At 32.5% G+C, this 53,546-nt stretch overlaps 1 protein-coding gene across 1 annotated transcript; it reads left to right on the top strand.

Moving 5' to 3' along the window:
• The first annotated feature begins 20,869 nt into the window (after positions 1 to 20,869).
• Positions 20,870 to 28,419, top strand: LOC120146092 (serine/arginine-rich splicing factor SC35-like). Its single transcript, XM_039159748.1, has 3 exons — positions 20,870 to 20,979; positions 27,914 to 28,078; positions 28,242 to 28,419. Exons 1-3 carry the CDS (start codon positions 20,870 to 20,872, stop codon positions 28,417 to 28,419), a joined length of 453 nt encoding a protein of 150 aa, XP_039015679.1.
• Positions 28,420 to 53,546: the final 25,127 nt, after the last annotated feature.

Here is a 53,546-nt window from a genome sequence, read left to right as displayed (position 1 = left end):
TTAAATTATAAATGTTAGAGAGTATACTAACATTGGTATGATATGTGTACTTAACGGATGCTTGTGTAGATCATAACCAAGCTCCCGAGTCAAGCAAGAAAAAGGGCAAGGATAAAGTTGTCGAATAGTTGGACATCATTACAACATACTAGGGAGGTATATCAGGTGAGTGCATCTATGGTAATTATATGTTATGAGGGAGATCGCAATGAGTCAATCTCAAAGGTTTTGATTTAATGTATATTTTACAGTATTTAATATATGTTTATAATGTGTATGGAAATGATATTATGAATAAGTTTTAGAGTATGAACTGCTCTAAAATGAAAGTTAAATGCCTAACGATGCATTTTTTGTAGAAATGTACCACTAATGCAAGTTAGATAACGAATGGTGCATTTTTGGCAAAAATGTGTCACTAATGCAAGTTAATTGCCTAACGATGTATTTTTGGTAGAAAGGTACCACTAATGCAATTTAGATGACGAATGATGCATTTTTGGCATAAATGTACCATTAATGCAAGTTAAATGCCTAACAGTGTATTTTTGGTAGAAATGTACCACTAATGCAAGTTAGATGATGAATGGTGCATTTTTTGGCAGAAAGGTGCCACTAATGCAAGTTAAATGCCTGACGATACATTTTTGGTAGAAAGGTACCACTAATGCAAGTTAGATGACGAATGGTGCATTTTTGGCAGAAAGGTGACATTAATGCAAGTTAAATGTCTAACGGCACATTTTTGGTAGAAATGTGCCACTAATGCAAGTTATATGACAAATGATGCATTATCGATATGGAAGGATTCCATAAATGAAAATGCATAACGGTGAATAATCGACATGAAAGGAGGCCACAAATGAAAATACATAACGGTGTATTAGCGACATAAAAGGTGTCAGTCATGGTATTTATAAAAGACAAATGACCATTTGGCACGTTGGTGCAATACATGTACATTACTTTCTCATTTAACATACACAGGGCAAATAAAGAATAATTGGGAAAAATATACAGAAAAATAGGTATGTTGGGTATACTAAGGATAATTTCGAGGATTGTTTAAAGAAATTTGGTTTAACTGAGAAGGATTTATCTGATCCTTATGGAGTATGTGATTTAGTTCATAATTTAATAGCCATGATATACTTATGTATAATATCAGTTTCTTTACAATATTATGTCTACTAAGTAAATACTTAGCTTGTGTTGATTTCACGCGTAAGTAAAAGCAAAGAATAACTGGGCAAGGGTGCAGTAGCATATATCATCAATCTAAGGTTGACTCTCATCAGTAACAGTAGGACAATCATGTTTATTTTGAAAATTAGCTGGCATGTAATCGACTTTAAGAATATGCTATGGAATATATTTAAAGTGATATTTTTAGTAATATGTTTCAACGAATGTTTTATTTTTTATAAAATGTTTTGTTTTAATTAAAAAAAAAATTTAGGGACTTTACAAATGAGTGAATATTTTGAAAAGTCATGTGACACCTATGACTTGTGTATAGAAACATATACGGATGTGGGTGTTACTTTTATTGATATCAGAGCTACAGGTTTAGCCGATTCTCGCCTGAAACTGGGTTTAATTGAATTGAGAAAAAGGATTACATGCCGTTAAGATTATCAAAGTTATTGATATGATGTCAATTAGTGTGTGATTGATGTCACTCCTTACTAACTTGATTGTTATTATTATGTATGTCCTAATAGATGTAGGAAGCTAAAGATAAAGGTAAGAAAGTTGATAATGTTGAAAAGAAGGTCGAGATAAAAATCGACATAGGAGAATCCGACATGACTTCAGTATCACGCCTTAGAAGGGTAGAAGCTGCTAGGGATTTTCCTCCATTCTATAGAAGGAATGCCCCAGTATTTAACGATGTTTCTGCATTTGAGGAATCCATAAAAAGTTTGAACTACTTACAAGAGAAGTTGAATCAGATGAGGATCCAAAGGAGATTTCTGAATCTAGTGATGATTTATAGGTTTCTTCAGGTAAGCTTAATAATTGAGAAATATTTAAGTGAAGCATTAAATTGTTTAAAACATTGTTAACTTGAGTAAGAGTAAATGAGTAAGCGGTAAATACATTGACCGCTAAAAGTTTATAGAAAGATGAGTTATTTGTAAATCAAATGATTATAAGTTTATTTGAGAATAAATGTTAAGTTTTATGGACTTGATAGTGTTATTTTTAGAAGGTAATATGTGAAAATGGATTTTCTACCAATTTCATGCTATAATGAATTATTATTTAGAATTGAGATTAATTCTCGAGAACTTGGAAAAATATCAAGTTTGTAACGATATGAAAAAAGTAAATTTGGTTACTAGTGTAATTTTAGCATTAACTGCTATGAAGTTATTACTACAAAGTTGTCAAGTCTTCTTATTAAATGATGTGGATATTTAAACTTTCATAGTTAAGATAGAAAATGTTTCAAATACTCGAGAATATTTTCAATGGATCCAGAAAAGTTACATAGATTACCTCAAAAAGGAAATAATAAATTTTAAAATAAAAATATTCTATTCAACTTAATCTCAAGTGAGATGATAGCAGTAAACCCTATGGATTATGGTGAAAGTGGGAGTTGGACAGGTAGTAAATATTCGATAAAGATTCCAGGGACTATGTTCCTGGTGAATCTGATGGAATTATCAATTGATGAGTTAAGATCATATTGGGTATAGGTTGTTTGTTTCCAGAAATGATCATTTCATAAAGATGCAGAGGATATGGAAATTATAGTTTTGGAGAGAAAGAAAAATCATTGCTCAAGGTCATATCGGCAATGATTGTGAAGAAAATGATGTCAGAAAGATGTATAGGTTTTCTGGCTAATGCGATAGATACTAAAATAATTAAGTAGAATTGTATGATATTTCCATAACTAGGGAATTCATAGATGTCTTTTCAGATGAATTAACTGGGTTACCTCCATATCGAAAGGTGGAATTCAAGGTTGATGGTTATCAAGGTATTGAGCATGTTTCTATGATTTCGTATTGAATGAATTAAGTGAGTTAAGAGAATTAGAGGCTCAATTAAAAGAGTTGATTGATCAAGGTTTCATCAGACCGAGTGTATCATCTTGGGGTGTAATTGTGTTATTAGCAAAAAGTAAGATGAATCTATATGGTTATGCATAGATTATTGACAGTTAAGTAAGGTAACAATAAAGAATAAGTATCCTCTTTCGAGGATTGATGATTTGTTTAATCAATGGAAAGGCACAATAATGTTCTTTAAAATAGACCTTAGGTCAAGATACCACCAATTAAAGATTAAAGAGGAGGATATATCAAAGATAAATTTTTGGAATCGGTATGGACATTATGAGTTTGTGGTGATGCCATTCGGATTGACGAATGCTCTTACATCATTTATGGACTTGATGAACTGAGTATTCCAATCTTACTTGGATCAGTTTATGGTGGTATTTATAGATGATATTTTGGTGTATTCCAAGCCAAGAGAGTTTTGAAATGCTAAAGAGGACATTAATAGAGGGACCAATGGTTATACAACTTGAGATTATGTGGTTTTTAGTGATACATCTCCTAACGGCTTAGGAAGGGTGTTTATGCAAAAAGATAAAGTTGTGGCATATGCCTCAATAAAGTTAAAGACTCATAAGAAGAATTACCCTACGTATGATTTAGAGTTGGCAGCAGTTGAGTTTGCCTTAAAAGATTTGACACAATTATCTGTATAGTGAGCGGTGCTATAGTTGTGCTAATTACAAAAGCCTAAAGTACTTGTGGACTTAAAAAAAAGTTAAAAATGAGACAGAAAAGATAGACATAATTTTTAAAGGATTATGATGTGATCATTGATTTTATTCTTGGAAAGGCCAATGTTGTTGTAGAGGTACTTGGTCAGAAACCTTTTTGGCAGTTTTGCGAGTTATGGATGTGTGATTAGTGTTGAATGAAAGTGGTAACATGGGCTAAATTAAAGATAAAGACAATGTTTTATTAGATCGGATAAGAGAATTACAAAGGAAAGGCGAAACTTTCTTTATAAGAATTGTATAAGTAGAAAAAGAAGAGGTTAAAGATTTTAAAATGAGGGTTTATGGATGTTTATATTATCGTGGAAGATTTTGCATTCCCGATATTGATGAACTGAAGAAAGATATTCTTTCTGAGGCACACTATAGTCCTTTGACGATGCATCCAGGCGGGAAGAAGATGTATTAGGATTTAAAGAGTCGTTATTGGTGGCTTGGTATGAAAAGAGCTGTATCAGAGTTTGTTGCGAGATGATTGGTATGTCAGCAAGTGAAAGCTGAACACCAAGTGCCATATGGATTGCTACAACATATATCCATTCTTGAGTGGAAGTGGGAACAAGTTACAATTGATTTTATTTCAGGGCTACCTTTGTTACAAAGTAAAAAAGACTCGATATGGATGATTGTTGATAGATTTACCAAGACAACTCACTTTATTTTGGTACGAACATAGTAGTCAATGGAAAATATGATGAGATATATATGTAAGAGATAGTTCGACTGCATGGAGTGGCAGTATTGACCATATCCGATATAGATTTAAAACTTATTTTAAGATTTTATAATTCTTGTATAAAGCTTTGGGTATTCGATTAAAATTCAGTACGACCTTTCATCAACAGATGTATGGTCAGTCGGAATGTACTATTCTGATATTGGAAGGTATGTTGAGGGCACGTTTAGTTGATTTCAAGAGATCATGGGAAAATACTTACCTTTAGCAGAAGATGTTTACAATAACAGTTATTAATTGAACACCAAGATGGTTGTATACGAAGCTCTATATGGGAGAAAAAGAATGAACACTATTAAATTGGTTTGAGTTAAAAGATCAAGATCTAGTTGGCCTTGATTTAATGAAAGTTATCAAAGATAATCATAAGATAGCTTCCAATCGATAAAAGTCTTATGCTAATCTAAATAGAAAAGAGATTGTATATCAAGAAGGTGATAAAATTTTTCTGAAAGTATCACATTAGAAGGAGGTATTGCGGATATGGACTCGAGAAATCAAGAAACAACATAGAAAAACGATTCCTCTAGTTGAAGTGCTTTGGTAAAAGCATAAAGTCTTTAAATTCGAGGACGAATTTTCTTAAGGGGGAGAATTGTAATACCCCAAATATCATGTCAGTGACTATATTGAAAGGATTTAAAAATTTGGAGGATTAAATTGAATAAATGGTAAAGTATAAGAAAATGATTTAAAAATTGTGATTAAGACCAATTAGTAAGAATGGAAGAGTGAAAGGGTATTTTGTTCCTTTAAAGGGAAAATGAATTTAAAATCCATTTTAATTAGGGTATTTAAGAAAAGGGGAAAGTGAAAAATACACTAAGTTATTTCTCTTCTTCTTTCCTATGAAAGTGCTCTCCTCCATAGCCAAAGGTAAGGCTTCATCTAGCTAGCTTTTCCTTTCATTTTTGGTTTACTTTTGAAACCTTGAGTGTTATAGAGGCTTAAGAAAGGGTTAAATAGAATTAAAACTAAGAGATAGATGACTTATTTAAGATTGAAGAAAATGGATTTTTGAATGATATGTTGAAATATGAGTTTTTATTGAGATTTAATAGTATATTTGACTTGTCAAAGAAGTAAATAAGAGATTAGAAGTATTAGATGTGATTAAAATCATGTTAGAAAAAGTAGTATGATTCTTGGTTTGAGATGTTCTTTAAAGAATTTGGATATTATAAGAAGCTAAATGGAGGAAATTTAGTTGGATTAAGTGATGTTAAGTTTAAGGGTATTGTTAGAGGTATAAGTAAGAGAATTAAACGAAAATTTGGTGAGAATTAAATGAAAATTTGGTGAAAATCGAGCTGAAAATGGAAAATTTGGGTAAGGTTATTGGTACTGGAAGAACAGTACCTATACTATAGGTTTAAATTTAAAGAATTACGATGAACAATATCGATACTGATGCAATTAGTATCGATAGTGATGTGAGTATCGATACTAAGATAAAGGTATCGATACCATGGATTCCAGAATGTAGAAATGGTATCGATACTGAAAAGGAGTATCGATACCATAACATAGAAGTATCGATACCATAGTAGGGGTACCGATACTATTAAGGCTGAAATTGTAAGATAGGCTGAAATTGTAATAGAAATTGAAAATAATAGCACTTTTGAGTATTATTAAAGTATAAATGTTAGAGAGTATACTAACATTGGTATGGTATGTGTACTTAATGGATGCTTGTGTAGATCATAACCAAGCTCCCAAGTCAAGCAAGAAAAAGGGAAAGGATAAAGTTGTCGAGTAGTTGGACGTCATTACAACACACTAGGGAGGTATATCAGGTGAGTGTATCTATGGTAATTATATATGATGAGGGAGACTCGCAATGAGTCAATCTCACAGGTTTTGATTTAATGTATATTTTACAGTATTTAATATATGTTTATAATGTGCATGGAAATGATATTATGAATAAGTTTTAGAGTAGGAACTTCTCTAAAATGAAAGTTAAATGTCTAAAAGTGTATTTTTGGTAGAAAGGTACCACTAATGCAAGTTAGACGACGAATGGTGCTTTTTTGGCATAAAGGTGCCACTAATGCAAGTTAAATGCCTAATGATGTATTTTTTAGTAGAAAGGTACCACTAATGTAAGTTAGACGACAAATGGTGCATTTTTGGCAGAAATGTGCCACTAATAAAAGTTAAATGCCAATGGTAAGGTACCATTAATGTAAGTTAGATGACGAATGGTGCATTTTTTGACAGAAAAGCGTCACTAATGCAAGTTAAATGCCTAACAGTGCATTTTTGGTAGAAAGGTACCACTAATGCAAGTTAGATGACGAATAATGCATTTTTGGCAGAAATGTGCCACTAATGCAAGTTAAATGTCTAACGGTGCATTTTTGGTAGAAAGATGCCACTAATGCAAGTTAGATGAAAAACGATGCATTATTGGAATGAAAGGATGCCATAAATGAAAATTCATAACGGTGTATTAGCGGCATAAAAGGTGTCACTCATGGTATTTATAAAAGACAAATGACCATTTGGCACGTTGGTGCAATACATGTACATTACTTTCTCATTTACCATACATAGGGAAAATAAAGAATAATTGGGAAAATATACATAAAAATAGGTATGCTGGTCAAACTAAGAATAATTTCGAGGGTTGTTTGAAAGAAATTTGGTTTAACTGAGATGGATTTATCTGATCCTTATGGAGTATGTGATTTAGTTCATAATTTAATAGCCATGATATACTTATGTATAAATAGTAGTTTCTTTAAAATATTATGTCTCATTAAATAAATACATATTGTGTGTTGATGCCTAGGTAAAAGAAAAGAATAGTCGGGAAAGAGGTGCAGTAGCACCTATCATCAATCTAAGGTTGACTTTCATCAGTAGCAATAGGACAATCATGTTTATTTTGAAAATTAGCTGGCATGTAATCGACTTTAAGAAAAATGCTATGGAATGTATTTAAAGTCATAATTTTTAGTAATATGTTTCAACGAATGTTTTATTTTTTATAAAATGTTTTGTTTTAATTTTGAAAAACAAATTTAGGGACTTTACAAATGAGTGAATATTTTGAAAAGTCATGTGACACCTATGACTTGTGTACAAAAACATATACGAGATATGGGTTGCCATCATACATCCTCCGACGTTGTTCGCTCCTCGGTCAGTGTTCCCGTAATCGAAAATGGAAATAAGAAAAGAAAAAACATTAGTTTACCTTTTTCCACTCACTTGCAACACAAAAAAAGAGGGGATATCTACATATATTTGAAGAGAACCGAAAACAAAAGGAGGGGATTTTTTGAAAGCAAAAAAAAAATCAAGAGAACCCAACAAAAGAAAAAAAATGAGGGGAGAGATTCGAAAATCCAGAGGATTTTTGGACGAGGAACAAAAAGGTTTTCGAATAACAAACAAGAAAATAGAGGGGGAAGGAGATTGAAAACAAAAAAAGGAGAAAAGAGAGTGAGACTCTTACCTGGAGGAGCTTCAAAACCTCTTCATCGGAGCAAAAGTACCTCATTTTTTTAAGGTACCCCATTTCCTTTGTAGATCTAGGACGAGAGAATGGGATCTAGGGCAAGGGGTGTTTGGATTCGGGTTTTAGGAAGGCTAAGTGTTGTTCTATTTTTTTTAACTCCGGCCGCAGTGGGCGGCGGCGGAGGACTCTGGTGAGCAGTGGCAAGAGGATGCCAGCCTCCCCTCGACGAGAAAGGATGAGATAGGTCAAGGAATTTTTTTTCTCTCTTTGGGAGAGAGAGACGAAAGTGAGCAAATGAAGGAGATAGGCCATTTTCGGCCATGGTTTGGGTATATATACCCATGCCAAAACGATGTCGTTTTAAGGGAGAGAGGTGCGTGTTTTGGGCACATGGGTAAACCCCTCCCGAGTCCTTCAATCTTTGTAACTCTTTGATTTGGTTCGTAAAATATATTTTATTTGTTTTAATTCGCACTTTAAATTTTACCCACATTCTGTTTTATTCCCTTTGCACTGGTTATTTTATTTTTACACTTATTTTAGTTCGAGCACCCAATTTTAATGATTTCCCTTCCAGTCCTGAATATTGATAATGATTTATTTATGACTCTAGTGCCTAGTTCATATAATACTTGCAATGGTTTCCCTATTTCTTATTGACTTTATAGTTTGATCTTAAAAAGTTGATACTTTTTTATTTTTGTCACATATTTGATGTGTCTTTCATTTTATTCACTTTGTATTCTGATTTCCAATTATTTAGCCGTAGTCCATATTAATAAGTGTTGTATGTGTAAGTAGCTTGTTGTATGTACGCTTATTTAATTGAGTATCATATATGTTTGCCATGTGAGTATTTGTATATATTGTTTTAGCTTAAATATTATACGCGGATTACATAATTGTTATTTTTAAATATGCTCGGTTTTATATATATATATATATATTATATTTTTAATATTTGTAAATATTATTTTGTGCGAATAATCTATGAAGATGTGCCTTAATTAACAAGGAGTGTGCCTCCAAAGGATTATTTGTACCGAATGACATTCTTTCATTACTCGATTATTTTTGAACATATCAAGTTATGTCCAACTTATTACAAAAATCAAAGCCATGGTCTTTTATATGGAGAATCAATAGAAACACATCTTAACTGGCAATGAGTATGTTTCCGAGGATTATCCTATAAAAGAATATCCTTTTGAATGAAATATTTAAAAGAGAGGGTCACAATTTAAATATGCCATTCGATTTTATAATTTTCAATATCTAGATGATGTATAATCGCTTAGGTACCGATTTCGGGTGCTGTGGGGGTGGTAATCATTCTCCACGTGTAATCGACTCCTGAACCCTTTTCAAAACGAGTTTCTGATTAAACGCATATCATTTTTATCTTTTAAAATTATTTTTCTTAAAATTATTTTAAAAGATATTTTTTAGGTATACGACCTACCTAACACAAAGGTCGACGTCGACTCCAAATTTGTTTATTTTTGCATTTATTTTAAAATCGAACCTTTTCCAAGATTAAGTAGGATCACTCCTCGCTATAGCCCTAAAAAGCTTAAGGATCGTTCTGACAGCTTGGCAACTCCGCTGGGGACATTAGAGTGTCTGGCTGTAATCAATTATACATAATCTTTTTAGTTAAAAATGGTGAATATGAATGACATTTAAATTTTGATCCTTATGTTTTGTTTGCATCGCATCGCATCATACATCTTTTATTTATTTATTAGTTGTACTAATATATGATTTACATTTTCAGATTCTAACTTTTGTTTTAGTCTGTTGATTTTTGGATTGAGGCAAAGGATTGTGACTTTCCCCTCACTTGCGCTAAAACCGTTTTAGTATTTAGATCTTTCTAACTGTGCTCTGTCCTGTTAGGTAAGTGTGAACACTACGCTTACGTGAGAAATTTTTTTTTTCTATGCATGGGCTTTAACAAGTAACCTTTGGGGTGCATATGCCTCATGTTTACGAGTGAAATATTGAGTTTTCTCGCATGCACATGGTGAAATGCATCCTTTCGAATTGAACTCGACTCGTTTAACCGTATAGTGCGTCAGGATCGAGGGTCTGGCAGGCCCAAGAGGGCATCAGAAAAGGATAATTTGAGGACCCTTTCAGTAGTACTGAAACTCTGTGTAACATCCCCAACCCGTACCCGACCCGAACACAAATCCGAGGTGTCACATTGACTTTTCAAAAACTATTGACTTTTGAAAATTTAAACTTTTATTTGTATTTAAGTGGAAAACCCATAAACCATGGTTAATATCGAAAACTTATAACTCACAATGAGAATAAATACTCAATATATTTACATAACTTAAAATAGTATGATTACACAATTAATTAGAGTTATTCGAATTAAAACCTTATAATATATGCCAACAAAATTTCAAAGTAACCAAAATAAAACACCTACAATTCAAATAATTATGATCTGATTGTCTTCAGTTGTATGCTGCCCTTTCCCAATCTCATCTCCTTGGCTCGAGTATTGATCACATTGGCGATGAAAGTTTGACATTCTTGTAATAACACTTCTTAGCCAAAATTTTCGATATCACATTAGCTAATGGATTAAATCTTTCACTGATCACAATTACTTATGATTCATCATAACCTTTCAAAACTACACTCTTCAATCGACTATCAACATTGGCATGGTAACGATACAACCAATTTGTTCACAGAATAACTTCAAACTCGTCAAAGGGTAATTCCATTAGATTAGCAGGGAATTCAATTCCCTGAATCCTTATAGGACACCCTCGACACAATTGATTCACCCGAGCACTATGCCCTAACGGGTTAGTCATGATCACATCATCACTTATATCTTTTAATTAAATGTTCAATTCTCTCACCAATTTACTACTGATATAAGAATAAGTTGATCCCGGGTTAATCAAAATCAAAACAAATATATCAACTAATTGAAAATTACCTGCAATGATCTTCGGACCATTGCAATATTCATCAGTCTTAAGGTTGTAGTCCCGAGCAGTCAAGCACATTTCAGATTGAGTGGTCAATTCAGATTGATTTCTTCCTCTACCTTGTCCTCTACCTTTCTAAGGTACAATAGTAGATCTCTCAGATTATGCAGGCTCTCGGTTATCAATGAGCAATCCCGGATAAAATGTCCATTGTCCTTTCATCTGAAACATGCTTCGGAGACCATTCGACATATGCCACTATAATTTTTGCCACAATGCTGACATTGAATTGGCCTTCTAGTTTCATATTCAGTAGATTGAGCCTGCTTAGCTCTCATAGGATTTGATATTCTACATGAGGATGCAGCTGATTAGATCTAGACTGAGGTTGAAAACCTAAACCATTTTTCTTTGATTATGATGCACTTGATGAGACACCAGCTCTTTTGTTCCACTGGGTCTTTTGCTCCATAAATCTTTTATTTTGATCTCACTCCAAGGATTTAGCTCGATTCACCACCTCTTGAACTGTAGAAAAGGTTATGCGCTAATAACAACTCCTTCAATCTAGGGCGCAAACCCTCCACGAACCAATCACTTGAGTTTCTTTCCATCGGAACCAATTCACTGTAAATCTACTCAATCTGTTGAACTCGCACTCGTACTCATACACAGTGCAATTCACTTGTCTTAAATTCATGAACTTCTACTTCATTTGTCTAATAAACTGATCACCGATATACTTGTTCTTAAACTATTCAAAAAAGAACGACCACGTCACTTATATACACTTAATATATAGGTGCTCTCATTGTCACATTAGTCCACCATATACACACTTGACCTTGTAGAAATGAGACTAGTCCATCTAAGTTCTCTATTTTAGAAAAATGGAGACCCTCAAGCATAATCTTCACATTATTTAGCCAAAGGTCTACATCAACAGGATCTTCCTCAGCTTCTCCCTTAAATTCAGGTGCTCCTAAACTTATTAGTTCTTTAGCCACATTCATCTTAGGAGCTGGGGGAGCAGACTGTTGGAAACACGTTAGAATCGCCTTCAATGTCTAGAAAATGATCCCTGTTCATGTACATACACTCCATGAAGCGCTTGCTCTTCACCTTGCCTAACTGGGGCAGGTGAATTACTACTTCCCTCATGCCCATCTCCCATTTCACTTTGGGAGCCCTCGTAGTCCCATTTCTATTAAGATATAATTACTAACTTTATTAGCAAGGACAATATACTAATTACCCTATCAGATCAGAAATTTTTAACATTTCGTTGGCAAGTACACTTTTTAAAACACAATTTACTTCATTTCAACCTTAAAATCAGGTAAACTATATCTCTGATATTAATAAATGTAACACCCAACCCATACCCGATCCAGATATGAATCCGAGGTGTCACATTGACTTTTCAAAACTTGTAGAAAATTTAAACTTTTATTTGTATTTAAGTAGTGAAACCCTTAAACCAAAGTTACTATAGAAAATTTATAATTCACAATGAGAATAAATACTCAATATATTTACATAACTTAAAATAGTATGATGACAAAATTGATCAGAGTTATTCGATTTAAAACCTTATAATACATGCCAACAAAATTTCAAAGTAACCAAAAGAAAACACCTACAATTCAAATAATTATGATATGATTGTCTTCAGTTGTATGTTGCTCTTTCCTAGCTTTACTCCTCAGATCTTTTGTACCAACGTGTGAAACAATCACACGCTAAGTCGATGACTTTGTGAGGCAATAATGAGTATAACAAAACATTTAGAAACACTTGTTTATTCATCTCATAGAAAACTTTGCATATTGAAATCAAGATCCATTTCATGAAAATAACATATACTTTTATACGTTGTTCAATTTATTTCACTTTGTTTTAATAGCCCAACACATATCATTGAGAACTCAAGGTATCTGAGTACATTGGGGTTGTGTACTATAAATGCAGTCACCACTACTCATATAATTTGCACCGAAGTGCCATGTAGAATATGCACCGAACTGCCACATGGATTTGTCTCGAAGGATCGCGTACAAATTTGTCTTGAAAGACCACGTAGAATTTTGTCCCGAAGGACCACGTAGAACCCTCAACTCTTGGAATGCCAAATATACCTCTAATTCTCATACATATACCTTGGGTTTTAATCATATACTTATTTAACATTTCATTATTCCAAGTGTGTTTTATCCACGTAAAGCAAATTCACATAGGGTATTTTCATGTAGAGCATTTTCACTTAGCACATTTTCACATAGAACATTTTCATATAAAACATATTCACGTACCAAATCAAAATAGTTCTTTGAAAATACGCTTTATATAAAGCATCATAAAATATTGCATAAAAATAAATAAACAGTTTTCGATCGAAAACCTTCGAGGTTGGGTTATCATAAGTCATCTCATATCTAATATAAAAAAATATAAATTGCACTCACCTTTGACTCACGTAAGTCCTAAACGGAATCATTTTCCTTTCATGCAATTTTGTACTATGTCGATTTATCCGTTACGCTTTTGATCCAAATCTACACATAGAAATTTCCAAAATTAGTACTGAATTTCCATTAAATGGTATCCAATTAACACCTACAAAATGGAACAAAAACTCCTAATTTAAATTTTTAGACTGAATATTATCGGTACCCCTCCTACAGTACTGATACTTCTCTTCTATGGTACCGATACTCATTTCAGTATCGGCACCATTTTGGCATTCTAGAATTCCATTTTTTATCACAGTATCGATACCTTATTCTTGGTATCAATACCTCCACATCAGTATTGCTACTACTTCAATCAGTATCGATAATGTTTATCCCATATATTATTTCCTTCAGTTTAACCCTATAGTATCAGTACTGTTCTTCTAGTACCGATACCTTTGCCTAAAATTTACTTATTTCACTTTTAATTTTATCAAAACTTTACCTAAATCCCATACTTTTAGCTCCAATCAAACCCTTAAACTTACTAACATTTATCACCACCAACTTATGTCAATTAATTACCTTTTAACATCCAAAATTCTCTACGGAACACTTAAAACTAAAAATCACACCAAATATTCAAACATGTTTTCAATCATTTCTAAGACTTCAAATACCTTAATTAGGCCTTTCACAAGTCAAATATTCCTTTAGAATCTAGTTACTAATCAAATTTCATCCATTCACTTAAAAACTCATTTTACTAATTCATCCTTAATTCCTTAATCACTTGTTTTCTCTTTATCTCTAAGCTTCCTTAATCTTCTATACCACTCCATGCTTCAAAACCAATTAAAAAATGAAAGAAATAACCAACTTAAAATAACTCACCTTGGCAAAGAGGAAGCTCATGGGAAAGAAAGAAGAAGAGAAGATAACCAATGTTATAGGATTTCCTTTTCCCCTTTTCATCACATGTTAAATATCTTTAAAAATACTAATTAAATTCATTTCCTGCCAAAAGACCATAATTCACTTCCATTCTTCAATCTTTGATAATACGTCTTAGACACAATTTTCCAAAATGAGTCATTGATTTTTTTCAATTTATTCATATTAAACCACCAAATTTTAGGTTCTTACACTTTATCACTAACCTGTTATTTGGGGTATTACAATTCTCCCCCTTAAGAAAATTCATCCTCAAATTTTTAATGTACAAAGAGATGAGGAAATTATCTTCTCATATCCTCTTCACACTCCCATGTTGTATATTCTACTTTATGATTTCTCCAGAGAACTGTAACTAACGGAATCATCTTGTTCCTTAGTTGCTTGACTTCATGTGCTAAAATTTGTACTGGTTCTTCCTAATACGTCAAGTCATATTGAACTTATATTTCTTCTGGTGCTAAGATGTGCGAAGGATCTTATCGATATCTTCTAAGCATCGAAACATGAGATACATTGTGGATATTTTCCATATCTGGTGGCAATGCTAACTGATATGCCACTGGTACAACTCTTTTTTAGATCTCATAGGTTCCAATGAACCTATGATTGAGCTTTCCTTTGTGTCCAAAACAAAGAATCTTTTTCCAAGGTGATACATTGAGAAACACTTTATCACCTACTTGGTATTCAATTTCCTTCCTCTTTAAATCTGAGTAAGACTTCTATCGATCAACAACTATCTTCAGATTATTTTGAATAATATTTACTTTCTCTTCAACTTCTTTGATCAGATTTGGCGCCACTAAATCTCGATCTTGCAATTCAAACCAATTTAATGGTGTTCGACACTTCCTACCATATAAAGCTTCGTAGGGTGCCATCTTGATACTAGATTGGTAACTATTATTGTATGTAAATTCTGTGAGTGCCAAATACTTCTCCCACGATCCACGAAATTAATCACACATGCTCTTAACATATCTTCCAAAATTTGAATAGTCTGCTCAGATTGACCATCTGTCTGTGGGTAAAAAGTTGTGCTAAAATTCAATCGGGTACTCAAGACTCCATGCAAAGATTTTCAAAACCTCGAAGTAAATCTTGGATTTCTGTCAGATACTATTGAAACTGGCACTCCATGAAGTCAAACTATCTCCTTGAGGTATAATTCAACATACTTATCCATTGTATAATCAGTTCGAACATGAATAAAATGTGTTGTCTTCATCAATTTTTCGACAATTACCCTAATTGAATTATTTTTATTTGGTGTCAATGGTAATCTCGTTATGAAATCATCGTAACTCTTTTCCATTTCCACTGAGGAAAAGAGATCGGTTGCAATAGTCCTGAAGGCACTTGATGTTCAGCTTTCACTTGTTGGGAGGTTAGACACTTTACAACAAACTCTGTAATAGCTCTTTTTATGCCTGACCACCAATATCGCCCTTTTAAATCTTGATACATCTTGTTTCCTCCTAGATGCATAGTCAACGAACTACAATGTGCTTCAGAAAGTATATCTATTTTCAATTCTTCATCATTTGGAATACAAACTCGGTCTCTTTAGTATAAACATCCATATGATTTTATATCAAAATCCTTGATTTCACCTTTTTCCACTTGTACTAATCTTGCAGAACACTTAACATCTCTTCTTTTCAACTCCTTTATCCGCTCCAACAATAGATGTCTTAGCTTTAATTCAACCATTATAACACCATTGCCTTTTAACGCAAATCGGGCATCTAACAGGCGTAAAGCTGTAAAAGTCTTTCGGCTAAGTGTATCAGCTACAACGTTAGCTTTCTCAGGGTAGTAATATATGACTGCATCATAGTCTTTAAGTAGCTCGATCCATCTCCTTTGTTTTAGGTTTAGCTCATTTTTAGTCAGCAAATACTTCAAACTCTTGTGATCTGTGTAAATATAACATCGCTCACAATATAAATAATGGCACCATATTTTCAGTGCAAACATGACCACTGCTAACTCGAGATCATGAGTCGAATAATTCTTCTCATGTGGTTTAAGTTGTCTCAAAGCATAGGTTACTACTTTTCCATCTTGCATTAAAACACATCCCAGACCATTATGAGAAGTGTCACTATAGATTGTATAACCCTTACCCGATTATGGTTGCACTACCACTGGAGCTTCCGTTAGCACATTCTTTAAGGATTCAAAACTCTCTTGACATTCACCAGTCTAATTGAATGACATATATTTCTTTAACAGCTTGGTCAATGGGGAGGAAATTATTGAAAAGTCCTTAACAAACCTTCGATAATATCCAACCAATCCCAACAAAATACGAACTTTAGAAACATTTCTTGGAACTTCCCAATCCATAATAGCCTTAATCTTCTGATGATCTACTCAAATCCCCTCTGCAGATACCACATGTCCAAGGAATACCACTTCAGGTAACCAAACTTCACATTTAGATAACTTAGCATAAAGCATCTTGTCTCGTAGTGTTTGAAGAATCACTCAAAGATGAGTGACATGTTCCTCATTTGTCTTTGAATAGACCAAGATATCATCAATGAATACAACCATTAACTGATCGAGGTAACATTGAATTACTCTATTCATGAGGTCCATAAACGCTGTCGGTGGACTGGTTAATCCAAATGACATTACCACAAACTCATAATGGCCATACTGAGTCCTAAAATTCATTTTTGGAATATCCTTTTCTTGTATCTTCAACTGGTGATAGCCAAAACACAAATCAATCTTGGAGAACATCGAAGCTCCCTTGAGTTGATCAAATAAATCGTCGATTCTTGGGAGAAGATACTTATTCTTTATTATCACCTTGTTGAGATATCAATAATCAATACATAGACGCATCAAACCATCTTTCTTCTTTACAAATAGTACCGATACACCCCAAGGTGATACGCTAGGTCTGATGAATCCTTTGTCTAAAAGCTTTTGAAATTGATTCTTTAACTCACTTAGTTCCTTTGGGGCCATTTTGCAAGGAGCCATCGAAATTGGTGTTGTTCCTTGAAGAACCTCAATTTGAAACTCAACCTCTATATCTAGAGGTAATCCCAGTAACTCAGCTGGAACTGAAAATTCTCAGACCGTCGGAATATCCTCCAGTCTTATCTCCTTGGCTCGAGTATCGATCACATTGGCGATAAAAGCTTGAAATCCTTGCAATAATAACTTCTTAGTCGATATTGCCGATATCACATTAGCTAATGGATTAAATCTTTCACTGATCACAATTACTTCTGATCCATCAGAACTTTTTAAAACTACTCGCTTCAATCGAATATCGACATTGGCATGGTAACAATGCAACCAATCCATTCCCAGAATAACTTCAAACTCGTCAAAGGGTAATTCCATTAGATTAGCAAGTTCCCTGAATCCTTATGGGACACGCTCGACAAAATTGATTCACCCGAGCCCTATGCCCTAACGGGTTAGTCACGATCACGTCATCACTTATAGGTTCTAATTAAATGTTCAATTCTCTAATCAATTCCCTACTGATATAAGAATAAGTTGATCACGGGTCAATCAAAATTAAAACAAGTTTATCAACTAATTGAAAAGTTCCTGCAATGATCTCTGGATCATCGCGATCTTCGTTAGTCTTAAGGTTGTAGTCTTGAGCAGTCGAGCACGTTTCAGGTTGAGTGGCCGACTCAGATTGATTTCTTTCTCTGTCTCATCCTCTACCTCTCTGAGGTACAATAGTAGATCTCTCATATTGTGCAGGCTCTCCAGTCATCAATGGGCAATCCCGAATAAAATGTCCCTTGTCCCCACATCTGATATGCCACTATAATTTTTTCCACAATTCTTACATTGACTTGGCCTTCTAGCTTCAGATTCAATAGATTGAGTCTGCTTAGCTCTCACAGGATTTGATCGTCTACTTGAGGATGCATCTGATTTAGATCTAGACTGAGGTCAAAAACTTGAACATTGATTTCTCGTTGATTGTGATGCACTCGACGAGGCACTAACTCTCTTGTTCTACTGGGTCTTTTACTCCCTAAATCTTTCATTCTGAGCTCACTCCAAGGCTTTAGCTCGATTCACAACCTCTTGAAATGTAGAAAGGTTGTACGCTAACAGCAACTCCTTCAATCTAGGATGCAAACCCTCCACGAACCAATCACTTGAGTATTTTTCCATTAGAACCAATTCAGCTATAAATCTACTCAATCTGTTGAACTCGTACTCGTACTCATACACAGCGTAATTCCCTTGTTTTAAATTCATGAACTCCTGCTTCATTTGTCTAATAAACTGATCACCGATATAGTTGTTATTGAACTCTTCCAAAAAGAATGGCCACACCACTTGATCTCTAGGTGCTCTCATTGTCACATTAGTCCACTATATATGCACTTGACCTCATAGCAATGAGACTACTCCATCTAATTTCTCCATTTTAGAACAATAGAGACCCATAAGCAAAATCTTCACGTCATTTAGCTAAAGGTTCGCAGAAACAGGACCTTCTTCGACTTCTCCCTTAAATTCAGGTTCTCCTAAACTTCTTAGTTCCTTAGCCACATTTATCTTAGGAGCTGGGAGAGCAGACGGTTGGAAACAAGTCAGAATCGTGTCTAACGTCTGGAAAAATGATCTCTGTTCATGTACATGCACTCTATGAGGTGTCTGTTCTTCACCTTGCCTAACTGGGCAAGTGAATTACTACTTCTCTCATACCCATCTCCCTCTTTAATTCGATAGCCCTCGTAGTCCGACATCTATTAAGATATAATTACTAACTTTATTAGCAATGACAACATACTAATTACCCTATCAGATCATAAATTTTTAACATTTCGTTGGCATGTACACTTTTTAAAACACAATTTACTTTGTTTCAAACTTAAAATCAGTTAAACCATAACTTTGATACCAATAAATGTAACAACCCAACCTGTACCCGACCCGTATATGAATCCGAGGTGTCACATTGACTTTTTAAAACTTTGACTCTTTGAAAACTTGCTGAAAATTTAAAATTTTATTTGTATTTAAGTAGTGAAATCCTTAAACCAAAGTTACTATTGAAAATTTATAATTCACAATAAGAATAAATACTCAATATATTTATATAACTTAAAATAGTATGATTACAAAATTAATCAGAGCTATTCGATTTAAAACCTTATAATACACACCAAAAAAATTTCAAAGTAACCAAAATAAATCACCTACAATTCAAATAATTATGATATGATTTTCTTTAGTTGTATGCTGCCCTTTCCTAGCTTTACTCCTCGGATCTTTTTGTACCTATGTGTGAAACAATCACACGCTAAGTCGATGACTTAGTGAGTCAATAATGAGTATAAAAAAACATTTAGAAACGCTTGTTTATTAACTTCATAGAAAACTTTGCATATTGAAATCAAGATACATTTCATGAAAATAACATATACTCACTATAGTAAAACATGTATATAACGGCCTTTATTGCGACATTTTTAAAGAAAACGCCACTAAATTTGTACATATCACGGCGTTTATATCCAAAACGCCACTAAATGGTAACATTAATGGCATTTTTCAACAAACGCTGCTAAAGCTCGTACTTTAGTGGTGTTTATTTGACAAACGCCACTAAAGATAAGTACTTTAGTGGCGTTTGTAAACAAACGCCGCCATAGAATCGTTCTTTAGTGGCGTTTTTAAACAAACGCCGTAATAGGGTACATATATCGTGGCGTTTATAGACAAACACCGCTAAAACCTAGTACTTTAGTGACGTTTTAAGTAAAAACACCGCTAAATACTCATAGTTTAGTGGCATTTTTAGACAAACGCCGCTAAAACCTAGTACTTTACTGGCGTTTTTAGACAAACATCGCTAAATACTCGTACTTTAGTGGCGTTTTTTGACAAACGCTGCTAAATACTTATACTTTAGTGGCGTTTTAAGCAAAAATGCTGCTAAATACGCATACATTAGTGGTTTTTTTATTTACAAATGCCTTAAGTTTATATTTTCTAAGTCCCGCCCCTTTAGCCCTTTCTCATTTTTCCCCCTTTACCTATTTTTTCATCCCCCGTTTACCCAAACCCTTATGCTGCCTCTTCCCTGATCTCAATTTCTCTTCGCTGAATTTGCTACTTCTTCATCGATCTAACTTTATGCATCGTGAAACAAATGGTACTTTTAGTTAATTATAATTAATAATGCTAGTTGTCGAGGAGTGCAATGGAAAATGGAGGAGCAGATCATAGACGAATGTTTCTGTGGCTTTGGCTGATAATGATTTTCGATTCTTTATCTCGTTTCGGTTCATTATTTTTGGAACTCTAATATCTCTTTGTATTTCTTTCTTTATTTATTTTTTTCAATTTTTCTTCAGATAAGAATCTTATTCAGATTCCATTTCTGGGCTTTTTTTCTTCTCCTTGAACTGAACAAAAAAAATATTTTTTATGCAACTTCGATTTAACTTCTTGAAATATCTTCCCAGTAGAAGGATGGGTGTATTGAGCTCTATATTGGGTGTTTTTGCTTCGAAATTGGAACTTCTGTTGGGATCGTCATTGGGTATTACATGTTCATCTACTTCATTCCCACTGATGTTAAGGTTTGTTTCTCTATCTGTTGAATTTTCCTTATGTTTTACTTCTTCTTTTTTCTTTCTTTTGATTACTTTTGCAAGCAGATTTATTAGTTTAAAGAATGAATATGTATTATAAAAATGATAACTTTACTCTAAGCTGATCAAATATTTCATTTTACTCGTATTTATGGTTAACTCAATTTGTTTTCTAAATACAATTCGAGTTTTAGTGTGCTAAGATTTGTATTTTGTAGTGTTCTTGCTTTGAAAGATGTATATCCATGGTTTTAAAGTGACCAAATTGATAGCTTATGTTTTTCTAAGAAATTTTTAAGTTTTAGGATTGAGAAACTTTTCTAACATTCACCAGAGTTATTTATGTTCTTGTTGCTCCTGTCCTACCCCTGTTTTTCTGGGATTTTGCTTATTGTAGTAGAGGCATTTACCAAACAATTTGGGTTGTTTTGATGTATATAAATGGCTGAACAAAACATATTGTCTCAATTGTCTTAATTCAGCCTTTGAACCATTGATAAGTTGGTCATGTTATTTCTTTTCCTTTTTAACATTCCCTATGTTCAGGATCCTAAAATCCATCCTTTGGTTGAGGAAGACTTGAAAATTTTACAGAGGATGCTTCCATAGATCCCCTTGTGGGCCTGGAATTCAGATTTCGACCGTGTATGTTCTTCTATGTAACTCCCTTAGACCGATGCAGATATCCCGATTCAATCTGGAGTGTCACATTAGGGCAACCAGAGCGACCCATCGAAAAAATAGCGGAAAATTTAAAACTTTTCTTAAAACATGTAAACTCATAAAATCATTTATGAGTACAAAATAAAATTTATCAGTATTCGAAATAAAATAGATTTTCAGACTCATATATAAAACAAAATACAATTACATGCCCCCTAATCACATGTACCATACTCTGCAAGCAACGCCAGAAGAACTCCCTTACTGATGTTGATAGCTGTACTGGTACAATCTTTTAACCTGCAATGGTGAGTAATAGAGTAAGCTTCGAAAAGCTCAGTAATACAGAACTACCAGATGATACTACAGGACATGCAGATAAATGGAAAACCATAATTTCCTTATTGAATCAAATGTATACCAATTGTGGAATAATTTGGGGTTCCATTAGTATTTCATCGAGTTGAAGCCATGAATCTCAGTTCATAAGAAACCTTTCATACAGTCACGTTTTCATGAGGTCGAATAGGATGTCTAGCGTGTTCCATCAGTACGATAAAATCATAATAGGTACACTAATCAAATGATAGTTCAGTAAATCCCATAATCCATACTGTAGTAGATCTTTTTAAACTCATATTTTTAAAACCATCGTACAAAGAGTTAACCTAAGGGAACATATTAGGGCCTGAGAGCCTACCCAAGAAAGTTCAGGGCTACAGGGCCTACCTAAGAGCACATCTTAGGGCCGCAGGGCCTACCCGAGAATGATTTCAAGGTCGCAGAGCCTACCTAAGAGTCACATTAGGTCCATAAAAATTTTCCAACTTGATCAGAGTTGTACTTTACAGATCTGTATATCCAAGATACAGTTTATACAATGAAACAAATCCATAAGCCATCATCCTTAAGTAGGTGTATCCATAAAACAGTAACCATAGATTTCAGTGTACCACATATTAAAACAATAAAACAATTTTTCAAAATATAAGGAACACACTAGAGAATCCAAATATTTTTCATATGCATTTTGTAGTTATCATTATAGATAACATGAACTTGTGCAATTTGATCGGATTCCAGGAATAAGATCTTATTTAAGAGAATCAATTTCTAACCAATCTAATCAGACATTTCAAATTGATACTTTAGAATTCTACTAAGTTTTCATGTGCATCAGGAAAACGTTCAAGAACCTTTATACATAATAATTCAAAATTCAGATTTACTGTAAGTGATTCAATTACCCAAACAATCAGGGGTATTCAGGAATATACTTTGAATTGATAGGATTTCAGCCCAATTGAACCAAATGAGGTATTTAGAATCTTTTCCTTCTGCGTTACTTATGTTTTCAAACATGACCGAAGTGATTTTAGATGAAAATATATAATCGAAGATTCAAGTCATTTACAATCTATGACTATCAATCGTATTATCAAACAATTCGAGTTACACAACTCCCAAACTGATGCATGTCAACAAGTCAATTCATTATCCTTCCAGTGTATTCACTCTTTAATACCATAATGCATATCCATAGATCATCCCCATAATCATCGCTAAATAGATCTTCCAACGGTCTTTATTTCATTTCCATGTTTCAACGATATCAGAAAATATGAACGTACTTGATTCATGGTTCATAACCCATAAGGACAATTCATTATATAAGTTCAACAGTGTTTCCAAACTCATTCAATCACCTAATTAATCCTCAGTCATTGAGGTTACTTAGTTCGTTTAGTAAGCAAGTCTATCCCGGTTATTTTAGAGTTTTCTAGAATAATTCAGACATTTCTGAATTTCAAATACATGTTGTACTTCCTTTCAGTTCAATTTAGTCATATAATAAAGTCATTATGGTATTCGTGGTTGATTTGTCGAACAAACGTCTAATTCTTAGTACTGAATGCGATCTAGAGTTGAGCTGAATACTTCCAAAATTTATCATCGAGCCAAACTTGATAAGACGAACACGCATTCCAGTAATATCTATGCCATTCAGGTATTGACATAGCTTTAGGGTTGATCTATTCACTTAAATTATGTTCCATTATTTTTAAAGGTAGTCCAATACATATGTTTATTTGGATTTCTTAATTAATCCAAGACATTTACTTAGTATAGGCCATAAGGGTATTTTGCTCATTTTGGTATTCATTTTTATTCCAATCATTACAGAGCTCAAGGATATCCCATCATTCCTGAGCTTGGTGGTATTCTTGGGTCATTTCCATTATAGGGGTATTTTGGTCATTTTATAGATTTAGTGTATTTTAATCCTTTCCTTCCGTCCGATCTTACTATTAAATTCAATCTTATCATTTATTTCAGTTCTTTCTCATAATTCTGACAGCATAATACCCCCGATAAATTATTCTTCAGGTATTTACTCATTACTCGGATATTTTCGGGTCAAGTACCTTCTCAGATTTTACAAACGAAATATCATGAATTTTGTCTGTACAAATACAAGATCTTAACAATTAAATTCGTACTTAATCGAGTTAAGTACAAATACTCAAAGTATTTTCTCATTTAGGGTCAACTCAAACTATTTTACCTCTCAAGGTCATTTTCGTAATTTCTTAACTAGATAATTTCGATATTAGTTCATAACGAAAATAATTATAATTTAGAGATCCTATGATTAATTGCTTTCCCGAACATTCTCTGATCTTGAAATGATTCCCTTAACAGACTCCTAGATTCTTGCTTAAATCCTCATGATTAAAACCGATTATCTATATTTTCCAAGCAGAATTAGCTTTTCTTATGCACATCAATAGTTTCATCAAATTAAAAATCTCTGATCCAACTTCCATAGTCAAATCTTGTCTTTTAATAATATAAGGGTATTTTCGTAATTTTTTGTACCTTACCGGAGTATTCTCATAATTTCGCATCTATGTACCTTTAACATTTGACCTTTGATGAAATAAATTATAAGATACAGATCTAGATTAATTTCTTTATTACCAAACACAGAACTTTAAATTTAATTCTAACAATTCCTCAATTTCTTATAAAAGTCCTCTGAACCATAATCAGTTACCAAATCTCTACTGTATTCGGATTGAGTGTAGAAATTAATTAACTACTCAAATGAGACCAACATTATCTTATTCATGCATTTACCAATATTCACATGTTCCATAAAGCATAGAGAGGTTGTAAAGTATTACCTCGATTTCTGTACCATACTAATCGACCATTAAATTCCATTCGAACGCCCTCGATCTTTAATTCAACTTCCAATATTTTCCTCACGATCCAGGCCATCCAAATTACTAACTCGTATCTAAATAATTTCCCTTGCCATAAAGATAGCTTATTAGAATTGAAATAATAATTTGGAAACTCAATTAGTATAATAGAATACTTGTAGGGCTACTTTAATAATTAATCACTAAAATTATGGACTGGACCGAATTAATTTGCACTATTGGGTCATAAACTAAAACTAATGGAAATTATGAGACAATACCAAGTTCTTACCAAACCTTGAGAACTCATGATGCGATTTTCCACTTTATATTTTTAAATCTCCTCTCACGTGATTTTTCCTGTTGGAATCTTAACCCCATTTTCCCAACATTTCAATCTCATTTCTTTAACATTTCATAAACATTCCACATCTTCAAATTGTAGTTGTGAAGCTGTATTCCATCTTCGAGAATGAGAACTAGAAATTTCAATTGCAGCAGTTTTTTTTATAACTGTCACCTCAACATTCTAAGCAGTTTTGCAGAGACCTCCATGATAGAAACCTTCCATGTCGTCGACAAAGCTATCGGATTTATCATCGGCTGTGTATTGTAACCCGTTAATATGATCTGAAGCTGATATCTTTTGTGTGGATATCTCGTTGGAAGATGTTAAATCCAGCTTTGGATTTTTCCGCCATGTTCAACATTTTCTCAGTAAAACGAAGTAAAAGGGAAACAAAACAATGAAGGAAGCGGTGGAATCAGGACTGTATAGAGCGTCCAACAATTGCGTGTTCAAATGGCACTCAAGAAATCTTCATGATTTCTTCCAGCACGAATTAACTATTCTTAAAATCAAAGAAAGTCCCGCGATTTACAAAGAAACAAGATTATGGAAAATGAAATAAAAAGGTGACACAAACGAACAAAGGCTGAAGCTTTAATGGAAGTGGAGAACCTTAGATAAAATGCTTTTTCAAACCCAAATGGTGGTGGATAAAGAGTTAAACGAATAAAACTAGGTTATTTATAAAATGCTGGAACGGAACCCTTTCTTTTTGTATCTAACAAGTGAAATAATTGTGTGGATCCCATGGACTCACATGTCGACTATCCGCTTAGAATCATGCTAGATTTTCAAGAAATGGCAACTTGCCTTCAACCATAGAAAGTGTCAGTTTGAGCTTGGTTTCCCATTATTATCATTATCCATTTTAAAACCTAACTGTTCTTTAAAATATCTCAATTTGTGGCCCTCCTTTATTTTGACTAAAATAATATTTATCAGTCAGATCTAAATTAACTAAAAATCAATTTCTGATTCTCTAGAATCATCTTAATTTAATAATAATCAAGTAAGGAAAAATTATACTCAAGGTCTCCAAATCTTCATAATATTTCTGGTGAACCTAATTAATTTAAATCCCCAATTTCTTCTAAAATATCAATTAAATTCACCACTTTAATATTTCTAAAATTTAGCCCCTAAATTGGGGTGTTACATTCTATGCTATGTCATTTCTATATGTCTGGTCCTAAGTTATGCACCAAGATAATAATTGCATGTTTCTCTCAAGGTTGATTGGCTTTAACAAATTTATTGAGAACATGTGGCCTTATTTAACATAATCACAACTGTTCATGCCATGAAATGTGTTCACATTGTATCATTGATTGATCTAAATTCTTCTTTGCATTCCAAGAAGAATCCGAGTACCACCGCATTCATGAAACAAGGCATTGCAATTCTAAAAAAAATCTGATTTTATTACTGTGAAACTTGATTGTACTGAAAATAGTGCATGCTAGGTGTCTTGGTTATGTTTTAGACTAGCAAACGAGTTAGAAAAAATGGCCTTGAGGCATATAATTATGTTGTGAAATTATTCAAGAAAAGTATTGGAAAGTAGCCCATTTGAGAACATTTAATTTAACATATTTGCAAGCATGTGGTGGTTGTGAGTTTTTAGCTTATTTGCATGCATTGTGTTTTATTCGTTTGTTTCAACCACCACCACCCCATGCGTAATTCCAGCACAAATTCAATAGAGTTATACTCATTGTTGATTTTATCATATGCCATGAATGAAAGTCTATGTCACTGATGAGAAGGAAATTATAATGGAACCATCATTAAAGTTAGCGGGGAATCCTAACATAGTTAATTATCACTAATTTGTTCTATCTATTGATGTATATTAGTTCCTGATTAGGCTTTTTATGCATCATGCAGAAAATCATGTATTTCATCACTCTTGTTCTATAAAACCTTGCACTGTCATCAGATGACAAAGAGGACCTAATATATTGTTTAAAGGTAATGTACTGTCCTACAGAGTTATGGTTGTGTTATTATTTCTTAATGGTATCAACAAATTCTAAAGTTATAAATTTTGGGGGGGGTCAGATTTCATTATTGATAATATTTACTTATATCGTCCTAAGATTCTGTCAAAAATGTATTTCAAATTGTGGTAAAAGATAATAAGGAACTTGATACTGAGATCATAAGTTAGATTTCGAGGTGAACCTTTGGTAAATGTCTATGTTACAAGATAAAAACTCTTTATCTTGTCCCCACCTTTTTGATATTGAGATCAAAGAACTTTTTATATTTTTGTACTATAATTGCATTTTCTCTTCTATCTTGTCCCCACCTTTTTGTAAATCATGGGAGACATTGATGAAAGGATAATCATGAGGGTTTATAATGTTATTCATTTTCCTTATCAACTGGTGGGGTCTTGATTACGGCAGATTGAACATGATGGTGTCAGGTGTAGATTGCTCTAAATTACTAAATTAAAATCATTTGTTTATCTGCTTGTTCCTGAATTGGATGTCTGGACAAATACAAACTATTTTTTCCCAGTTTACATCTTGACATTTCTAAATTAACTTTTATCCTATTTGAGTTAAAGAGGGGAAACACTCTTGGTTTGTACATGTGATGCTTTTAAGCTTGTTTTAATAGCCAAATTACATAGGGATTAATTATATATTTCTTTATGGTCTAACTCTAATCATCTGATATTCATTATCTTCAGTCACCAGTATGATTATTACAGAGACATAGATTATAAGAGAAGAAGTCGTAGTAGGAGTTATAACCGGTTTGAACGTGATCGATATCATGAGAGAAACAGAGACTATCGGTGTAGAAGCACGAGCCGCAATGCAAGTCCAGGCTATTCTAAAGGTCGAGCAATAGGGTGAGATAATGATGATGATCGACAGTTGTAGTAGAAAAATGAGGTTTATATTTGTACTTCGCTCACATTTTAGAAAGTAATTTCCTTTATTTTCAAAATCTTTTTTTTCTTCAACTTTGTAACGATACCTTCTTTGTTTCTGTGCTTCTCCTGCTCACCGTAGCCTTAGTCCTCGAAAAAGTCTTTCCCCACGCAAGGCATCTCCCAGGGGTGAAAGTCCAGAACGCAACTTTGATGGGCGGTCTCCAAGTTCTCGAAGTGTTTCACCACGAGGTCGTCTTGTTGATTCTCGTAGCCCATCTCCTCGAAACTCTGATGTTGATGTGAGTTTCACTTTCTAATGTATTATTTTTCCCTTCCCCTTTTTGTTCAATCTTTTTTAGTAAAATTACCTTTACAAGAAGTTGTTCTAATTGTTTACCATTTACTTCTTCGATTTGAATTTTGTAGTAATGATCTTACGGATGGATTACTGGAGAGGCTTTAAGCAAAAAATTTTTGGTTGCTGGTCTTGAGGACATTCATATATCATGTGTTTCTTAGTGTTGGTAGGACTTTTTTTTGTGTTTTAATCAATTGTCCTAAACCTTCTCTTACTTAAGCAGTATTTTGGTGTCTAAATTTATGTAATGTCTAGCTTGATGTTTCAGTACCCACTGAATATTTATTTATTTAACTTGGATGTTAGTAAACTTTGATTTATTTATGTTTTTATGTATTATTACTTAATTAGAATCATAATGAAATTTAAGATGGTTATTGGATATTATTACAGGTTAAATTTGGCTAATACAAAATAGGAAGAAGATATATTGAAAATCAATTTCGATTAGTGGCGTTTTAGGGGAAAATGCCACTAACGGAGTACATATTTTGCGGCGTTTGTATAAAAAAATACCACTAAAGATATAACATTTTGCGGTGTTTGTATTAAAAACCGTAGCTATAGATCTGACCTTTTGTGGCGTTTGTTCCAAAAATGCCGCTATAGATCTGACCTTTTACGACGTTTGTATCAAAAAACGCCCCTATAGATCTGGCCTTTTGCGGCGTTTGTTTTGAAAATTCCACTATATATATCGACCTTTTGTATGTTTGTTTTGAAAACGCCGCTATAATTCTCGACCTTTTACGGCGTTTGTTCAAAAAACGCCGCTATAGATCTCTACCTTTTGCGGTGTTTGTTCTAAAAACGTCGCGATAGATCTTGACCTATAGCGACATTTTTTGTTCTCAAACACCGCTAACTTTAGCGGCGCTGGTATGGCCGGCACTTCTTACGGCGTTTTTCCTATCGCCGCAAGTGCTTTTAGCAGCGCTTAAAAACGCCGCTATAGGACTAAAAAAATGCCGCTAAAACTCTGTTTTGATGTAGTGACTTTTATAGATTCAATTTATTTCACTTTGTTTTAATAGCCCAACGCATATCATTGAGAACTGAAGGTAACTGAGTACATTGAGGTTGTGCACTATAAATACAGTCACCACTGCTCATATAATTTGCACTGAAGTGCCACGTAGAATGTGCACCGAAGTGCCACATAGATTTGTCCTGAAGTACCACGTAGAAAATTATCCCGAAGGACCACGTAGAATTTTATCCTGAATGACCGTGTAAAACCCTTGACTCTTGGCAAGCCAACTATACCTCTAATTCTCATACATATACCTTGGGCTTTAACCATATAAAAATTTAACATTTCATTATTCCAAGTGTGTTTTATCCACGTAAAACACATTCACATAGGGTATTTTCACGTAGAACATTTTCACTTAGCACATTTTCACATAGAACATTTTCATAAAAAAACATATTCACATACGAATAAAATCAAAACAGTTCTTTGAAAATACACTTTATATAAAACATCATAAAATATTGCATAAAATTAAATAAACAATTTTCGATCGAAAACCTTCGAGGTTGGCTTATCGCAAGCCATCCTCATATCTAATATAAAAAATATATAAATTGCACCCACCTTTGCCTCACATAAGTCCTAAACAAAATCATTTTCCTTTCGTTCAATTTCGAACTATGTCGATTTATCCGGTATGCTTTTAATCCAAATCTACACATAAATGTTTCCAAAATCAATACCGAATTTCCATTAAATGGTATCCAATTAACACCTACATAACAAGATGAAAACTCCTAAATAATTTTTCAGACTGAATAGTATATGTATCCCTCTTACATTATCGATACTTCTCTTCTATGGTATCGATACCCACTTCAATATCGATACCATTTTGGAATTCTAGAATTCCATTTTCAATTACAATATCGATCCCTTACTCATGGTATTGATACCTCCACATCAGTATCGATACTACTTTAATCAGTATTGATATTTTTCATCTGATGCATATTATTTCCTTCAGTGTAACCCTATAGTATTGGCATTATTCTTCCAGTACCAATACCCTTGCCTAGAATTACATATTTCACTTCGAATTTTATCAAAACTTTACCTAAATCCCATACTTTTAGATCCAATCAAACCCTTAAACTTACAAACATTTATCACCAACTTATATCCATTAATTACCTTTTAACATCCAAAATTCTCCATAGAACACTTAAAACTAAAAATCACACCAAATATTCAAACATGTTTTCAATCATTTCTAAGACTTTAAATACCTTAATTAGGCCTTTGACAAGTCAAATATGACTTTAGAATCTAATTACTAACCAAATTTCATCCATTCACTTAAAAACCCATTTTACTAATTCATCCTTAATTCCTTAATCACTATTTTCTCTTCATCTCTAAGCTTCGTTAATCTTCTATACCACAACAAGCTTCAAAACCAACTCAAAAATGAAAGAAATAACCAACTTAAATAAATCACGTTGGCAAAGAGAAAGCTCGTGGGAAAAAGAAAGAAGAAGAGAAGATAACCTATGTTCTAGGCTTTTCCTTTTTCCCCTATTCATCACATGTTAAATATCTTTAAAAATACTTATTAAATTCATTTCTTACCAAAAGACCATAATGTCCTTCCATTCTTCAATCTTTGATAATAAGTCCTAGACACAATTTCCCAAAAGCAGTCCTTAAAATTTTTTATTCAAATTAAACCACCTAATTTTAGATTCTTACACTTTAGTCACTAACCCGTTGTTTGGGGCATTACACTCTACCTGTTTTGTACCGAAATTCTGTCTGTGGTTCTTCAAAATTCATAAAGGGGAACTTACTCTAACCTTTCCTCAGACTTATTTGTTTATTATTTTGAAAAAAGAATGAGAAGTAGAAGAGTATGCGGTTAGGTTTTATATTTTCGTACGAAGCTTGTGAACTAGAAAAATAAGGTTAGGATTTATACGTTGAACAATGCATGGGGTAGAAAACATGTCTGGGTAGAACTGTTATAAAAGCATATCATTATAGATACCATGTTGAGTAGTATCTTTTCTTTTCATAAATATTTTTCTACTTTTTTGGTTGAATGGCACTAGCAATTTCTTTTATTTTACCTTATTTTTCTTTGTCTTTTGTTTGTATTTGAATTTTCTCATCATAACCAAACAAGGTGTTAATTCACAAGTGATTGACCAAATTAGAAGGTTTTCATATCGACATAAGAGTTTCATAACTAAGTAGTCAAATCTATCACTAGGACGACATACAAACAAAGTTGATGGACGAAAGAAGAGCTCTAAGTCGATTGATGATGTAACACCCCAAACATCAGGTTAGTGACCAAAGTGTAAGGATTTAAAAGTTAGCAGTAATCTTTTGTTAAATTGAAAGTTCAAGTATTAATTTTGGGAATTTTTTTAGGACTTATTATCAGAGATTGAAAGATTAAAGGGTAAAATGGTCTTTTGACAAGAAATAAAATAAAAAAACATTTTTAAGGGTTATTTAACACGTGAGAAAGAAAGAAAGAAAGAAAGAAAGAAAGAAAGGAAAACTCTGGAAGCTTGCTCATCTCTTATCATCTTCCTCGTGAACCTCCATGCAAAGGTAAGAGATTTCAAAGTTGATTATTTCTTTCATTTCTGATTTGGTTTTGGTTCTTTGGGTGATGTTGAAGCTTAATAAAGCTTTAGGATGAATTGAAACTAAGAGATTAAGGATTTAATGGTGATTTAATAAAATGGGGTTTTAAGAGAATTAATTTAAATTGATTGTTTTTGGATCTTTAAATATATATTTGACTAGTCAAGGGTTTAATTAAGGGGTTAGAAGTGTTAGAAAGGATTAAGAACAAGTTTTAAGAATTGATATGATTTTTAGTTTCAAGAGTTTTATGGAGAAATTGAGGTGCTAGAGGGGTTTTAATGGATATATGTTAGTGGTAATAAGTGTAAATGAGTTTAAAGGCATGAATGGAGTCTAAGTAGGAGATTTTAGTGAAGTTGGGAAAATTTTCAAAGTGAAATGGATGAAATCTGGGTAAAGGTATCGGTATTGGAGGAACAATATCGATACTATAAGGTTAAATTGAAGCCAATACTATGAAATGGTTGAACAATATCGATATTGGTTGAAGAAGTATCGATACTGATGTAAGGTATCAATACCAAGGATAAGGTATCAATACTGTAAGTAAGAAGAAATTCCAGAATGTTGAAATGGTATCAATACTGAAGTAGGTATCGATACCATATAAGAGAAGTATCGTACTACAGGAAGAGTATCGATACTATTCAGGTTGAAATGTTAAATTTGGTGTTTCATTTTGTTTAGGTAAAAGTTAATTGGTTTAATGTAATTGAGTTGTGATATTCATGGGTCATATTAAATGTGTAGATTTGATTGAAAGAAAGTGTTGAACGAATGGATATGTAAAGTTAGTAAGCTACAGTGAAAGAATGTCTGCTTATAACTTATGTGAGGCAAAAGTGAGTGCATTTTACTATTTTTTTAAATATAATAAGAGAAAGACTCGTGATGAGTCAACCTCAAATGTTTTGAAAAGAAATGTTTTGAATTTTACCATGAAACACTTTTATCATTCTTTGATAAATAAATTGTGAATAATTTGGTTTGTGAAGATCCAAATCTTGAAAATTTGTTAATGTAAGTAATTTGAAGTATAACATAATCTTTTCTGATATTTGATATATTTTGTTTATGAAATTTGACATGAAATGATATATGGATTTAAATATAATACTATGTGATATACTATGTAAAGGTTGCTACGTGAAGATGATATGCGAAAATGTTCTATATAAAAATAATTTATGTGGTATACTATGTGATATACTATGTAAAGGTTGCTACGTGAAGATGATATGAAGATCCATATGTGAATGTACTTTATGAAAATAAGACACACTTTAAATAGTGAAATGGAAAATAATGGTAAAGCTAAAGTCCAAGGTATATGTATGAGAATTAGAGGTATAGTTGGCATGCTAAGAGTCGAGGGTTCTATGTGGTCCTTCGGGACAAAATTATGTGGTCATACGGGACAAAACTATGTGGTCCTTCGGGACAAACCTATGTAGTCATTCGGGACAAATATATGGCACTTCGGTGCAAATTATATGAGTTGTGGTAACAACATTAGTGCACAACCTCAATGTACTCAAATACCTAGCGTTCTTAGTAGTATGCGTTGGGCTATTAAAAATAAAGTGATATAAACTGAACAATTGATTTAAAGTACATTTTTGTTATGAAAATTAACTTGAATTCTTTAAGAAATATTTTCTATGAAATGTGTAAATAAATGTTTTATTATTTTATTATACTCATTATGCCTCACTAAGTCATAAACTTAGCGTGTGATTTTTTTCACATGTAGGATCTGTGAACTTCGAGGAGTAAGTTGAATAAGCAAGGGCAGGACAACATACTGGTGAGAATTATTAGATCAGAGAAATTTGAATTGTATAAGTTTTGATTTGGAAGATTTTGGCATGTACTAATTATGTTTTAAATTGTATATGCTCTGATATGTTTTGCAAATGTGTTTTCATTTTTCCAATAAAATTCAAATTTTAGTCAAATTTTTCAAAGAGTCAAAGAGCTAAAAAGTTAATGTGACACCTCAGATTCGTATATTGGTCAGGTACGGGTCAGGGGTGTTACAGACAATTACTATTAAATGAACAAAAATCGAGAGGTACCAAATATTCATATGCTAGTTGAGTCATGAATGAGAAGATCCTTTCCGAGATATCAAAGTCACTTTCCTTGTGGAGAATCCCACAGAAATGGAGGTCTAGAGATCCAACAATTGCAATAAATAAAGAAAATGAAGCTTATTTGTCTGATGTAAGGAGAACTTATAGTCTGATGAAGGTTGTTCTATGGTGGTCGCTTTTGGAATTATAGTTTTGTACATTTGCAATTGCATTTGCATCCTTGTTTTGTATTAGCTCATTAATTAATTAATTTATTTTTGTTATTATTGCTTTTATAATAATTCTTGTCACTTTGTTAACTTATTTGTACTAACTTGTTTTCTATGTTTCTTTTCTTTTTTTCTTACATCGTATGATCATAACATTCTTCATAGGTGTTGATTCGTGAGTGGTTATCAGAGTAAAATATTTTCATGATGGACAAAGGGTTTCATGATCAAATAGACTATAACACAGCTAGGGAGTGGCATCTTGAGGAAGCCCCGAGAATAGTGGAGAGTTGTGTACCCAAAGATCATATGTCTGACAAAGAGTAAAAGGAGATAAGAGACATGAGGGAAAAAATGTCCAAGATGATGGATAGAATAATTGCTTTGGCCAAAGGAAAAGAGCTTAATGAAGACAATCCTACGGTGTCAAATACACGAGGTGTAACACCCCCATGCTTAAACCAATCACCAAACATTGAAGAAACTAACTAAATTTCAGAAGTTACCTTAGCAAATGGGGCTCACGGCAGAGGAAGAAGATAAGTAAAGCTTCCAGAATTCTCTTTCATTTTCTTTTCTCTCATCCTATGTGTTAAAATATCCTTTATAAAGAAAAGATAAAAACATTTCCTTTAAAAAAAACCAATTTACCCTTACTTCCTTCAATATTTACTAAACCATCCTCCACATAATATTTTCCAAGTCAGTCCCTGAACTTTTCAAATTTTCAAAATCATACCTCAAAGTTTTAAAAACATACTTTTTAGTCACTAGCCCTATTTTTGGGATGTTACACCGATTTTTGGGATATTACAAATCTCCCCTCCTTTTAAAGAAAATTCTTCCTTTAATTTTCATTGCACATACCAATAAGAACATATCTTCTAATGTTCTCATGTTGCTTTCTGTACTTTATACCTTCACAATTGCAATCAATGATTTACCTTCAATTTCCAAAGAACCCAATCCATTTCTCTCTTTTCTCTCCTTCAATTGTACAATTAATTTTGACCACTAAAAATCCATATCATGTCACTTATCCTATAAACAATAACATTCATTCTTATTACTCAAGATCATAAATCAATTAATTTCCTTTATCATATATGATTAAACATATACTTTACGGAATAAAACAATCTTTTCACATCACCTTGCACACTTTTCTTACTTATTTATCGAACTTGTAACCTACACTTTAATATAGCCTTTTTCACACTTGATCCTTTAAACTTCATCTTTAATTTTCTATCTAACTATTCTTCCAGAAGTCAAAATTTCCTTGTAACATTGGTCATATCTATTCCTTCATACTTATATACTCTTTTCACATCGCTTATACTTATCCTTGATCACCAATCTTTATCGTATTTTATAACTCTGATAGTTAGCATTACTTGCATAAACCTTATTCTTTGAAAAATCCTTATTCAGATCACAATACACATCCCTTTTTATCATCTTAAACTTTTCTATCAATCTTTAACTTCATTCAAACATAAGAATCATTATTTCCTTCACTCTTCAAATCTTCAAATCTTCTTACCATATACATAACCTTGTTAGTCAGCACCAGTTCTTCCAATCTAAAACATAAACCTTCCTCAAACCATTCTTATATATTCTTTCCAGTTAGAATTACCCCATCACTTACTCATACACCATACATTTTCCTTAATTCAACTCAACATTCAAACTTCCTTTGTCTTACAAACTGATCACTGATGTACCCATTTTTAAACTCTTCCGAACAATATCTACATCATTTTAATTCAAATTAGGTTAACTACAATTCACTTAAATTATCAAATTGCACTCTTATCCATACATATTACGATTTTCCTGTTTCAAACTCATAAACTTTGTTTCATATTTCTGATAACCTTATTTCAAAATACTTATTATCGAACTTTCTAAACTAATAACCACATCACTGAATCTTCTATCATTCTTATGATAACATCTGTTCACTATACTTTAACTCGATCACATAGTAACTAAACTACTTCATCTAACTTCTCCACTTTGGAACAGTGGAGATCCATCTTCTGAAAATAATCCTTAACTTTTACAAAGGTGCTCCCTGTGGTGTCCGCTCTTCATCCTGCATGGCCAGGGCATGTGAATTACTACCACCATCAGGTCTATCACCTTCTCACTTTATTTCGAAACTTTCATTATCGTATTTCTATTATAACGTAACAATCTAATTCTATTAGCAAGACAACACACTTCTTACACTATCAGATCAGAATTTTTCACTTTATGTTGACATCTACCCATTTTAAAACTCATTTGAATTCGGTTTAAACCCAGAATCGGCTAAACCTTAGCTCTGATACTATTAAATGTATTACCCCCATTCTTAAAACCAATCACCAAACATTGAAGAAACTAACTAAATTTCAGAACTTACCTCAGCAAATGGAGCTCACGACAGAGGAATAAGATAAACAAAGCTTCTAGAATTCTCTTTCCTTTTCTTTTCTCTCATCTCATGTGCTAAATATCCTTTATAAAGGAAAGATAAAAATATTTCCTTTAAAAAGACCAATTTACCCTTACTTCCTTCAATATTTACTAAACCATCCTCCATAAAATATTTTTCGTCAGTTCCTGAACTTTTCAAAATTTTAAAATCATACCTCAAAGTTTTAAAAACTTACTTTTTGGTCACTAGCCATGTTTTTGGATGTTACACTGATTTTTGGGATATTACACGAGGGACTACTTTAGAACAAGTCAATCTTAGTCGATCTGAGAAATCAAGAACAATCACCATTCGTATCAACAACTTGTCTGGAGACACTAAGGAAATGGTGACAACAGTGGAAGTTCAGAAATATGAGAAGAAACCACGCAATCTGTCATACCCCAAATTTTGACTAGTGACTAAAATATAAGTTTTGAATGTTTAGAGGCTAAAGTATAAATTTTGAAAAGTTTAAGGACCAAAATTGTAGTTTTTAAAAGTTATATATTTTAGCCTGTAAATGAACAGTTTGGATTAAAACAAAGATTTTAGTGGGAAATAAATTTTTTGTACGGGAATTATGTTAAAAGCTATAAAATGGTAAAGTTCGGTATTGAAATCGAATAATCGGATTGAATCAAAATTTTACAAAATTGTGAGGGATACTAGATAAGGGTTGGAAATATTATTTTTATATTTTAGAAAAGTGAAATTTAACATGAATCAATGGAATTAAGGTCGATTTTCCATGATAAGTCAAAAATTTAGAATTAGGTGACTAAATTACAATTTTCAAAAAATTGCAAGGACAAACATGAAAAATCAGAATTTAAGATATTTTCTGATTCGATGATGTAAGAGATGATGTCATAGAGTGACATGGGTGTAATTTTGGGAATTCATTAATGGTAATTTAGTCTTTTGGCCGAAAATAAATAAAAAAAATAGTTTTTAATTGATTTTTAAAGGTTAAAGTGGGAGATATTTTGTTAGAATTTTCATGAACTCTTCTTCTCTCCCCCAGCAACCGGACGAAACTCCATAGCCAAGGTAACCAAGTTTATTTTTTATTTTTTGGTTCATTTTTACTATAATTTAAAGTTAGGTTGTTAAGGATAAAATAACCTACATGAAATTATCTTTCATTTGGAATAAAAATCTTCATGTTTCATGCTAAAGTTGGTAAGATGTTGATGAAGGGGAACTGTGATTTTTATGATTAAAGATCGATTATGGATATTAGAAGCGTTGTAAGAATTGATGAAGAATCTAAGGATGCAAATTAATGAAAAACAATTTAGATTTTGAATCTGATAGTGAGTTTGCAAATTCAGTAGAAATTCTATAAAAAATATTTGGAGGTGATTTTTATATATTTGTGTTGTATGTAAATCTAGTTTTTTTTAAATAAACGGGGATTAATTTCAAGATATATACAAAAAGATATGAATTTTTAACCGATGAAAGGTCAGAAAAAACTGGGGCAACAGATTCTGCACAAAACAGATTCTGTAGGTCAACTTTGAAATTTTACTATAAATTGTATAGAATGAACTGGAAGGAGTTCTTTATATGGATAGATTTTTATTCGAGTATAGTTTTTAACAGAAGAAACATAATTAAATTCTAGTGTGTATATCAATACAAAATATTGATTCTTTAAAGGTAGTGCGAGTTGTCTGAATATGGAAATTTTAGAATTTAAGTGGAATGGATTAGAAGCTTAAGAGTAATGTTTAAATGTTTGAGTAGATTTTTGGATGCTTGGAATTGAAGTTAAATGTCAAGAGACCATTTTGAATAAATTGGAAATGTTGAGAAGAATTCTAAAAGAATTCCTTTTAATGGTTAGATGGTGAAATTCGAAAGGTTCCAAAACTTTGGGGACATATTTGCAAGTTCTTAAATGAAGAAGTATTATTTGAGTAAATTATTGAATGCTGGAAAATTTATTAGTATGCTGAATTTTGAATTAAATATTGAGTTGAGGTTGAATTACAAATTTATAAAGTTAAGTGTTGAAAATTGAAAGTTTAGGAAAGTTTGGGTTGAAATTTATAATGTTTTGAATATTGAAGATTTGATTCAGGTATTTTATTCAAGTGCTGGAATTTTAGTAATTAATGTACAATGATCATAATGGTGAAGGACCTTTATGAATTAAATGGAGAGGTTGAGGTGAATTCTAAAAAGAATTCACAATTTGTGGCTTATTTGTGTAATTTAGCATAGATAAAGGGTTAAAGATAAAATAAATATTCATGAATTTGGAAGAGTATTTTTGAGAAGTTGGAAATATAATGGAAATGAGATTTTGTTGATATCGATTTAATCTTGATTTTTATATTTTCAAATGTTAAAATCAGCTCATGCTAGCACGATACTAATATGTAGTTCGAACATTTTGTGTTATAATTTGGTATTGTCAGACTACGATAAATCTAGCAATCCGAACGATCCAAAAGGAAAGGACAAAGCTCGTGACTAGGACTATTGTATAAAAGTTCTATAGCGAGGCAAATGTGAGTGCAATTATTTATTTAATTATTTTGATAGAGGGCGACTTGCGATAAGTCAACCTCATTTCAATTTACAGTATGATTTATAAAGTTTATAAAGAATATTTTTATAATATTATATCATTATGAAATTTAGGGTATGAACTACCCAAGCATGATATTTTTATGATGGATTTATTATGATACATCAGCCCATTTGTGTTACAGTGAGAATTGTTGGTACACTTGGCATGCCATTAGTTGAGTATTATCAGCTTTGATACATTCGTGTATCAATGTTATCATATCAACTTTGGTACATTCATGTATCAATGTTATTATATCAGCTTTGGTACATTCGTGTATCAATGTCTAGCAACGTTGGTGCTTCTTCAGGTTATGATGGCACTGAAGTGCATCATATCTCAATATCAGTTACGATTTGCACTGTGTTTTGCATAGTGCGCACCTTACTCACGTATCTTATGTTCTCATAAATATGCATTGGGCTATGAAAATGAATATGCAAGTTATGAATGAATTCCAATTGACAGAAAGCATGATATGCTTATTTTATCAGATATGATTTATCAGAATTTTCATGAGTTCATGATTTAAAAAGAAATTTCAAGACTCAGTGAAAAAATCAACTTGGAAAAGTTGGTTTGTCAGTTTAATGTTTTAATTCGAATTATTTTATTTGTGTTTATGATATTTTCAAATTTTTCTCACCTTAAATTATTACTGTCTCACTAAGTTATACTTAGCGCTTGATGATTTTCATGCGTAGGGTCTGAATGAGATACAAACGTTTTATGAGGAGCCTTCCAAGCATCATGTGCAGATCATCTATAATACTAGTATTAGTAAGACATCATTGAAGTTTCTTTTGACTAGTATTGCATGTATCATTATGTCAATAGTATTTATTTATCATATTTATTTTAAATAATTTTTAATAGTAAACTAGAATTATTTTAGTTTATTTTACTTAGTTTAGTTTTATCATTATTTATGCATGAAAAAAATATATTACGTTATTATGTTTTTAAAAGATTTTACGAAAAGACATGGTTTAGTAAAATTACTGATTAACAAATGAATTTATTTTCCTGTGAAAAAAATAAATTAAAGGTTGAGATATACTTTAAAAGAGATTTTTAAAGATAGACTATAAGTGTTTTCAAAGGAAACAAACTTTAGGCAATTTCAGTTCAGTAAATGTTTTTAAGTTGATGTGACATCTTTAACTCGTATATCGAGACATATACTGGTTAAGGGTGTTACATTTATTGGTATCAGAGCTACAGGTTTAGTCGATTCTTGACCTAAACCGAGCCTATGTTATGTCAGATATATGTACATGCCACTAGGATGTCGAAATTACTGATATGGTATGGTATGATGATGATTTTATTTATGATGTTGCTCCTTACTAACGTAAGTTTATGATTGTATTTATATGCCGGTTCGGAAGGCATAAGACAATCCACTGAACATGAGAGAATAGTAATGAAGTAGTATGTACCTCAACAATAGGGAACACAACATATCAAGGAGTGTTGGCAGTAGATCAGGGAACATTTTACAAGCTCTAGGGGCTATCATGGCTCGATATCAGCTAGCTGCAACACCTTTCTTTTCTTATGCCTCCAGCTCATCGTTCAGTTCTAAGAATATTGTTCCGAAATAATTAAAAAAATTGAAGCTACAGAATTTAAAGGCGAAGCAAATGAAGGCCCAGTAGTGGCAGATATGGCTGAATGATGTGGAAATAATGTTGAACAGTATTTACTGTTATGATGATGAAAGATGGGATGGAATAATTTCATTGTTACAAGCTCAGGCTCGTATATGGTGGACAAACATGATGACACATGTTCCTCCATATCAGATCACTTGGTGGCTTTCCTAGAAGTATTTTAGAAGAAATATATCAGTGAGTTGTTTATTACCCAGATGAAATAAGATTTCTTTAATTTGATTCAGTGTGGTAAATATGTATACGACTATAAATGTGAGTTTAATAAACTTGCTCGATATGCCTCGAAGATGGTTCTCACTGAAAGAGACATATGTCAGAAATTTATTTGAGGCCTCCACCCTAGACTCAGGGAACTGTTGTTGACTCCAAATTTGAAAACTTTTTTGGGAAGTGGTGAATAAAGTAAAAGATTTGAAAATGGCTCAAAATGAGAGTTATAGTATAGAGCGGATTAGTAGAAATCGCCCGATAAATATTCAAGGGGTTGTATTCCCAACGAATCTTTTGGAGTTACCTTTTGATGAGTTTCAGATTATATTAGGCATGGATTGGTTATCTCGGCATTATGGCTGGGATTGATTTTTGCATGAAGTGATTATTTATAAAAGATGTAAAGGGTACATAGATAATAGTAATAAGAGAAAAAGTGAAATCTTTGCCTAATGTAATATTAGCAGTGATAACAACGAAAATTATGGAAAAAGGTTGTATAGTTTTCTTAGAAAATGTGATTGATATCCAAACATCTAAAATTGAATTAGAAGATGTTCCGATAGTTTGATAATTTCTAGATGTATTACCCAGATTATCTCTTGATCGAGAAGTATAGTTTAAAGTTGATATTTTTCCAGGCACTACATCTATTCCAATAGCTCTATACAGGATGGTTCCAATAGAACTCAGAGAATTAAAGGCGCAATTACAGGAGCTACTTGATCGAGATTTTATTAGACCGAGTGTATCTCCGTGGGTGCATCGGTACTTTTTGTTAAAAATAAAGATGGATCAATGTGATTATGTATTGATTATTGTAAACTGAATAAAGTGACAATAAAGAACAAATACCCTCACCCGAGGATCGATGACATGTTTGATCAGATTAAAGGTGCTTTAGTATTTTTAAAAATTGATATTCGATCAGGGTATCATCAGCTAAAGATAAAGGAGGAAGATATTCCAAAGACGGCTTTCAGAACCCGATATGTTATTATGAGTTTGTTGTGATGCCATTTGGATTGACCAATTCTCCAACATCGTTTATGCATTTGATGAATCAGGTATTTAAACCGTATTTGCATCAATTTGCAGTTGTTTTCATTGATGATATTTTGGTGTATTCTAAGACTAAGGAGAAGCATAACACTCATCTCCGTATCATACTACAGACGTTACAAGATAAAAAGTTCTATGTTAAATTGTCAAATGTGAATTTTGGCTGCCAGAGGTCGTTTTTCTGGGCCACGTGATTTCAGCATAAGGAACAAGAATAGATTCCAAGAAAGTGCAAGCGATAGTGGAGTGGAAACCTCCACAAAATGTTTCAGAAGTCCATAGTTTCTTGGGGTTAGCTAGATATTATCGGAGATTTGTGAAGAATTTTTCAATAATTGCATATCCACTTACCAAGTTACTCCGAAAGGATGTATCATTTGTCTGGACTGAAAAGTGTCAAGAAATTTTTTATATGCTTAAAACGATTATGACATAGGCCCCGGTTTTAGTGCAATCAGAGTCAGGAAAAGATTATGTAATCTATAGTGATGCATCCCATAATGGTTTGGGATATGTTTTAATGTAAGAAAGTAAAGTGGTAGCTTTTTCTTCAAGATAGTTAAAGGCAGATGAATGAAATTATCCAACACATGATTTGGAGTTATAAACTTTAGTGTTTGCTCTAAAGATATGTCACCACTACTTATATGGTGAACGAAACTACATTTGTATAGATCATAAGAGTTTAAAATAATTGCTCACTCAGAAGGAATTAAATCTAAGGCAAAAAAGATGGAATGAGCTTCTCAAGGACTATGATGTCATTATTGATTACAATTCGAGAAAGGCTAATGTGATAGCTGATGAACTTAGCCAAAAAATCTTTGTTGCTATGAAAGTATTAGATGCACAATTATCAATGAAAAATGATTGTGCGATAATTTTAGAATTGAGATTGAGACATGCCCTATTAGATCGAATTAAGGATTTACAGAATAAAGATAAAAAGTGTTTAGATAGAATGGAATAAGCGAAGAAAAGAGAAATGAAAAATTTGAAATTAAGTCTTATGGATGTTTGTATTATCGGAATCGAATATGTGTACCAGATGACGAAGAAATGAATAAAGATCTTTTTACCGAAGCTCATTATAGTCTTTTGATTATGCATCCATGAGGAATAAAATGTATCAAGATTGAAGAGTCAATATTGGTGGGTAGGTCTGAAAAGAGCTATCACTGAGTTTGTTTCTAAATGTCTAACCTGTCAGCAAGTAAAAGTAGAACACCAAGTACTTCCGGAGTTCTTGTAACCTATCTCCATTCCTCAGTGGAAATGGGAACAAGTTACCATGGATTTCGTGACAGGTTTACCTCTGACACTAAGCTAGAAAGATTCGATTTGGATGATCGTATATAGATTGATGAAGACAACACTTTATCCCAGTTTAAGAGGATTATTCTATGGAAAAGTATATTGAGTTATCTATATATAAAAAATAGTATGACTTCATGGAGTACATATTTCGATAATTTCAGATAGAGACCGAGATTTACTTTGAGAATTTGGAAGTCTTTGCATAAAGCATTGGGAACAAGATTAAATTTCAGCACAATTTATCATCCTCACATAGATGGTCAGTCTGAACAAACTATTCAGTTACTTGAAAATATGCTAAAGGCATGTGTTATTGATTTCAAAAGATCATGGGAAAAGTATTTGCCTTTATCAGAGTCTGATTATAACAACAACTATCAATCAAGTATTAAAATGGCTCTTTTTGAACACTGTATGGAAAAAAAATGTCGAACGCCACTAAATTGGTATGAATTAAAAGATCGAGATGTAATTGGTCCCGATCTGATTAAGAAGGTGGAAGACAAAGTGAAGGTGATCCAAGATAATCTCAAGATAGTTGTTGATATAAATAAATCTTATATTGATTTAAAAAGAAAAGAGGTTGAATATCAAGTAGGTGATAAGGTATTTCTTAAAGTGTCACATTGGAAAAAAAATATATGAGATTGAACGGAAAGGGAAATTGAGTTCAAGATTTATCAGGCCATACGAGATTGTAAAAGGAGTTGGACCATCAGCTTATCAGTTGGCGTTACCTCTAGAGATGGATAAGATTCATAATGTATTTCATATATCAATGCTTCGAAAATATCGATCAAATCCTTCACATTTGAATACACTGGATGAAATTGAGATTCAATAGGATTTATTATATGAAGATGAGCCACTAAATATTTTAGCACATGGAGTCAAAGAACTAAGAAATAAAACGATTATATTGGTAAAAGTTCTTTGGCGGAATCATAAAGTTGAAGAAGCAACTTGGGAACGAGAGGAAGACATGAAGAAAAAATTTCCTCATCTATTTAATTCAAGCATGTAGATACGTAGAGAAAATTCGTGACGAATTTTCTTCAAGGGGGGAGGAATTGTAATACCCCAAATTTTGACCAGGACTAAAATGTAAGTTTTGAATGTTTAGAGGCTAAAGTATAAACTTTGAAAAGTTTAGGGACCAAAATAGTAATTTTTAAAAGTTATATATTTTAGCATGTAAATGAACAGTATGGATTAAAACAGAGATTTTAGTGGGAAACAGATTTTTTTTATGGGAATTGTGTTAAAAGCTATAAAGCGGTAAAGTTCGATATTGAAATCGGATAATCGGATCGAATCAGAATTTTACGAAATTGTGAGGGATGCTAGATAAGGGTTGGAAATATTATTTCTATATTTTAGAAAAGTGAAATTTAACATGGATCAATGGAATTAAGGTTGATTTTCCATTTTAAGTCAAAAATTTGGAATGAGGTGATTAATTGCAATTTTCAAAAAATTGCAAGGACAAACATGAAAAATTAGAATTAAAGATATTTTCTGATTTGATGATGTAAGAGATGATGTCATGGAGTGTCATGGGTATAATTTTGGGAATTCATTAATGGTAATTTAGTCTTTTGGCCCAAAATGAATAATAAATTAGTTTTTAAAGGTTAAAGTGGGATATATTTTGTTATAATTTTCATGAACTCTTCTTCTCTCCTCCAGCAATCGAACGAAACTCCATAGCCAAGGTAACCAAGTTTTTATTTGTAATTTTTGGTCCATTTTTACTAGAATTTTAAGTTAGGTTATTAAGGATAAAATAACCTACATGATATTCTCTTTCATTTGGTATAAAAATCTTCATGTTTCATGATAAAGTTGGTAAGATGTTAATGAAGGGGAAGTGTGATTTTTATGATTAAAGATCGATTATGGATATTATAAGTGTTGTAAGAATTGATGAAGAACCTAAGGATGAAAATTAATGAAAAATAGTTTAGATTTTGAATCTGATAGTGAGTTTGAAAATTCAACATAAATTCTATAAACATTATTTGGAGGTGATTTTTATATATTTGTGTTTGTATGTCAATATAGTTTTGTTTGAAACAAACGGGAATCAATTTCAAGGTATATACAAAAAGAAATGAATTTTTAACTGAGGAAAGGTCAGAAAAAAAAACGGGGCAGCAGATTATGCACAAAACATATTCTATCGGTCAACTTTGAAAATTTACCATAAATTGTACATAATGAACTTGAAGGAGTTATTTATATGGATAGATTTGTATTCGATTCTAGTTTTAACGGAAGAAACGAAATTAAATTCCAGTGTGTATATCAATACAGAATACTGATTCTTTAAAGGTAGTACGAGTTGTCTGAATATGGAAATTTTAGAATTTAAGTGGAAATGAATTAGAAGCTGAAGAGTAATGTTTAAATGTTTGAGTAAATTTTTGGATGCTTGAAATTGAATTTAAATGGCAAGAGACATTTTGAATAAATTGGAAATGTTGAGATGAATTCTAAAAGAATTCATTTTAATGGTTAGATGGTGAAATTCGAAAGGTTTCAAAATTTTGGGGACTTGTTTGCAAGTTCTTAAATGAAGAAGTATTATTTGAGTAAATTATTGAATGCTGAAAAATTTATTAGTATGCTGAATTTTGAATTAAATTTTGAGTTGAGGTTGAATTAGAAATATAAAGTTAAGTGTTGAAAATCGAAAGTTTAGGAAAGTTTGGGTTATAATGTTTTGAATATTGAAGATTTGATTTGGGTATTTTATTCAAGTGCTGGATTTTTAGTAATTAATGTACAATGATCATAATGGTGAAGGACCATTATGAATTAAATGAAGAGGTTGAGGTGAATTCTAAAAAGAATTCACAATTTGTGGCTTATTTGTGTAATTTAGCAAAGATAAAGGGTTAAAGATGAAAATAAATATTCATGAATTTGGAAGAGTATTTTTAGGAAGTTGGAAATTATAATGGAAATGAGATTTAGTTGATATTGATTTAATCTCGATTTTTATATTTTCGAATGTTAAAATCAGCTTATGTTAGTACGATACTAATATTTGTATTGTTCGATACATCTAGGAATTCGAACGATCCGAAATGAAAGGACAAAGCTCGTGAATAGGACTATTGTATAAAAGTTCTGTAGTGAGGCAAAGGTGAGTGCAGTTATTTATTTAATTATTTTGATCGAGGACGATTTCCGATAAGTCAACCTCATTTCAATTTACAGTATGATTTATAAATTTTATAAAGAATATTTTTATAATATTCTATATCAGTCCTATGAAATTTAGGGTATGAACTACCTAAGCATGATATTTGTATGATGGATTTATTATGATACATCAACCCATTGTGTGTTATAGTGAGAACTGTTGGTACACTTGGCATGCCATTAGTTGAGTATTATTAGCTTTGATACATTCGTGTATCAATGTTACCATATCAACTTTGGTACATTCGTGTATCAATGTTATCATATCAACTTTGGTACATTCGTGTATCAATGTCCAGCACCGTTAGTGCTTATTCAGCTTATGATGGCACTGAAGTGCATCATATCTCAGTATCAGTTACGATTTGCACCGTGTTGTGCATAGTGCATAGTGCATAGTGCGCACCTTACTCACGTATCTTATGTTCTCATAAATATGAATTAGGCTATGAAAATGAATATGCAAGTTGTGAATGAATTCCAGTTGACAAAAAGCATGATATGCTTATTTTATCAGATATGATTTATCATAATTTTCATGAGTTCATGATTTAAAAAGAAATTTCAGGTCTCAGTGAAGAAATTGACTTGGAAAAGTTGGGTTGTCAGTTTAATGTTTTAATTCGAATTATTTTATTTATGTTTATGATATTTTCAGATTTTTCTCACCTTAAATTATTACTGCCTCACTAAGTTATACTTAGCGCGTGATGATTTTCATGCATAGTGTCTGAATGAGATACAAACATTTTATGAGGATCCTTCCAAGCATCATGTGCATATCATCTATAATACCAGTATAAGTAAGACATCATTGAAGTTTCTTTTGACTAGTAGTGGAATGTATAATTATGTCAGTAGTTTTTATTTATCATATTTATTTTAAATAATTTGTAATAGTAAACTATAATTATTCTAGTTTATTTTACTTAGTTTAGTTTTATCACTATATATGCATGAAAAGAATATATTATGTTATTATGTTTTTAAAAGATTTCACGAAAAGACATGGTTTAGTAAAATTATTGATTAACAAATGAATTTATTTTTCTGTGAAAAATAAATAAATTAAAGGTTGACATATACTTTAAAAGATATTTTTAAAGTTAGAATATGAGTGTTTTCAAAGGAAACAAATTTTTAGGCAATTTCAGTTCAGTAAATGCTTTTAAGTTTATGAGACATCTTTAACTCATATATCGAGACGTATATGAGTTAAGGGTGTTACACAATCAAAACTCATTTGTGTCTGAGATTCTACTTCCAACACTAGAGGGAATAAACCTGAATACCCCAGTTCAATCTAAACCGAGAGGTGGCTCTCATTTTGATTTTATCCCTATATCATATAAGGAGCTATATGATAAGCTTTTAGAATCCCGGGAGGTGGCCCTGCATTATGTGAAACCTTGGCAACCTCCATATCCAACTTGGTATGACGTTAATGTTCGTTTTGAATATCATGCTGGAGCTCAAGGACATTCCATTGAGAATTGCACCGCCTTCAAGCATCGACTCTAACATTTTTTGGATCATGGAGTATTAGAGTTTGAGATAAAAGGTCGACCTAGTTTGCTAAATGTTTGTCATGTTAAGATGGAGCCAAAAGTGTTCAAAGGTAAGGGTATCAGTGAGGATATCCAGGATGAAGAATGCTTGCCAAAGTAAAAAGCTCAAGTGTGTCATTTGAATATTGAAAATGATAAACTAAATAGAGAGATAGAAGTCATGTGTGATGTTTTCAAAGGATTAGTCAAGTCTTTAAAAATACTAGTATAAGACATGCCCTAGAGAAGTGGGCAAAATGGGTCACTAAACTGAAAAACGATGTTAAACAATAGAGAAGGAATTGCAAGGCACGTGAAGGTCAAACCAAGAAGTTCTCTTATGATTTATAGATTGTAGAAGAAATGAGCAATACAATTGTTAATGATTTGGGAAGATGTCAAGCCGAAAATCATATATTAAATATGTCTATATCCAATATGGAAGCTTCATATCAGTGCCACAAGCATGAGAATGATGTTGAGCTAGAAGCAACTAGAGCCAAGAACAAGACATTGATGAAGATTGTAAATGATTATGGGGATCTTGCACGAGAACTTCGTAACCATAAAGCTTTCTTGCAAGGAAAAATAAACAATATTGTCTACAGCTCCGAGAGTTGACATAGAAGATGCAGGAAAAAAATTATATCATACAAGAAGTTGTTGCCCAAGAAACTAATGTGGCTCACAAATTGGTTGATTTGGCTGGCTTTGCAAGAGAATTGAAGCAGATTGACAACTAAACACCTAAGAATGAGTGGAAGTTAACTTGGATTTAAAAAGATATAGAGAAATTAGGAGTGAAAGCTATCTCTTATATGCAAAGTTTGTTTGATGTACTGAAACCTTGTATGTTCAATGAAAGTTGTTTTATGATGGTAACTCTGGAATGACACCTTTTGCATACATGCATTTGCATCACATTTGTTTATTTAAGCATTTTTACATGCATTAGTTATAAAAATGTGGAAATAACTTATGGAGGGTTATGTAACAGTAATACCAAGATTATTCATTCATACTACTTCCTCGTCAACATAAACGAACAAATGAAAACAATGGGGCAATCTCACGAGGAATCACAAGATCGGTTGCAAGAGCAGTTAACTGGGTTAAAACGAGATATGAGGAATCAAACATCAAATTGTCTACAAGATGAATCGAATCGAATGATCCAGGTGTTGGCAACCAAAGCTGTTAATAGAGTGGAAATAGCTACTACTAAAAAATATCAGTGTTATCAGACTAATGCGTCGAGAAGTATAACCTACCATAGCCTCATTAATCATGAGCAATCTGAGTTTGGATACAAGGAGTTGAAGGAAGTAATTATAGCTATAAAAGGTGTTAATGCCTCCCGCAAAGAACTATAACTGAGAGAACTCAGCTTGGTCCTTGATTTGGTCATCCCATATGGATTTATGATGCCTAATTTTGAGAAATATGATGGCACCAGTTGTCCCCTAATTCGTCTGAAAATATTTTGTAGAAAGATAGAAGTGTATTTAAATGATAATAATATGATGATTCATTACTTCCATGATAATATCACTGGGCCAGCAGTAGTATGGTAAAATCGTTTGAACATAGAGCAAATCAAGATGTGGGTCGATCTAGCAGATGTCTTTGTGGGGAAATATCATTATGTTAAAGGTTTAGCCCAAAAACGACAAGATCTTCAATAAATAAGGATGAAAGCTACTGAAAGCTTTAAAGATAATGCCTTAAGATGTAGATGGATGGCAGCACAAGTTCAACCTCCTATGTTAGAAGAAGAAACATCATGCATGTTTCATAATTCTCTTCCAGCTCCCTTTTTTGAGTTAACATTGGCAAATTCAATAAAGGACTTCAAGGATCTTGTGACAGCTAGGGAGTTAATCGAAAATGCAATCAGCAAAGGAAACTTGAAATTCACTTCCAAAATTCCAAATGATCAAGAAGCGAAAGCTGATGATGTAAATGAATGTCGCATCCAGAGCCCCCACAGTCGAAAAAGAAAAGGACTAACTAGTAGTTCGGACCGACCAAAGAAAGTTTCACGATCGAGAAATACTTTGAAGGTGTTCAAACTTCTATCTCAGATATATACCCCCATTTGATTAAAGGTCAATACCTTACACTGAGGCCAATGAAAGTACCACCAAATTTTCTGTCCACAACTATGATCAAGATAGTGCTTGTGATTTCCTCTTGGGGGCGTATGGGCATTCTACAGGGAATTGTTGGCCGTTGTTGAAAGAGATAGAAATATTTTTTGAAAATGGAATGTTAACACAATAATTAGTGGATCAATGGATGATGAACTTGAGTGGGGCATCAAAGCATGATATGTAACATCCGATTGAGTCAAGTGCCACCGCATTAGATGAATAACATGGGCCATCCTAATTATGAAGGGATCATTTCATCCATCATGAAACTTCATTTCACTTGCATTGTCTTGTTTAAGAATGTTTTTGTTCTTTATTTATTTATCGAAATGTTTTGTAAAAATGTTTGGTGATTGAACTTACTCTACCTTTTAAGGTTATAAGCAATGAAAGAAGTTTTAATCCTGAAGTTTTTTTAGTATCAAATGAATTAAAAATTCTTTTAATTTTTCAAGAATTATAGTTCTTTGGAAAGTGAAAAAAATTAGACCCATCATATCCCATCCGAAGCCAAAAACACAATTATTCGATTTTCTTTACCTTAAAATAATTCATGGTTACTACCAAAACCAATTTTGACACTACATCTCTCTAAGTCGACAAAGCTATACCCTTACCTCTTTTGAGACAATAAAGTCATATCATCATCTTCTCAAACATAAAACCATCATTTTTTTATACTAATCAAACCTGAAGGCCTTAAGGGCAACACTTCCATTTGTCCTGTAAATATTCCTGCAAGAAGAGATGAGATGGGGCATTATAAATCTACTTTTTGAAGATAAGTTCAAATAATTGGAGCATACCGTGGTCGAAGAGAAGAAGAAGAAATAAAAGGAATGATTTAAATAATTCTATCATGTATTAATTACATCGTTTTCATGTAAATAAAAGTTAACCCTAAATATTCATCCCCCTGAAGATACTTCTTTTTGCAAGGACTTCTGTGTATGAAATGATGAACGACTTTCTTTCAATATCATTCACAAAAGGAGAAAAAATATATCCCTTGTTGTCCCTATTTGAGCTTAAATTATTTTTCTTTTGATTCAACCCTAACCAAGGATCACCCTCCACACTAGGGGGCAAAGGTGAAAGAAATCTACTCACGGGAGTGAAGACCATCAAGTCAAGTCAAGTGTGAAATAACAAGAAACCACAAGGTATATTAAATGTAGAGTACGAAGATCAGATCGGGTCAAGAACAACAAAAGATGTCTGAATACAAGAAATAATTTGTACTCATATAGGAGAAAAATTCTTCAAATAAAGAGGACAAGAAGATTCTCAAATCAATTAAAGTTCTAAACTCATCTAACAAATTCATATTAAAAAAAGAGGTAAAAATAAAGAAAAATAGAGAGAGAGAAAACAACGAAAAGAAAAGAAAAAGAAAAGAAAAGAAAAAGAAAAGAAAAAAAGAACAAATCAAGTACTTCATGAGATCTTCAGGGATGGAAGCTTGAAATTTTAAGTTGCTACACTGATATTTGACTAAACCTTGGAGAAGAGTGGTCAAGTGGAAGGAGACCGAGTTCTTCACTTTGGAGTCAAAAAAAATTTAATCAACATTTATGCATTCATGAGAACATCATTTAGCATAAAAGAAAATGAATTACAATGATACGTTTAATTGCATTCACGTTTAACACATAAACACATGATTTTTACAAATCTTATAGTAAAAAAGAGAAGATTCATAATGTCAAAATCTTAGCTAATGAAAGATAGAATTCAAACCTCAAATGCATGGAATCATTTTAGAGAGGCGAACCTGAAGAACATGGGGGCCCAATCCATAGAGGAAGCGTTACTTTGAAGTGGGGCATGTTGCCTGACCATCAGTAAGTCTTTTGAACATGATGCTTAAATCCTTTGGGTCATCTGTAAGTCTTTCGAGCAAGATGATAAGTCATTCGAGATGTTTTCATATATCTCTCGAAAAATGAGAAAAGTTTCTCATTTAAATATGAAAATTTAAATTTTTGAAAAGTAAGAAAAGTTTCTTACCTAGTAAACTATTTTAAAAATTGGTAAGTCATTTAGTCCATCAGTAAGTCTTTCGAGCATGATGCTTAAATCCTTCGGGTCATCTTAAAGTCTTTCGATCAAGATGGTAAGTACTTCAGGCCATCCACAAGACCTTTGGACAGGATGCTTTCACATGTCTCTCAAAAATGAGAAAAGTTTCTCATTTAAATCTGAAAATTGAAATTTTTGAAAAGTAAGAAAGGTTTCTTACCTAGTAAACTATTTCCAAAATTGATAAGTCCTTCGGGCCATCCATAAGACCTTCGGGCATGATGTTTTAATGAATCTCTCGAAAAGTGAGAAAAACTTCTCATTTAACTCTGAAAATTGAAATTTTTGAAAAGTAAGAAAAGTTTCTTACGTAGTAAACTATTTCCAAAATTGGTAAGTCCTTCGGGCCATCAATAAGTCTTTCAAACATTATGCTTAAATCCTTCGGGTTACCTGTAAGTCTTTCGAGCAAGATGATAAGTCCTTCGGGCCATCCACAAGACATTCGGACATGATGTTTTCACATGTCTCTCAAAAAATGAGAAAAGTTTCTCATTTAAAGCTGAAAATTGAAATTTTTGAAAAGTAAGAAAAGATTCTTAAAAAGTAAACTATTTCCAAATTTGGTAAGTCATTCGGGCCATCAGTAAGTCTTTCGAGCATGATGCTTAAATCCTTCGGGTCATCTATAAGTCTTTCGAGCAAGATGATAAGTCCTTCGGGCCATCCATAAGACCTTCAGGTAGGATGTTTTCACATGTCTCTCAAAAAATGAGAAAAGTTTCTCATTTAAATCTGAAAATTGAAATTTTTTAAAAGTAAGAAAAGTTTATTAAAAAGTAAACTATTTCCAAAATTGGTAAGTCCTTCGGGCCATCAGTAAGTCT

Source organism: Hibiscus syriacus, unplaced genomic scaffold (genome assembly GCF_006381635.1).
Source record: "Hibiscus syriacus cultivar Baekdansim isolate YM2019G1 unplaced genomic scaffold, ASM638163v2 tig00110895_pilon, whole genome shotgun sequence".
Taxonomy (NCBI): domain Eukaryota; kingdom Viridiplantae; phylum Streptophyta; class Magnoliopsida; order Malvales; family Malvaceae; genus Hibiscus; species Hibiscus syriacus.
This window is presented reverse-complemented; position numbering and strand designations above follow the sequence as displayed.

Excerpts from the sequence above, each read along its gene's own strand:
- LOC120146092 (XM_039159748.1), top strand. The coding sequence starts at position 20,870 with ATGGGTGTATTGAGCTCTATATTGGGTGTTTTTGCTTCGAAATTGGAA. Across the intron at positions 20,980-27,913 it reads TCATTCCCACTGATGTTAAG|TCACCAGTATGATTATTACA; the intron begins GTTTGTTTCTCT and ends CATTATCTTCAG. Across the intron at positions 28,079-28,241 it reads TCTAAAGGTCGAGCAATAGG|CCTTAGTCCTCGAAAAAGTC; the intron begins GTGAGATAATGA and ends TGCTCACCGTAG.